The 72,089-nt window shown below is 37.7% G+C and overlaps 1 pseudogene; it reads left to right on the top strand.

Annotated features, from left to right (window-relative positions):
* Window positions 1-27,726: 27,726 nt before the first annotated feature.
* Window positions 27,727-28,305, top strand: LOC122918687 (annotated as a pseudogene).
* Window positions 28,306-72,089: the final 43,784 nt, after the last annotated feature.

Raw genomic sequence — 72,089 nt, 5'->3', positions numbered from 1 at the left:
TTACCAGAATGGGGGAAATATTTTGCTGCAAACTTGGGAGAATACTGCTTTTTAACTTTTTTATAACATGATGAGATTTTTTCCTTCCTGAGCTTCAGGAATTTTGAAATGTCAAGATACTCTCATTTTTCCTTTCAACTCAATTTTGAAATCCAGAATTTCTTCTTTGGATTGTGAATTTCCACACCCCAAGAGAATTTTGAATTTCTTTTCTTTTTAATAAAAATAATAAATGACACTTGAAATATTCGAGTTAGATAAATCCCAGGTAAGGCCAAGTTCACCTTTTTGAAACCTGCTATTCAAATCAAAGCCACCTGAAGCCAAAGTGGTTCTGTTGCACCCATGTATTTAAAAGGAAATCTTACTGGGGATTGAGAGTTGACTTTCATACTCCATGTCCATATACCACTTGAAAAAAGAAGATAATTGTCTAAAGCCTTCATGTAAGATTTCATCAGAGTTTTTACAGTTGTTTGTTTTTTTGTTTTAGTCAAGCTTACATATTAATGGCAGTGGGATTTTTGTTTGGCTTTTAAATGGATATTCAGATGGCAGCATCAGTTTTTCGTTTTTATTTTATTTTGTGTTTTCTTCAATAAATACTGTTATTGTACATATGAAGCCAAATAAAGTAACTGTTCAGCTCAAACCGTGTTGTTATTTTCATTATTTATAAGGTAATGTGCATTTGTAATCAGTGGAGCAATTATAAATTCCAGATGGCAAGGACCATTCCTATTAATTTTTTTAACCCTAGAGCTTAGCACAGTACCTAGAGCTTAGCACATAATAGGTCCTCCACACTTGCTTAATGTGAATCAACTGAGCTAATGGGATGGTTTGTGATCTAGTTTTTGACCTATAAAAGTGGCATCAATTATCTCTTTGATATGTTCTATTATTTTTTTTTAAAGATTTTATTTATTTATTTGTCAGAGAGAGAGGGAGAGAGAGTGAGCACAGGCAGGCAGAGAGGCAGGCAGAGAGAGAAGCAGGCTCCCTGCCAAGCAAGGAGCCCGATGTGGGACTCGATTCCAGGACTCTGGGATCATGACCTGAGCCGAAGGCAGCTGCTTAACCAACTGAGCCACCCAGGCGTCCCTGATCTGTTCTATTATTATTATTATGTCATTTAGAAGTTCTTCATAAGGATATATCAGGCTCATAATAGAAGTTCCTTGAATTTGAGTAACCTTATGAGAAATACTTATATCCATTATTTTAGTGTGTTCCCACTACATCTCTGTTAAGTCAGGAGGCAAGGAAGCCTAAGGTTTAAGAGATTGTTTATCATTCTTTATTTTAACCCCAAGCCAGTTCTCTCTTTTTCACTAACCATAATGTGTTCAAAATGAACACATTATTAACTTTCCATAAAAAAATTTCCTTCCTGGGGTGTCTGGGTGGCTTCAATTGGTTAAGCTTCCAACTCTTGATTTCAGCTCAGGGTTGTGAGATCAAGACCTGCACTGGGGTCTCTGTTCAGTGGGGAGTCTGTTTGAAATTCTCTCCCTCTCCTTAGCCCTCTTCCTTCCCCTCGCTCCAGCATGTATTCATCTCTCTAAAATAAATAAATAAATAAATATTTTAAAAAACTTCCTTCCTAAAGACTCCTTGGTTGACAGTGTTAAAACAATGACTGGGAACTCAGAAATCAAGCTTCTGATATCTTTACATTGTTGGCATGAATTTTAGAGTTTTATTTCAGGGAGCTATTTTCCAAGTTGAAGCTCAGCATGATGGAAAAACCAGCTCTGGGCTATCTGCTTGAGGATTGCTTACTTAGTGGATTAATAAGACAGTTGTTGGTTTTTTCCAAGGTTGGCTTCTCAGTGGGGATCCCTGAAGGATCCCTGTGTTGACAGGTCACAAAATGGCTTTAATAACAAATTCAACATAATGGAAATGCCTTCTGAATTATTAGACTAGTGTATCTATTGTTCACCTCCCCAGTTGGAGGAATTGAGAGATAGTTTTATAAATACTTGCACATTAGAAGTCTTATTTAAGATTACAGACATATTAGCAAAAACATGGCCTATTGTTTCTTAAAATTGTCTACTTCATGTTTTTTTCCCCTTCCCTTTGCCTATTTTATGTTTTTAATTCTATTCTCCTCAGAGTCCCGAGACCTGAGATTCTATTCGGTTTCCTCTTCTTTTCGGAAACACTTTCTCCAATTGGTTTTGTCAATAAGCAGGCAGTATTTACTTGGCTGACTGATTAATTTTTCAGAATTTTAGATATAAAAAAGTATTAAGTTTCTCACAAAAATGTAATTATCCTGATCAACAACATTATGCTTATGTTTGCTTAGACAAAACTTTCCCCATTTCCTATTTATTTATTTATTTGTAGAGCTAGTGCTTATTAATGCTACCAGAAAATTTTAAGGTAGTTCAATCGCACTTTCTGTTTTTCTCTAAATAATCTAATCCCAAATCTTTAAGCATTTTTCATTCATCTTCCTTTTTAATACCTTCTAATTCTAAATATCATCAAGTGTACACTAACTATATGGTTGACTCATGTTGAAATGCACTTCACTGCAAGTTTCACCTTTGTTCATCTAAGTGTGCAAACTCTTTAAAGGCAGAGACCTTATTTTTCCCTATATTCCTCATTTTATTCTTGTCACACATGCAGTCCCTGTTATCTTCAAAAGAGGAACGTCATACATGGTTATTTGCTTAATAAGAAACCAATAATACATATCTGTATTTCTTAATAGCAACAATAAACACTTTAAACATTGATCTCATTATAAATGTTAGATAAGTTAGTAAGAATGGTAACAGAACAATGCAAATTGTTTTATAGAAATGAGGACTACAGCAGCTATTAATGCATAATGTGTACTGAAGATATTGATAAGGTTATCTCACTTCCATTTTATTTTATGTACTATCACCTTGTTTACCCTGTCCCCTGATGTTTGAAGAGCACATCAATTGACTTTAATGACTAGTATTGCAGTTATCTTCTTTTTTTCCCCTTGATTAACTTTTTAAAAGACTGTCCCCCATTCTTAGAACAAAATGTCATGATAGGGACATGTGTATCCTAAACTTCCCATATGTTACCAAATCAGGTTTATATTCTGTGCAGATCATTCTGAGCCTGTTATTTGGGAGGATTTTGCAACCTTTAACAGCAAAGCAATTATTGGATATGTATGCTCCAAAGTTGATGATAGGTTTTTGCTTAACATTTTACATGGTATCTAAGGTGCCCTTAAATTTAAAAAAATGAACCTTTGGGTTGCTAGCCCAGTGATTAAGAACTCTATAAATGTCATATTTCATGAATAGGTATGAATAATTATAACTTCTTATTGACAGTGACCTCAGTGATTTCCCCCCCAGTGGTTGGGCAGGCATCTAAAGGTTAGCTCTTTAAAGTTCAAAGCTAACTTAGATGGTGAGATACCGGATCAGTTGTGTGAGCAGAGTTTTTAATCTGGTGCAAGCTTTGTAAGAGAGCTTTGGAGTTAGACAACCTGCCTTTGAATCCTGTCTCTGCCATTCTCCAACCATGTGAAAGTACTACCAAATTATTTGACTTTTTGTATGTTTCCTTATTGGCAGAAAGGAAATAATAATAGTACTTCCCTCAGAAGATTGTTATGAGCTTGAAATTAAATACTTAAATTGTTCAGTTAGCACTTAATAAAGATCAGATAATTATTATTCTCTTTCTACAATCTGTCTCCACTTTTTTTTCTTTTTTCTTTTTCAAAGATTTTATTTATTTACTTGACAGAGAGAGAGAGATCACAAGTAGGCAGAGAGGCAGGCAGAGAGAGAGGGGGAAACAGGCTCCCCGCCGAGCAGAAAGCCTGATGTGGGACTCGATCCCAAGATCCTGAGATCATGACCTGAGCTGAAGGCAGAGGCTTAACCTACTGAGCCACCCAGGCACCCCACCACTTTTTTTTTTTTTCATCTACGTGACTTTAGCCAAGAATTGCCTGACCTTGAGGACCATTTCAGAGTCTACTCCAGATGATTTCCTGTCTCTTTCCCTCTCTTCCTCTTGTTCCCTTTCCTCACTTCCAGGCTGGCAGTGCTGTGGAATGCAATCTTCCTTATTTGTTGTCCCTTTCATTTTCAGAGTTTTAATGATATGGCTTGAGAGAAAACAGAGTTTAGCAAACATGGGGTGGGGGGAGATAAAGCTTAAACTGTACTGAGTTCTTACAGTTATGATTTCTAGTGTAATTCTTGCCTCTCTTACAGAGATGTTCTCCATTCGTTCAAATTATTTAAGATTTTATTTATTTATTTAAGAGACAGAGAGGGTGAGAGTGGAGGGAGGGACAGAGAAGGAAGGACAAGCAGACTCTGTGCTGAGCACTGAAGCCCACGTGGAGCTCCACCTCATGACCCTGAGGTCCTGATCTGAGTAAAAACCGAGAGTTGGATCCTTAACTGACCGAGCCATCTAGGTACCCCTCATTCCAATTATTTAAATGTAAAAAGTACCTGCTTTTTCCTTCTATGAAATTCCTTTTCCAGATGGACTAGTATAGAAGTCAGTGGGTTTGTTTGATGAGATATTTGTCTATTATAGATTTCTCCTGCATGCAGGAATGGTGCCTTTGGGGAATTCTTTGCAAACAGGACCAAGACTATTAGATTATGACTTTCTCAAATTCAAAAAGTGTTTTTGGTTGTTAGTATGGGATTTCCGATTTTATTTTTAAAATGTGTCACTGCAATTTGGTGGGATGTCTATATTAAGAAATTCTGTGAAATTTATCTTTTGTAAGGATATTGTCGAGGATACTTTTTATTCCATTTGTTGCCCTCTTTTGAAAAACTCTTAGAAAAAATTCCTGCCTTACTTCAGTGTCAGTTAAGTTAATCAGTTGTTGATTTATTTTCCTAAATAATCATTCTGTTTATCTTAGAAATTGTACTATATATAACTGATAAAGCTCATCTTTTCTGAGATTGTATCTTTTAAAAATTAACCTCATCTTCTTTTTTGTGTATGTGTTTACATTTTGATTTAGTGAGTTTGCATTTTAAAGATCTTTGTAAGCCACCTTAAAGATTTCCTGAAACCAAGGTAGTGTGTAAAAGCTAATATGTTGGTAGTTATTCAAACTATTGCATTCTAAACATCCTTTATTTCCACACAATAATTATAGTTATCATTTGTTCATCTCTATCTTCCACAAACTGTGCCACACACTGTAAATCAACTCTTTTAATCCCCATGATAGTGCTGTGTGGAGGAATTTTTACCTTTTTGGGGGTAAGAAAACTGTAGAAAAATTAAGATCATAAAATTAATTAATTAGGAAGTCAGGTTTTGAACTCAGTTGGATACAAAACTTGCTCCTACTTCCTATCATATCTAATTGAAGAAGGTGAGTCAGTGTTCCATGTTTTGAAAACTTAGTGATTAATGTTAGGGGACTAAATATGTGGCTATCCAAATCTTTTATTGGCAGTGGCATTTGAATTATTCAATGTCCTGGGCCCTTAAAATATGGTGAAATAAATTAGCATTTTTGTCAAATGTCAAGTTACAGATTAAGGAAGCCCTAGTAGACATTTTTATTTGCAGTCACCTCCAAGATAATTGTACCTGAGCTGATTTAAAATTTGTGGAGAGTACTCAGAGGAAATCATTAGCTGCAATACTGCAATTATGATTTTTGTGAAATTGTGAAATTCAATAATTCCTTGTGTGAAGAAAGGTACTCAAAGGGGTCAACTTTTATTGTTGTTGTTGGTTTTAAGAGTGAATTGCAAATTCATCTAAAAATGTGATAATACACTTAACTGTTGCTGCTTGCTATTCCTAAAAGCTGGAATACCTCCTGGTTGTACTGATTAATTTTAAAGGAGAGAGAATAAGGGCAGTCTGCTTTCTTCTGCCCTTGACTGGGAAGTCCAAATATCTGTTTCTTTTTGTTGTTGTTGTTTGTTTAGTTTTTTTTTTTTTTTAATTTCAAGTACCCTTTATGGTCTTTGTATGGAATATTAAGTGAAAAGAAGGTTCTTTTTATCTTTTTGTTCCCAGTTCCTTTTACTTATTAATTTTTTTCATAACAGTTTTGAAAAGCATGCTCCTTCCAGGCATTTAAAAGCTTTTTTGGCATCTGATGCCATTGGTGTTAACACTGGCATTTGGTGCAATTTACAATAGTGCATTAAATATAAATCTCATTTTACATCACTTGCATAAAGTACACTTATGATAAAACTTTGCTAGTAATGATAGATGTATATTATGAATTAGTGCATGTTCAGTCCATGCACTTGAACTATATAGAGGTAAATAATTCCATGTTTACTTAAGAAATGTTAATGTGTCTATATAGCTTAATTTTTGTCATATCTTTGTCAGCTTTGAAAAAGGCCATGATGAGTTTCTCTGTCCTGGAGTTAGGTAATTTCCTTTCTGGGAAAGATTCACCGAGCATTTAGAATAAATGATTTTAAGCCCTTTTTAGAATTATAAATTAACTTCTGACATAAACCTTTCTCATCTATGTGACTTCTCAGCCCTGAGATATTTTTGTGTCACACCTTATTCCCTTTGTGGGATTAGAACACTGTTTGTAGTATATGTGAACATGTAGTTTATCTTAGATGTTTTGGGACCCTCTGAGGACTACAGAGCAGTGCAATATTTTCTAAGCTTTTCTGGTCTTTTTCCTTGAATGGGTACATTTGTTTTGGTTTTAGCTGCACTGTATTTGATTTTAGTCTAACTGGTATTTCAGTGGCTCTGGCCTCTGCATGGTTCTGTTTTCCTTAGAGCACTCACCTTTAGTGAATCTAAATTTTCTCTTTTGAGTCCTTGGTTCTCCAGAGACTCTCTGGCTTCTGGTTTATTTTTTGTTGTTCTTGGGTTTGTGCCTTTACAAAATTAGATCTTTCCCCCAATTAAAACTTGCTTTTAAAAATAAAAGGTAGGGGCACCTGGGTGGCTCAGTAGGTAAAGCCTCTGCCTTCGGCTCAGGTCATGATCCCAGGGTCCTGGGATCGAGCCCCCCATCTGGCTCTCTGCTCAGTAGGGAGCCTGCTTTCCCCCCCCTCTCTCTGCCTGCCTCTCTGCCTACTTGTGATCTCTTTCTGTCAAATAAATGAATAAAATATTAAAAAACAAGAGAAGGTAAAAGTAATACTGTCGTCTAGTCTTTCTTAACTTCAGTTTAGGTTTGTGAGAGAGAAGTAAACCTTTCTGATAATGATTTGAGTGGTGGTTTTCCCAAGTCTCAGAAACTGATACTTAGGTAGTACCTTTCTAGATGCATAAGAGAGAAATTAATTTATTTAATCCAAAGGATACCTTTGGTCATTAGAGCTTAATTCACTTGCAGGACACCAGTGTAGAAGGACACTAAGATTTGCTTTGAATATACACCAAACAAATGAAGGGATAGGATGACTGACATTCTTTCAGTGACTGCATTGCAGGAAGTAACACACAAGGACTTTTAAAAATATTCTCATTTAGGGGCGCCTGGGTGGCTCAGTGGGTCAAAGCCTCTGCCTTCAGCTCAGGTCATGATCCCAGAGTCTTGGGATTGAGCCCTGCATTGGGCTCTCTGCTCAGTGGGGAGCCTGCTTCCTTTCTTCTCTCTCTGCCTATCTCTCTGCCTACTTGTGGTCTCTGTCTGTCAAATAAATAGATAAAAATCTTAAAAAAAAATTCTCGGGGCGCCTGAATTTTTAAAAAAAAATTCAGTGGCTCAGTGGGTTAAGCCGCTGCCTTCGGCTCAGGTCATGATCTCAGAGTCCTGGGGTCGAGTCCCGCATCGGGCTCTCTGCTTAGCAGGGAGCCTGCTTCCCTCCCTCTCTCTCTGCCTGCCTCTCTGCCTACTTGTGATTTCTCTGTCAAATAAATAAATAAAATCTTTAAAAAAAAAAAATTCTCACTTAATACGAGACTTGACTTGAAAAGCTGGGCCACTGATACTGCTTCTATTAGGCCTTTCCTTATCTTAAAAAAAAAAAAAAAAAGCCTTATGGGAAACCCAGGCTAATTTGAATATGTTTGATTCCTCTTGCTGCTGGAATGATAAGTCAAAGACCCTGGTAACTTTAATATCCCAATTATATCAATGGATAGATCCTCTAGACAGAAAATCAATAAAGAGACATCAGCTTTAAAGGAACATTAGACCAGATGGATTTAATAGATGCATACAGAACATTTCATCCAAAACCAACAATACACTTTCTTCTCAGGTGTACATGGAACATTCTCCAAGAGAGATGATATATGTTAGGCCACAAAACAAACCTCATTCCATTTAAGAACACTTAAACCATACAAGCGTCTTTTCACAATGATATGAAACTAGAAATCAGTTACAAAAAGAAAACTGGAATAACCACAAATATCTGGAGATTAAATGACATGCTACTGAACAACCAATGGATGAACAAAGAAATCAAAGAATGCCTTAAGACACATGAAAATGGAAATACAACTTACCAAAATGTATTAAATGCGGCAAAAGCAGTTTTGTGAGGGAAGTTCATAACAATACAGGCCTAGCTCAAGAAATAAGAGCAATCACAAGTAAACAATGTAACTTTATGCTTCATGAAACAAGAAAAAGAAGACAAAACAAAGCTCAAAGTTAGTGGAAGGAAGGAAATAACAAAGATCACAGTGGAAATAAATGAAATAAGTATCAGAAGACAATATCAAAAGACTGATAAAACTAAGAACTGGTTCTTTGAAAAGAAACAAAATTGACAAACCTTTAGCTAGCTGAACCAAGAAAAAAAGAGAGGGCTCAAATAAATAACACACTAAATGAGAGAGGAGAAGTTACAACCAATACCATAGAAATACAAAGGTTTATAAGACTACTGTGAATTATTATATAACAAATTAACAAACTGGACAACCCAGAAGAAATGGATATATTTCTATAAACATATAATTATTAATACATTAATGGAAGAAGTTAAAGAATACACAAATAAATGGATAGATAGTCCATGCTTAGGAATTGGAAGAATTAATATTGTTAAGATGCCCATACTATTCAAAGCAATCCACAGATTCAGTGCAATTCCTATAAAAATCCTGGTGGCATTTTTCACAGAAATAGAACAAACATTCTTAAAATTTTTATGACCACAAAAGATTCCAAATAGCCAAAAAAATTTTGAGAAATAAGTACAAAGTTGTAGGCATCACATTTTCTGGTTTCAAACTATATTACAAAGCTATAGTAATCAAAATATTCTGTTAACTACTATAGCTTTGTAATATAGTGGGTATATGGAAATGTAATTTGGTGCAGCCACCATCAAGAACAGTGCAATATTCCTTTGGATTTCAGAGACTTAGTGCAGTTTCAACATATAATGAAGTGTCGTGTAGTTCACCACCTCTATAACAGAGGCTTAAAATTGGATTCCTTTCTTCTCTCCAGAAAAGGAAGTTGATGGCAATGTGGAGCTATCTTTAGAGTAATCTGTTAGTGCTTCAATGACATCTACTCTGTTGGTAAAGTGTAGAGTAGTTTTTCTTTCTTTCTTTCTTTCTTTCTTTCTTTCTTTTTAACTAAATCTCATTCCACTTTCTCCACAATAATAAGCAATCAAAACTTTGCTTACTCGAAAACTTCACTTACTAGATTCAACTCACATGTATGATCAACTCTTAATTACTATAGGGCAGATACATTGGGAAATGAAAAGTTCCCTTGAATTGTTTAGTATTGTAATAGTATATTCTTCCAAATCAAGTACAATTTCCATAAAAAATCTGTCAGAGAAGTTGAATACTGTAGCCCTAGCTTAAAGGAACATTATCAAAGAATCTCTGTAAAACAATGTAACTTCATTGACTTCCAAATAACTTTAAGACATTACTAGCGCTTTTGCTACCAATGTAACCACTTTTCTCTTTCTGTTTAATTACTGCTTAAATTACTGTCTGCTTACTATTGAGAATACATGGGATTCAGGATTATGGAGCAATCCTGAACAGAAAGGGTTTAGGAGGAAGGAAAAGACAGTCCCTGTGTCTGAGAAATGGTAGTTTAGTTTCACTCAGAAAAGTGAAAAATACACCCTAGTCTCAAGTGCCACTGTCAACAACATCTATATTCTTTTGTATTAATCTATAATCTCTTGACTGTTTCCAGTTGGAAAATTACTTCCATACTGTATCAAGCTCAAAAATGCTCAAAACCATGGCATCTTACTTGATTAACATTATTACTCAGCCATAAAAAAGGAGGAAATCGTGCCATTTGCAACAACATGGATGGACCTAGAGGATATTACGCTAAGTGAAATCAGTCAGACTGAAAAAGACAAATACTGTATGATTTCACTTATATATGGAATCTAAAAAGCAAATGAAGAAACAAATAAAAAGCAGAATGAGTCCTAGAAATATAGCGAACAGACTAATGGCTGCCAGTGGGGAGGTGGGGGTGGGGGCTGGGCAAAATGGGAGAAGGGAAGTGGGAGATACAAGCTTCCAGTTATGGATGAAGAAGTCACAGGAGTAAAAGGAACAACATAAGAAATATAGTTAATGACATTGTACTATTATTGTATAGTGACAGTATCTGTACTTGTGCATAATTTATAAACCTATAGAATCACTATATTGTACACCTGAAACTAATGTAATATTTTATGTCAATTATACTCAAATAAAATAATTAAAAACAGAACATAACAAACAAAACAAAAACTCAGATACAGAGAACAGAACGGTAGTTGCCAGAGGGGAGGATAGCTGTGGGGGGTGGGGCGTGAGTGAAATGGGTAAAGAAGGCATCAAAGGTTATAAATTTCCAGCTATAAAGTTAAATAAGTCATGGATATGTAATGTACAGCATGGTGACTATAGTCAATAATATTGTAGTGCATATTCAAAAAATTTTTAAATTTTTTATTTTTTTTAATAAACATTATTTTTTTTAATCCCCAGGGGTACAGGTCTGTGAATCGCCAGGGTTACACACTTCACAGCACTCACCATAGCACATACCCTCCCCAATGTCCATAACCCCACCCCCCTTCTTTTTTTTTTTTTTCCAGCCCACCCCCCTTCTTTCCACCCCCCTCCCCACAGCAACCCTCAGTTTGTTTTGTGAGATTAAGAGTCACTTATGGTTTGTCTCCCTCCCAATCCCATCTTGTCATATTCAAAATTTAAGAGAGTAAATCTTAAAATCTTACCACCACAGAAAAAAACCTTTCTTGTAACTTTGTAAGGTGACAGATGGTAGCTAGACTTCTTTTGTGGTGATCATTTCACTGTGTATACAAATATTGAATTATTATGTTTTGCACCTGAAACTAATGTAATATTTTATGTTGATTATACTGTAATTTAAAAGTGTAAAAACAAAAAGCCAAAACAAAACAAAACAAAATTCAGAGACCCTGAGGCCTTTTAGCTGCCAATGTAGCAATTGTGTCCATTTATACTGTTCTTTATCCTTAGCAGCCTCAAGTTTCTGACTTATTATAGGTGTACAATAAATATTTTTCAGTAAAAGTATAATGTATTCTAATGATTTTTAATCCCCTTTAAGGTAGTTTTACATACTTTCACTTAAAATTTGTAGAGATTTTAAACAGGTTATGAGTCTGGTTATGATCTCAAATCTTCACTGAAGTGAGTCAAGATCCAGAGAACACTGAGTGGAGTGGATGTGAGTGGATTTATTTTAAAATTTATGAGTAAGAGAGGCAACTATCAATAGGAACACTTGTTGTTTGCCATAGATATGTTGTGAGAAATTGGGGTGTCCTCGTTCCTGGGCCTCTGGCTGATTCTGCAGCAGATGGGATGAAGCAGAAATTATGACAGGGCATGTTCCCTATCAGGAGCTGTCATGAGTCATTCCTTTTACTGGGAAGAAACTATTCACAGTAATATGAAGACCTTGATGCAAAAGTGATCATCACAGGCACTGGTATGCATGAAGTAAAGAACTTGGTACCTTTCTAGTCCCATTAGAATATAATTAGGTTTAGAATGACATCAAAGATGTTTTTCTATATTATATGTTCTAAGAAACAATGTGACCAGCAACTCTGGTGAAAATCTGAATCACTTAGAAAATGTACTATTGCTTTGACAAGCCTAAAAGTTTATATAATTCCAAATACTACACAGCTATTTCTAAAAAGTATTAAGTATAATAGTATTGTCCTGGTTACCCTTGTTTTTTCCCCAGAATGTGGTATAGTATGACATCACTTACAATTAATTGTGCTTTGTTGAAATCAGTATGCCAACCCTCTTCTTTTTTATTTATTTATTTATTTTTTTAAAAGATTTTGTTTATTTGACAGAGATCACAAGTAGACAGAGAGGCAGGCAGAGAGAGAGAGAGGGAAGCAGGGCCCCCGCTGAGCAGAGAGCCCCATGTGGGACTCCATCCCAGGACCCCGGGATCATGACCTGAGCCGAAGGCAGCGGCTTAACCCACTGAGCCACCCAGGCGCCCCAGTATGCCAACCCTCTTACATTACATGCAATGCTATTAGTTTTGTTATGAATAAATATAGCAAACAAGAAAACAAACATATATTTTGAAAATAAAAAAAGAAAAAAAGAGAGAGAGAGAGAGAGAAAGAAAGAAAAAAGTTGAACTGTTGGCAGCGGTGAATGGAAGTAGGAAGTGAGAATACAGGAGGCAGAAACACAGGATAATGGTGAAATTCTAAGGTCTTGTGGGAAAAAAAAAGAAATCCCGAGTAGTTCTAGTTCTCTTCATGTTATAGAAAAAAAAAAAAAAGAAATCCTGAGTAGTTCTAGTTCTCTTCATGTTATAGAACTAAGCGTTTAAGGATATATTACCTACATCTCAGGAATTAGGGAACCTCTAGCTGATGTCTGTGTGATATTAGTCAACATCTCAAGTTATGCTCCCAATATTGTATACCAACTTCTCTCTCAATCAGCATTCAAATTCCATTATACATCCAATCACACAAAAGCCCTTTTTAAAAAATTTATTTGAGAGAAAGAGAGAGAGCATGTATAAGTGAGCAGGGGGAGAGGCAGAAGGGGAGGGAGAGAATCCTTAGCAGGGAACCCCGTGAGGGACTTAATCCCATGACCCTGAGATCATGATGTGAGCCGAAATCAAGAGTTGGACATTTACCTGACTTTTACACCCAGGCACTCCAGCCTGACTTTTTTTTTTTTTTAAAGATTTTATTTGTTTATTTGAGAGAGTGGGTGAGTGAGAGAACACAAGCAGGGGAAGTGGCAGAAGGAGAGGGAGAAGCAGACTCCCCACTGAGCAGGGAGCCCAAAGTGGGGCTCAATCCCAGGACCCTGGGATTATGACCAGAGCTGAAGGTAGAGGCTTATTGACTGAGCCACCCAGGTGCCCCAGGAGTCATTCTTGACTGTGCTTTTCCTCTTATCTTCCATAACCAATTCGAAAGCAATTCTGTAGTTCTAGTTCTCTCTCTCTCTTTTTAAGATTTTATTTATTTATTTGAGAGAGTGAAAGCGAGAGAGATCACAGAGGGAGAGGGACAAACAGACTTGCGCCTGAACAAATCTCCCGATGTGGAGCTCAAAATCCTAGAACCCCGAGATCATGACCTCAGCCAAAGGCATATGGCTAACCAGCTGAGCTACCCAGGCACACCCAGAACCACTCCTCTAGTTCTATTTCTAAAATAAACTTTGGAACTATTGACTTATTTCCTATATCAGTACTTCTCCTGGTCCTGGAACACCTTCATCTCCTTCCTGGACAAGTGTGAAAGAATTGTGATCTCCATTCTAACCACCCTTTTCCCACTCTCGCCATGCTCCTCTCCTTCCATAGCAGAGTGATACATATGAAAATAGTAAACAAAATTAAGTCTCCTTCTTTGTTAAAAATCCTCTGGTGAGTTCCCGTATCTCTGAGGATAGAATCCATACCCCTGCAGTGCTGGGGAAGAAGCTGGCCCCTCACCCAGCACCACCTGCTCTCAGTAGGCTCCTAGCCTACTTGCCCAGTCATGGCTCAACAGGTGCCATGATTTCTCCTGCCTTAGGGCTTTTGTTCTTGCTACATTCGCACATGGATTTCTCCTCATTCCAAACCCATCTTGTCATCCTTCCATGTCAATTCAAATATCCCTCCTTGTGGAGGTCTTCCCTGTCTATTCTACTGAAAATTGTCTGCATTTGCCACATTGCTTTATTTCTTTCACAACACTTGTTACAATCTGTAGCTTATTTATATGCAATTTCTCTTCCTACCAGAGACAGGAACTTGTGGCTTGTTCACTGCTGTATTCCCATTGCCATTTTATAGTAAACATTCCATAAATTTTGGTTGAGTGAAAAAATCCTTTTCTGAGTTGTCCTCCTGTCCCTTTGGGAAACACTGGCTTACCACCTATCTCTTCCTGTAGTTCAGAGAGATCCATGGGCCTATCCTGTATTTCGACTTTCATTTAGGCTTTTCTGCTTCCCATCAAACAAACCTCCCAAAAATTGAGTCATAGGCCTCTGATAGGGTAAGGAGCAATCCCTCTGGTTGCCATAAGGGTCCAGCCATGGCTGAATCCCTGTAGGCACAAAGATTGGGCAGAAATGGGTTCTTGATGTGTTTGTCCTTAGGGTCAGTGCCAGCTATTCTTTTTTTTAAAGATTTGATTTATTTATTTGACAGACAGAGATCACAAGTAGGCAGAGAGGCAGGCAGAGAGGGAGGGGGAAACAGGCTCCCTGCTGAGCAGAGAGCCCGATGTGGAGCTCAATCCCAAGACTCTGGGATCATGACCTGAGCCGAAGGCAGAGGCTTTAACCCACTGACCCACCCAGGTGCCCCAGTGCCAACAACTCTTAACCTCCAAAGTTAAGGGACTTTTCAAAGATATGATGCATAACTTAGAGAGTTCTGAGAAGGAAAACTAAGACTGTTTTGCCTTTCCTGACATCAGTTTTAATGAAAGAAAAGTTAGAAGAACTCTAACTTCCCACTGGATATGGATGAAACTCGTATTCTTGTGGATCTGCAATTCTAATAGTTTTTGTCTACTCTTCTTTTCATTGAGGTATAGTTGAAAAATAAAATAATAAGATACTTACAATGAACCTTTTGACGGTTTGATGTGTATATATTGTGAAAGGATTCCTTCCATCAAGTAAATACACATCCATTACCTTATATATTGACCTGTGTGTGTGTGTATGTGTGTGCGTGAGAAGTTCTACTCTTACTACAACCAATTATACAATAGAGTGTTATCAGTTACAATCACTGTATATATGTTAGATATTCATATTTTATTCCTCTTATAACTGAAAGTTTATGTTACTTTTCTACCAACATTTCTTTATTTCCCCCAGTCCCCAGCTCCTGGCAAGTGCTTTTCTTCTCTGTGTTCCTATGAGAGTTTTTTTGTTTTTGTTTTTGTTTGTTTGTTTGTTTTTAGATTTCGCTGTAATTGATGCCATGAAATATTTGTCTTTGTCTGCCTGGCTTATTGCACTTAGCACAATGCCCTCAAAGCCCATCCATGTTTCCACACATGGTAGCATTTCTTTCTTTTTAAAGGCTACATAACATTCCATTTTATGTATATACAACATTTTCTTTATCCATTCACCTATGGCCAAAAACATAGGTTGTTTCTAGGGTTGGTTATTGTAAATAATGCTGCAATGAATATGACAGTACTTATTATCTCTTTGGGTTAATGGTTGATTACCTTTGGCTATATACCTGGAAGTGGGATTGCTAGATCATGTAGTAGTTCAGTTTTTATTTCTTGAGGAAAGTCCATAGTGTTTTCCATAGTGACCATACCAATTTTACATTCCCATTAACAGTGTACGAAGTTCCCCTTTTCTCCACATTCTCACTAGCATTTGTTATTTCTTGTCTTTTTGATGATAGCCATTCTAACAAGTGTGAGCTGGTATCTCATTGTGGTTTGATTTACATTTCCCTGATTATTAGTGATGTTGAGCACCTTTTCACAATCTGTTGGCCATCTGTATATTTTTTTTAGAAAAATATCTATTCGGATTCTTTGTCAATTTTTAATTGGGTTGTATGTTTTATTGCTATTGAGTTGTAGAAGTTCGTGTTATATTTTGGATATCAGCTTATTATATTTTTATATGTTTATATGTTTATTATATGTTTATTACATGATATGTGGTTTGCAAATATTTTTTCCTATTCTATAGGTATACTTTTCATTTTGTTTCTGATTTTGTTTGATATGCAGAAACTTTTTAAATGTAGTCCCACTTGTTTATTTGTCATCTTGCTTCCTTTGCTTATGATATCAAATCCAAAAAATCATTGCTAAGACCCATGACAATGAGTTTATCTCCTATGTGTTCTTCTAGGTATTTTATGATTTCAGATCTTATGCTCAAGTCTTGAGTAAATTTTTTCATATAGTATAAGATAGAGTTTCAGTCTGATTCTTTTGCATGTGGCTATCTAGTTTTCCCAACATCATTTTTTGACAAGACTATCCATTTTCCATTGTATATCTTTGATCCCTTTTTTCAAAATTAATTGACCGATTTCTGGGCTCTCTATTCTGTTCCATTGATCTACGGGTCTGTTTCTATGCCCAATACCACACTGTTTTGATTACTATAGCTTTTAATATAGTTTGAAATCAGGAAGTGTGATGCCTCCAGCTTTGTTTTTCTTTCTTAAGATTATTTTTACTATTTGGGCTCTTCTGTGGTTCCATACAAATTTTAGGACTGTTGTTTCCATTTCTGTGAAATATGTATTTGAAATTTTGATAGGTATTGCATTGATTCTATAGATTGCTCTGGGTAGTAGAAACATTTTAACGATATTAATTCTTCCAATCCATGAGCATAGGATAGCTTTCCATTTATTTGTTTCTTCTTTAATTTCTTTCATCAGTGTCTTATAGTTTAAAGTATATAAGTCTTTCTCCTCATAGTTAAGTTTATTCCTATGTATTTTATTGTTCTTGATGCAATCATAAATTGAAATTTCTCCCTCTGTTAGTTGAGTGTTGGTATATAAAAACACAATTGGTTTTATATATTGCTTTTGTGTCCTGCAATGTTACTGTATTCATTTATTAGTGCTAACATGTTTTTTATTTTGTTTTGTTGTTGTTTTTGTTGTTGTTGTTGTTGTTGTTGAGTCCTCAGGGTTTTCTATACATAATATCACAAAATAGAGACAGCTTTATTGCTTTCTTTCTGCTTAGATGCCTTTTCTTTCTTTTTCTTACATTACTGCTCTGCCTACGACTTCCAGTACTATGTTGAATGAAAATGGCAAGAGTAGGCATTCCTGTTTTGATCCTGATCTTAGAGGAAAAGCATTCCACTTTTCATCAGTGGGTATAATATTAGCTGTGAGCTTGTTCTATATAACGTTTACTGTATTGAAGTATGTTCCCTTTACGCCCACTTTGTTGAAAGGGTTCGTTTATCATAAATGGATGTCAAATGTTGTCGAATGCTTTTCTTCAGCTACTGAGACAATCATATGATTTTTATCCTTTGTTTTGTAATGCACTGCATCATATAATTGATTTACAGAAGTTGAACCATCCTTGCATCCCTGGAATAAATTCCACTTGATCGTGGTGTATGATCTTTTTAATGTACTGTTGAATTTGTTAATATTTTATTGAAGATTTTTTCATCTGCCTTTCTATTCTCATCTTGTTGCACTCTTTCTCTCTCTCTCTTTTTTTTTTTAAAGTTTTATTTATTTATTTGACAGAGAGAAGGGGAAAGCACACGCAGGGAGAGCAGCAGGCAGAGTGAGAAGCAGGCTCCCTGCTTAGCAAGGAGCCTGATGCAGGAATCAATCCCAGGACCCTGCATGGGATCGTGACCTGAACTGAAGGCAGACACTTCACCAACTGAGCCTCCAGGTATCTCTCTCCCAATTTTTTTTGTAACTAAAGTATAACTGACATACAGTGTTACATTAGTTTTGGTATACAACATAGCAATTAGATAGTTCTGTATGTTACATTATGCTCAGCATGGTAAGTATAGTTACCATCTGTCACCATATAATGTTATTACAATATTATTGACTATATTCCCTATGTGATTTTTTTTATCCCCATGACTTTTTTATTTCATAACTGGAAGTTTGTACCTTTACCTATTTTGTCCCTCCATTCTGAGTCCCCTCTCCTCTGCAATTACCAGTTGTAACTTGTATTTATGATTCTTTCTCTGATTCTTTGTTTTGTTTTTTAGGTTCCACATATAAGCAATATCATATGGTATTTGTCTTTGTCTGACTTATTTCACTTATCAAAATACCCTCTAGGTTTATTTTGGCTAAGAATTACTACATCTATATTCATCAGGGATGTTGGTCTACAGTGTTCTTTTCTTGTATATTCCTTGTCTGGCTTTGGTATCAAGGTAATGTTGGCTTCATATAATGAGTTTGGAAGTTTTCTATTTTTTTAAAAGAGTTTCAGAAGTATTGGTGTTAGTTCTTTTTAAAATGTTTGGTAGGATTCACCAGTGAAGCCATTGGTCTTGGATTTTCCTTTGTTGGGAGTTTTTGGATTACTAATTCAATCTCCTTACTAGTAATTGGTCTATTCAGATTTTCTATTTCTTCATGTTTCAGTATTGGTAGGTTGTATCATTTTCAAGATATATCCATTTCTTCTAGATTGTCCAATTTGTTGGTATATAATTATTTACATTAGTATCTTATGATTCTTTGTATTTTGTGTGGTGTTGGTTATAATGTTTTCATTTTGCTTTATAATTTATGGTTGGAAAAGAGGTTTGATATGACATTAACCTTAAATTTATTGAGACTTGTTTTGTGGTCTAACATATGATCTATTCTGGAGAATGTTCCATGTGCACTTGAGAAGAAGGTGTCCTGGATGTGGATTATTCTTTTCTTTCCTTGTCTTTTTTTTTTTTTTTTTTTTTTTTGAGAGAGAGAGAGAGAGAGAGAGAGGAGGGCTACGGGGAGAGTGATAGAGAGACTCTCAAGCAGGCTTCATTCTCAGCATGAAGCCTAATGTGGGGCTCAATCTCACAACCTAAGTCAAAATTAAGAGCTGGTCACTTAACCAAATGAACCACCTAGCCACCCCTGGAAGAATCTGTATGTCTGTTAGGTCATCTGGTCCAATATATAATTTAAGTTTAATGTTTCCTTATTGATTTTCTTCCTGGATGATCTATCCAATGTTGAATGTGAGGTATTAAAATCTCCTGCTGGGTGGCTCAGTTGGTTTAGCATCTGTCTTCTGCTGGGTCATGATCTCAGGGTCCAGGGATTGAGTCTGGCATCAGGCTCCCTGCTCCGTGGGGAGTCTGCTTCTCTTTCTCCCTTGTCCCTCCCCCCACTCATGCACTCTCTCTCTCTCTCTTTCTCTCTATCTCTCACTCTCCATCTCAAATAAACAAAACCTTTAAAAAATCTCCTATTATTGTATTGTCATTTATATTCAGATCTTTTAATATTTGTGTTATATACTTAGGAGCTCCTATTTATCATGCATATACATATATATGTATATATGAATATTATATCCTCTTGATGAATTGACTCCTTTTGTTATATAATGACTTTCTTTGTCTTTTCTTACATTCTTTGTCTTAAAGCCTATTTTGTCTGCTATCAGTATAGCTACCTCTAAATTCTTTTGATTTCCATTTGTGTGGAATATCTTCTATACCTTCACTTTTAGTCTATGTGTGTTCTTACAATTGAAGTCATTTTCTTGTACATAGCATATAGTTGTTGTTGTTGTTTTTTTTTTTTTTATTCATTTAGGGACTTGTGTCTTTTGATTGAAGAATTTAGTCCATTTATGGTTGAATCATTATTAGTAAGTATGGGCCTATTATTGCCATTTTGTTAGTTGTTTTCTGGCTGTTTTATAATCCTTTTTTCCTTTTGTCATCTCTTGTTCTCTTCTGTGATTCAGTTATTTTCTTTCTTTTTTTTCTTTCTATAATTGTGTGGTTTGATTCCTTTCCCTTTTGTGTGTCTACTAGAGAGTTTTGAGGCATCTATGATAAGAAACAAAATGTCTTAGGGTGCCTGGGTGGCTTAGTTTGTTAAGGGACTGACTGTTGATTTTGGCCCAGGTCATAATCTCAGGGTTGTGAGATCAAGCCCCACATTGGGCTCTGTGCTCAGTGGGGAGTCTGCTTGAGAGTCTCTCCCTCTTCCTCTCCCTTTGACCATTCCCCCACTCTGGCACTCTCAGTCTCTTTCAAGTAAATAAGTAAATCTTTTTAAAAAAAGAAACAAAGTATTTTTTGAATCAGAGGAGACACATTTGCAAATCTCTAAATATTAGTTTTCTTTTAGTTGGTCACAGCTTATTCTTTAATACTCTTTCTTCTTTTTGCAGAAGCAAATGCCTTGGGTATAAGCAAGGCTTTTAAAACATTTTATTTTCCAGATGGGATCCAGAGGGTGCAAACCCTAAGAGACTCTTAATCTCACAAAACAAACTGAAGGTTGCCGGGGGGAGGGGGGAAAGGGAGAGGGTGGTGCGGTTATGGACATTGGGGAGGGTATGTGCTATGGTGAGCTCTGTGAGGTGTGTATACCTGGTGATTTGCAGACCTGTATCCCTGGGGCTGATAATACATTATATGTTTATTTTAAAAAATTTAAAAATTATTAAAAAGAAAAGAAATTGATAAAAAAAAAACCCACCCAAAACATTTTATTTTCCTTCTTGAGATCTTCTGGAGTAAATATGTACCCCTATGTGATAGGTACAGATCCAAAGAAATCCCTATAATTTTGCTATGCCTGGAGCCTGACTTGCTTGCTATCTTCATAATATTTCTGAAGCTCTAATCTGAAATACACTGATATCTTTATTTGGTATGTACAGTCCTCTGTGCTTTGCTCCTCGTAGTATGTTTTGTTTCATCCATTTGTCTAGAAAAGTTATTATGGAGTCTCGTCATTATGCTTCAAGCTTTCTCATAAAACTCACATTTTGGAGTTTTACTCTGACTGGGACACAGTTTCCTTCCATTTGCAAGATCAGGGATAACCAGGTTGGCTAGAACACTGTAGTTTTATTTTTGTTTGCTTTTTCACTTCACAAAAACTCTAGAAATTCTTCCTTTATATAGCTTTTCAAATTTAAGATTAGCTATTTCTGTATCAAAAGTTTTCATCATTTATTTTGCTTCTGATTGCCTTGTTCTGTCCCTTTCTCCTTCCCTCCCCCGCCTCTTTCCTTCAGAACATTCATTGACATTGCTTTGCATCCAACAATATATGATTTTAACTATGACCAAATATTTACTGGTTAGTTGAGTAGCTTCAGATGCCATCTTTCATCTGTGTTGCTGAATGAAGCTTTGAGTGTTGAGTACAGAAGAAACGGAGCCATTTATAAATGTTCTGCTAGGTTTGTTCTTTTCTGGCCTTTTCTTTCTAGAGTTACCTATTTGGGTTTTTATCTATTTATTACATCTTCCAACTCTTCCTGACTAGACTTCTGGTTTCAGACATCAGATGTCACCTGAATTAAAAATTATTGTTTTTGGTTCTCCTGTGTGTGATTTGATATTCGTATACACTGGACTTCATTTTATTTTCAAAAATGCTGTTTCTCTGAATTGTCATAGTCAATTTGCACTCTAGGAAGTTAACAATTTCACTCACATGGAGGCAAATACAGACTTACTGGGCTCATGCCTCTCATGTAGGTCACTGATAAAAATAAATACCTTGGTGAATTTTCTCTTGATGTAGAAAATAGGTTACTATGGTCCCATGGAGAATATCTTCTCCTTTTACTGTGTTACAGTATTTCTTCTAGACAGTGATCATGTGAGTTCTTTCTGAAGCTCTGGCATTTTTTTTTCTGAACACAGTACAGCTAATTGCAACATATGACAGTCATGTTTGATGTTTTATTTTATTTTAATTTTAGTGTATGTATATAAGAGGAGTCACAAGAGATTAAATCTAAAGCTGCATTTCACTGTCCTATGCTAACTGATAACAGCAAGGGGTGTTGTCTTCCAAAATATTTAAACATAGAGGCACATACAGAGGGTTTTAAAAATACTTCCATACGTATATATTCTGAAATTTTCTTTTACTACTTGAAATTACATCATAGCATCTTTCTGGTTAATATGTATATGTCATATTCTTTAATAGCTACATAACATTCTATAGTATTGATATACTATAACTATTTACCCACTACCCTATTGATGGACATAAAGGTTGTTTCTAATCTTTCACAACTAAAAATACTGTTTTATAACATTACAATTTTATAATGAGAACTCTTGTGAATATATTTTTTAAATCTGGCTCTTTAATTGCTGCAGGATAGATTCCCCAAAGTATGTTGCTGGGTCAAAGTGTATATGCATTATTTCTTATTGCAATGGATACTGCCACATTACATTGCAAAATATTTTAGCAATTCACACTTCTATCAGCAATATGTCCATTTTCCTGCATCTTTTTAAACACTGGTTATTTTTAGTTTTTTTTAATGTAGGTTTAACTAATGCTTAAAAAAAGAGTATCATGTTTGAATTTCTATTCCTTTTGTTCACTGATAAAGTCAATGCTTTTGTTTGTTTGTTTGTTTGTTTGTTTAAGTTTTATGGTCATTTGGATTTCCACTCCTGAGATTATCCTGCTCCTATCCTTTGCTTATTCTTATTTTGAGTTGTTTATTTTCTTCTTTTCAATTTGTAGTTCCTTATATTTTAGAACTAGTGATCTTATACTTGTATTTTTTAAAATGAACTTTTAATTTTAGAACAGCTTTAGATTTGCAGAACAATTGTGAAGATAGTAAAGAAAGTTCTCATATTACCCTCTTCCTTCCTACCCCATTTCCCTTGTTATTAACATTTTATATTAGTATGGTATATTTGTCACAATTAATGAACCAACAGGGATACCTTGCTATTAACTAAAGCCCATATTTTATTCAGATATGCTTAGTTATTTTTTCTAATGTTCTTTTTCAATTTCCAGTTACCATCCAGGATACCACATTACATTTAATTGCCATGTCTCTTTAAGCTCCTCTGTGCTATGAAAGTTTCTTAGACTTTCCTAGTTTTAGATGACCTTGACAATTTTGAGGAGTACTGTTTAGGTATTTTGTAGAATGCCCCTCAGTTGAGCTTTGTCTCTTTATTTCATGATTAGATGGAGTTAATGCTATTTGGGAAGATGATAGCAGGGATAAAATACCATTTTTCCAAGTTTTTACTTAAATCCCTGTTAGTCAACAGAGTGTAATATTAGTTTCAGGTGTAAAGTGTAGTGATTCATCACTTACATACAACACTTGGGGCTCATCACAATAGGTACCTTCCTTAATCCCCATCTCTATTTCACCCAACCTCCCAACCACCTCCCTGAGGTAACCATCAGCTTGTTCTCCATAGTTAATAAAGTGCCATTTTCATTGGATCATTTCACAAGTACATTCCAGCAACAGTACTTGTTATTCGTAATCACTTTAATCACTTGGCTGTGGTAGTATTGTATTTCTTCACTATCAAGTTATTCTCCCCTTGCCACTCCCATTTTCCATACTACCATACTAGGAAAGAAAGTTACTGTGTGCAGCCCAAACATTCAAGGAGTTGGGGAGTTATGCTCCACCTCTTTTGAGGGTACAGTATCTATGTAGATTATGTGTAATTCTGCAAGAGGCATTTGTCTCTTTCCTTCCTTTATTCCTTTATTTATTCATACTCCTGTCATTGTGCTTTTTAAATTTTTTTTTTTTTTTTTTAGTACTTCTTTACAGGTACTACAAGATGTTCCAGACTCATCTGGTATATTTCTTGCTCCAGTCCTAGAATCAGCCACTTCTCTAAGGGACCCTGGTTCCTATTACAGGACAATAATATTAGAAAATAACATCTGGACATTAAGTATGCTGTTGCTATGGTATTCGCTGAGAGTAGTATGAAAAATGTATGTATATAGGTATATGAAGAATTTTTTCTATATATAACCCTTTGTATCTATATTATACTACACCCAAGTTCTACTGATGTTTCCAATTCTAGTCCATTAGCACATGGCTCATTCTGTTTCCTTCTCTTATTTATTTGTAATCTCCCACTCCAACAATGAGAAACCTGGCTCCCACCAACTCCATACATTTTTTAAAAAATTTACCATTATATATTGTGGCATCAAAATTGTTAACATGTACTTACCCCAGGAGAGAGAACATTACCAGCACGACTTCAGTACTTATGCCAGTATTTGTTTTGTTTTGCCTCTGTCTTAGTAGAATCTACCCATTTCCAGTTACTTAGGTCAGGACCTTTGCCCTGTTTCCTTCTGTAGTTTCAGATATTTGTAATATGATTAGATTGTTTTGTTACATTCTCTATTCCATCCTAAATTCGCTGACCTCCTAAATAATGTTTTTAAAATTTGTGTACATTGAGGTTCATTCTTTGCTATAAAAGGCTATGTGTTTTTACAAATTCATAGTGTCATGTGTCCTCCATTACAGTAACATATAGAATAGTTTTAATGCCCTCAAATACCCCTGGTGCTTATTCAACCCTTATTAACTCTTTTCCCCTCCATAACTACTGATCTTTTTACAATCTCACTAGTTTTTTATTTTAGACTGTGACAGAATTGGAATGTATTTAGATACCTTACACAGCCCTTTCAGACCGATTTCTTTTATTTAACAATAGGTAGTTAAGACTGATACATGTAGTTTTATAGTTATAGTTTTATAGATAATATCTCTTTAAAATAACTTAATATTTCATTATATGGACACATCATAGTTCACTTATCCATGCACTTACTAGAGAATTTCTTGGTGACTTCCAGTTTTTGGTAATTATGAATACAGCTGTATAAACATTAAGGTGCAGGCTTTATATGAATATAAGTTTACATTTAGGTAAATACCTAGGAATACAGTTATTGGATCATATGACAAAACAAGATTTAGTTTTGTAAGAAGTTACCAGAATGTCTTCTAAACTAGCTGTAACCTCTACCGAATGAGAATTTGTGTTGCTTTGTATCCTTGTCAGCAAGTGATATTGTCAATGTTTTGAATTTTTTTAAATGTTAATAGCAGCTTTATTCAAAACTGTCCAAATGTGGAAGCACCTGGGATGTCCTTCAATAGTTACAAAGATACATAAAATGGGGTACAGTCAGGCAATGTAATGTTACTCAGCAATAAAAAGAAATGAGCTATCAAGCTATGAGGAGACACAGTGAGGAACCTTAAATGCAATATTACTAACTGAAAGAAGCTACATAAAAACGTTACACACCGTATGATTCCAATTCGTTCATCCAGAGAAGATGAAACTATGGAGATGGGAGAAAGATCAGTGGGTTGCCAAGGGTTAAGGCGAAGAAAGGAAGGAGCCCAGGTGTTTGTCATCCTAGAATTCACCTGCTGACTTCTCTGAGAACTCTGAGATCCCATGAGATATGGGTTCCTTTGGAAAGAATGGCTGTGCCAGTAATGTCTTTGGCCTGATTTCATCATTTTTGAGCTGCCCCTCACACTCAGCTCATTTTTTGGATGTTAACCATTCTGATAGGTATGCAGAGGCATCTCATTTTTGTGTTAATTTGCAATTCCCTAATGATAAAGGATGTTGAGTATATTTCATACACTTATTTGCCATCTTTGGTGAGGTGTCTTTTCAAAATTGCCCATTTTTTAGCTTGTCTGATTATACTAGTTAGAACTTCTAGTACACTGATAACTAGAAGTGGTAAAATGGGGCATTCTCATCTTATTCAGGATCTAAGGGAGAAAAAAATCCATTTTCTTTCCAGTAAGTATGCTGTTAGTAGTAGATATTTTGTTGAGGTTGTTTATCAGTTTGAGGAATTTCCCTTCTATTTCTAGTTTTCTGTTTGTCATGATTTTGCAAATATCACCATTCTATAATTTGTCTTTACATTTTGTTCTATCACTTTTCATATACATTTTATACTTGTTTCCCAACATTTTCAAATATGAAGTCTCAGATAAACCATGAGTTTCTTTGTATCACTTGATTCTTCCATTCTTTCTTTCTTTTTCTCTCTAATATGTAAGACTTTGACGTGGTCAAACTCATAGACTTAGAATTTTTCTGGACTCAATTTCTAGGGATTACCACTTCCTAATTTTTTGTACTTGGAAAAGTTCTTTTACCTCTCTGAGCTTCAATTTCCTTTTATGAAAAAGTCAGTGTATTATTCCTTCCTCATATTTGTAAGCGTGGAACAAGTGGTTGCCACTATCTTTTTCTTTTATGGAAAAATTTACTCGCTTTTTTCATTCTGGAAAACATTAGCATCACACTCTCCAGCTGTGTGACATATCTGAGGAACAAAAGTGACTAGAATATAGTTCCATTTATACAGCTGCTTTCCTCTATGAGCAGAGAAATATCTTGGTCATATTTTTGGTTCAGCCATGTTATATCACTGTATAAATAAGTAATCTTTTTTTAATTACTAACCTTGACCTGGATAATAACAGTGGTGTTAATTTTTGTTCCAGGGAAACTTGATGGAGACAAACTTTCACACACATGAATAAAATGTTGTGGTTATAACCTGGAAAGTTGAGTACCTAAATGCTTTACAGCAATTATAAATCAACACAAGGAATATTAAGTTACTAGTATATAAAATTCTTAGTATACTAGTAGTTCACGATGGCATTCAAGTGGGATTTGTATGTCCTATACACAGAGTTGGTACGGGTCAGAAGTCAATGACTTCTGTCCTTTGTCATAGTAGTTATTTTGTAAATCTCAGATTTACATCACAAATTAGGAACGACTTGGCTGAAATAGCTAAAGTTCTGCTGAGAAGAGGATTTAACTGGGAATGTGCTCTTGGAATTTCTGAATTTGAAGAAGTATGGTTATTGAAAGCATACCAAATGTTTGAAAAGTAGTATTTGCCAACCATATGAAAGCAGCATTAGTTGGACTAGAAGCTGAGCTGTTGGTATGATAGGAGCCCACTGTTTCCCTTGCTTTAAATTGCTTATCCTTTTTTTGATCTTTCCAGATATAAAAGAGTAATCATATTTTTCATTATTTAGCTCACAGAAGGTTAGGACAGAATAGGATAATGTGGGCCTATGATTCTTCATTTGTTTTCCATTACTTACAGGCTGAAATCCAAATTCCTTAGCAATATCATAGTGGTTGAAAACATAGGTTTTGGAATGAGATAGAGGTTGTGAGCCCAGATTCTGACTTTGCCATATACGGCCATGTTCATGGGCAGTTTACTTGAACATTCTAAACTTTAGTTTCCTCATCTGTGAAATGCAGATAATAATAGTCCCTTCCCCTTAAAGGATGGAATGAGAATTAAACTGGGTCATGTATACAGAATACAAGTACAGGGTTTGCTGCATTTTATGTGTTTAGTACACAGTAGCTGCTGGTATCCATATCACCATGGGCATATAAGGCCTTTGCTACCTGGTCTTTTCAACTTCATTTGCCATCTTTAACCTCCTAAATTCACCCCATTTATCCTGAATACACTCCTCTATTACAACATATCTTCCTGATTTTTCCCCACTGTGTCTTTTTGATGTAAGAAATGTTAGCCTATTCATAGGTGTCTTCTATAGTCCCATAGGTGGGACTATAGCCAGTTGATTCAAGAAAGTTGTGTAGAATTGAACCAATATTGGGATAATCAGGGCCATGTGGGGGGTAGGCTGCAGAGGGAAGTCCCAAGACAAAGGGAGTATGACCTCCACTGCCAGCCTTGTCAGACTCACCAGCCTTGTCCTCCTCACTTGCCTTGCTTGCCTGGCCACAGCCGCCCGGGGGACATTGAATTTGTCAGATATCTCCCTCAGCAGACTCTGCCTGGAGAAAGGACCACCATTTGACTTGGTGGCTGTCCCAACAAAAAACCCCGGAAGCAGGATGAACCTCATGACCTGAGAATATGCCATTCCAGGCAAGGAAGAGATGCCATAGGAAAGAGGCTTGTTTAGACTGTGGATGCTTTTCAGGGACCACTATCCATCCTCACCCCCAAAATGCCAATTTTAGCCACTACTGTTTCATCCAAATATGTACCCGTTAGGCACAGTGGGCCTGTCCATCCTTGAGAAGGAAAAGGACTGGAGGCCAGCCGTCACAATTAAGCAGATCTTGTTAGGAATACAGGAACTTTTAAATTAACCAAATATCCAGGACTCAGCCCAAGCAGAGGCCCACACAATTTATGGCCAAAACAAAGTGGGCTACAAGAAGAGGGTTTGAGCACAAGCCAAGAAATTCACACCTTTATACGCAGTCACCATGTGCCACCATTAGAAGAAAGGGATTGGTTTGGCAAGAACTTGTTTACAGCATTTTTGCAAATCAAACATTGCCATGTATAATTACTAGACAAGTGGGGAGAGTTGGGCAGGTAACCTTTTCCATCTCTGCCACTGGGATGCAGCTTCCACTACCGGGTGGCCCAGTTTCTCATACAGGGTCTCTTCCTTCAGTCTTGCGTATTTTTGATTGTTATGCAAAACTTGCTTTTATTTTAATATTCATGTCAGTATTTCAACTGCTATAAAATTATGAATTTTATACTTTGATGAGCCCTGAGGAATTTGTTTCCTTTCCTTGCAGATATAGGCATGCTTCACACAGTTTAGGGAGAACTATTCTTAGCCTCCAGCCAGCCTCCCTCCTGGCTCTTTTGCCTCTTTCTTCTCAGAACTTGAATTATGTTGCTTTTGAGCCTCAGATCCAAAGTCCAACAGTATCTCCTTGCCGCATCGCTTCCTTTGTGTTTATATGGCATTTTGTCTGTGTTGCCCTTTAGAGTAAATGAATAATTTTTATAAAAAATAAAAAAACCTAATACTGAGATAATCATAAATATATAAGAATCATCAGATAAGTATATATTCAGTATATTAAATATGAAATAAATGAAAACCCCTGTGTATATAAGACACCTTGAACCAGTGGTCATTGGGCCAAACTAAGTACAGACCTGTTTGTTTGGTCTCTTGAAGTTAAAATAAATCAGGAGAATTTGTAATAAAAATTTGAATTTCTGGCTGCTCTTCAAAAGGTTGAAGATCTAGCAACTGAATCTCCATTGCTGGTTAAGATTCTTCAATTAGACCCACTCTCCATTCCAATAGCATAGACACATCACAATAGCGTCTATGTGGCCACCAGTATAGAGTTCATCTTTTTCTCCAGAAAAGGTGATTTGATTAATGTGAAATAGGAAGAGTACTGCTCTTTATCCATTCCCAGGTAGAGTATAAACTGATCTACCTGAAGAAGCAATAGCAGCTACCCAACCTGCAACCCAGACTGCCTAACCAGATGTTCTTAAAAATGTTTGATCTTGCCAAAGCTTGCATCTCTACAGCTATGGATAGTCTTGTTGATTTTGATATTGTTGATTTATTCTGTGCCCTCCTAAGAGGCCAAGCAGTTTGTGCAGATGAATTCTAGTTATTAAAGGAGGCAGTGGCTTGTGTTAGATGAGTTCTGTTCTCTTACAGCCCGTGACCTGGGTGCATGTGGTTTTGGCCACATTAGGCAGGGCCAGGGGGCCGTGTGTACTCATGTTAGAAGGCTGTGTAAGAGAGTAATTGCCACGGGCATCAGGGCAATTTATAAGCTGAGTTGCTTTTTTTTTTTTTTAAAAAAGATTTTATTTATTTATTTGACAGACAGAGATCACAAGTAAGCAGAGAGGCAGGTAGAGAGAGAGGAGGAAGTAGGCTCCCCGAGCCTGATGTGGGGCTCGATCCCAGGACCCTGGGATCTCAACCCGAGCAGAAGGCAGACGCTTAACGACTGAGCCACCCAGGTGCCCCAAAGCTAAGTTATTTTTTGGAGGGGGTGTACATTCAAAATTTAACCACTTGAATAATTAAATGTTTGTTCCCTCTGTGACTACAGGTACATCTCATAAATTCCCATGTTTAGAAGAATACTCACAAAGAACAAAGGGAAATGATTTAGCAATAATCTAGTTAATTTGGTCAATGTAAACACCCCAATTGGCTATATCATATTATGTTTTGGAACTTGAATTGTGCACGTCATTGTTTACACTGACTAAATTGAGCATAAAATTGCCAGATCAGTTTACTCCATGTTTTACAGATACAGCATAAAAGCCAGATTAAGCAAAGAGATAGTATTTTTCTCTGAGCAGACTGTGGGAATGTGAGTTTCTTAACAGACTTCAAAAACTGTGAATGTTAAATTATCCTAGGATGGCACTTCCTGTTTTTACTTGTCATTGAATTTATTTTCTTCTCCTGAAGCCCAAAGCGAGCTTTCGACTGCATATCCTTTAATGCATTGACATGGGAAGAGATGTGGTAGAGTTGCAGCCAGGAAAAGATTAAAAATTTACCCAAGAAAATTTTGTATCGTTCAGTTCAAGTACAGGAGCAAACATGACTTGTCTGAAATTTGGCAACCTCTCATTCCTCTTTCAAAATGAAGCACATCGAAACACCTTCATAAGGCATGTACTAATTGGCTCTTGATGCTTGCTGGTTACTGTATTATTACCTACTCCAATCCAATCAGACATCCAAAAGGAGATCTATTTCTAAGAGACAGTATGATTCAGTTGAATTAAGTAGAGACCCTGAAGTTTGACACTCTGGTGCCACTGAGTCACTTGGGAATATCAGTCAACATTACAGAGTCTGAGTTTCCATAAAAAATAGAATGTGATTTGCCCCATGTGCCAATAAAGATATCATCATGATTTAAAGGTAAATTGCTGTAAATGAAAATAATGCAATTCAATGCATACCAAAGGAAATAATTGGATGTATACCTAGGTAATATGTGTAAGAGAATAACAGAGTGACTTCATTTTCATCCTTGTACTCCAAGGGTAGGTAGAGTGCCTAGCCCCAGCTGCCTGCTCAATGCATGACAACTGAATGGATGAATCTGTCCATCAACAGTGGTGCTTTGGCAGCCTCTTACTCTAACAAGGTTAAGTTACTTCAGTTCTACAGACCTCAGACTTTTTCTATCTGTGAAATGTTTTGAACTAGCTAGTAAGAAACATCTTCTTGCAGGTCCACAATTTTTTTTAAAAGGTTTTATTTATTGGAGAGAGAGAAAGAATGAGAGAGAACAAGAGAGGGGAGAGGTCAGAAGGAGAGGCAGACTCCCTGCTGAGCAGGGAACCCGATGTGGGACTCAATCCTGAGACTCCAGGATCAGGACCTGAGCTGAACTGAAGGCAGTTGCCTAACCAACTGAGCCACCCAGGTGCCCGCAGGCCCACAGTTTGACTTTTTGATTTTATGTATTGTGAAATGTGGCAAATATATATAACCTAAAGTGTTTGTGGGCCTTGGTTTGGATACTGTCAGAAAACAGAACGATTTTGAGTTTGACTTATCGAAAGATTATTTTTAAATTTTTGCTTATTGGTGAATTGAAACTCATTTGTATTTCTGAAGGTATTAGGAAAATATTAGGTGATCAAGCATATTGGGGGCTGTTTGCTTATATACATATACTTGATAGGATGACCTTTGAGGATGAGGGTAAGAAAATGAACAATAACTTAAATAATTTGCTTATATAAAATTAAATAATGAAAAGAAATTAGAACAAAACTTACAGGTATTTTAATAGCCAGCAAACATCAACCATGACGGTTAGCACATGACTATTGCCCTATGTGAAAATTTGTCCCTTCTAGTGGAAATTTTAATGTTTGAATGTTAGCATCAGGAATTTCGGTGTGTTACAAGTTCCAGGTAGAGAGAGGCTTCTTTACATATAGAATTGACTTCCTCTTAATTGCAGGTAACTCCTCTTATTATGACATGATTACCAACTCCTTTCTCTTAAAGATGTGAGGGACTGGCCAGAAGGGGTATGAGAACTTCCCTTTCTTTCAGTCCTTTTAAGGTGCTGTAAACCTTGTTTCTCCTCTGCCTGGGCCTGACTTGTCTTGAGGAGCTCAAAGCTGCAGGGCCTGTTTGGCTGCTGCTCTTTACATGTGCTGACCAAGGTTTATATTCCAATTGCTTATGTATTAGAACTCTGAAGTTGAGAAAGCACCTTTGAAAAATTCAGTGGTGTCTGCTCCTGGAAGGATTTATATGTGAAATGTCTTCCTATCATTCCTTCCTCTCACTTTGTTCTTTTTTGCTTCTTCCTTTGCCGTGACTCTCATTCATTCATTCATTCATTCACAAACACCTACTGGACATTTTCTATATGTCAAACATTGTGTGGGATCATGAGGATAGAGAACCAAAGATAGGCTGCTTACTGTCTAAGGGCTTACTGCCCAGCATCATTTTTGGGGTGCAATTTCTTTGCAAGATTGGTCCTTTGTTACTTACAGCTTCTGGGAATGTACTTATACTTTAAATGGTTAGTTTTTGACTCTAAGCTTTAAATCATTCATTCCTAAATTCTGTTAGGTATCTATAAAAGTCAACCAGTTGACCCTGTTTTTAGCCATCAGTTAGTAGATATGAACGCATAATATTAGTTTTCCTTCATTTTGCAAGTGTCTCTTTCAACAAGAAATTCAAAACTAGGATTTTTGTAGCTTTACACTTTCTGGTAACCAGGTTCTAATCTTATTTGATTACTACATTTGGGGTGAATGTGGAAAGGAAGATTTTTATTTGGGTTACAAAGTCTGACTTCTCCCCCAACTAAACTTTATTGAAATCCTCTGATGAGGCTATAAGCCTATGGCTTCTATTTCCTTTTCTTTCTCCTTGATAGTTGAGGATATGGGAGACAAAAGACTCAGATTTCAATTTGAACCCTCTTGGGTAGTTAGTAGAGAAATTATTGATAGCTTTCAGAATTGAGCATGAGGAAACTACTTATGGCTATTATTGGAGCTAAGCCAAAAGAGAAGGAAATATTAGGAAAATGGCATTATGGGGATCCAAGGAGTTGGTTTGTTCAAGACAGAATTTTGGTTAAACAGTTCCTGTTGAAATTTGACTCTGATAGTACTTTTCAAAAACATTGAAACTGAACGTTTTGATTCTTTATTGCTACATAACTTTCCTCTTCCCCCAAATTTGGTGGATTAAAACAACATTGATTTTATCATATCTCCTCATTCCCTGGACTAATTAGGTTCAGCTGAGTCCTTCTGATTCACATGAGGTCACTTGGGGATGCAGCCGTCTTGGCACCTACCTGGTCCTGAGCATCAAGATGGCATACTTTGGTAGTGGACCATTGATGCTAACCATCCTCAGTGAACTCAGCAGGGACTGTCTGCTAGGTGTCTTGATTCCTCAAGACCTCCTATGCTTCTTCCTATGGCTGCTTAAGCTTCCCTGTAGCATGGCTGTTAGGTTTCAAGAGGCAGGAAGTGGAAGCTGCCAGTCCCCTTAAAGCCCAGCCTGAAAATTGCACAGCTTCACTTCCCTTGCATTCTATTGGTCAGAGCAGTCACAGGCCCAACTTATATTCGAGGGGGGGGTGAGGAAATAAGACCACTTCTCAGTGGAGGCTATGACAAAGATTTTACAGTTATCTTTAATCTATGATAGTAAACTTGTTTATAGCTAATCAATATGAAAGCTGATGCTTGAAAAAAAGAGAGGCATAAAAAGCCTAGGAAATTCAGCATTAGGTCTCCTGAATGCATAGTCTATAAAGGGGAAAATTAGCTGCATGATGATCACATTCAAGTGGACTCAGGGGAAGGTTACCTTTGGCCACTGGTTCTCAAACTCAAGTGTTCATTGGAATTACTAGGAGGGTGTGTTAAAACCAGGTTGCTGGGCTGCATTCCCAGAGGCTCTGATTAAGTGAGCTTGGGGGAGGGTCTGGAAATTAGAATTTCTAAGAAACTCTCCGACGATACTGATGCTGATGGTCTTGGGAACCACACTTTGAGAACCACTGCCTTTGACTGTGCAGGGCCAGAAAGAGCAAGAAGAAAAAGAAAAAAGAAGGAAATATATTGTTTTTCCTCCAATGGTGTTTTTCAAAGCCTAGTGTCAGTAGTATAAATTTAAGTTTCAGGCCATCATGAACATGTTAACATAGGGCATTTATGTTTGTCAGGGTTATTAATCCTAGAGCCACAACATCAACCCCTGAAATCCCTTTACTTTAACATAACAAAAGTTTATTCTTATGTATGTAAAGCTCAATATGAGTCAGTAACATTCCTCTGTAGGTGCTATAGTATTTGGAACATGTGCTGCTCATTGTTGCTGAGGCAGGGAAGGGAAAAGAGAAATAAAGAAGGCATACCAACTCTTAACTGCCCCAGCCTAGAAGTGACACAGGTTACCTCTTCTCAGAGTCCGTTGGTCTGAACGTGCACCCATTGGTGCATGACCTCAACCTAAGTGAAAAGGAAGCTGGGAAATATAGGGGGACAGAGATAGTAAGCCCTAACTATCTCTGCTATAGCATCTAACTAACTTCAGTGTCCCATATTCTTTGATTAGGTCAAACAGGAAGTAGAAAGAATCCTGTGAGTCCTCAAACCCATATATATACCTCTGCTTGTAATTATTCAAATGTTGTTATTACTTTCAAAATATTTATTTTCTTCTCTGAGTAGTTTTTTGTTTGTTTATTTTCATCCTAATTTTCTGGGTGGCATTAAACAGAGTACCTAATAACATTGGTATCTCAAAAGAAAAATCTGTTGTGAAAACTTTTTTGTCTGTTACAAATAATTGGGTAAACCCTTGTTATCAAGCCATTTTGGTTGTTCTGTTAAGGATTAATTAAATAAGGATTAATTAATTAAATAACTGAGTGCCTAGGAAGCTCAGTTGGTTACGCCTCTACATTTGGCTCAGGTCATCATCCCAGGGTCCTGGGATGGCTCCCAGGATTGATCCCACATCAGGTCCTGGGATTGATCTCCATATCAGGCTCCCCACTTGACAGAGAACCTGCTTCTCCCTCTCCCTCCACCTGCCATTCCCCCTGCTTGTGCTCTCTTTCTCTGTCAAATAAATTAATTAAGTATTTTTTTAAAAAGGATTAGTTAAATAAGATACCATTTCTTTTCCTTTGCTGATTTTGCCAAGCACAGGAGGTAATTTTAAAGTGATTATTTATGCTGCTGGAGACTAGACAGATTTTGTCCATTGGCAATGAGGTAGTATCAGGACTTTGAGCATTTTTGAAAATAAAGGAATGAAATTTATTTTTATCTCATCCATGTAAGATCCACTGTTAGCTAAGTGGTAGATAGAGAACATGGTACAGAATATTGTCGGTGTGAAACAAAGCACAATTTAGATTTAATTTATTCACTATATTCTCTTGTACTGCTGTTGCCTACTTCTGGCTGGAATTTTTTTTTTTTTTTGGTGCTTCCACAAAAATTGATACTGGTGAACAGGATTCCCAGGCACATAACGACTCTTTGGTCATGGGAAAGCAATTCCTGTTTTCCTCTGCTGATGGAAAGACCTTATTTGGCAGATAAAACCTTTGGAATATGCTTTATGTTCAGTCTAAGTAGCTTTGAGGCAAATTTTCATTTCAGTTTTGTTACTTAAATTCTACAGGCTTAATTAACGTCTCTGATATTGTGAAACAATATGATGATGAGGTGGTTCTTTGTAGAAACATGTTAGACTGGTAGCAGTCTCCTGTCTTAGTTTGGGAAACTAAAATTCTATATGTCACAGTTATTAGAAAGCATCTGAGTTATATATATTGATGCCTTCATCATATGGTCTCAGTCCATACTTAGAATCCTTTATAGGATCCCCCCCCCACCACCACCACAAGCACATACACATAGTTATTTAGTAGCTACTAGACGAGCAGCTTCCTTAAATTAACAAGTGACAGATCAGCATTACTCTTCCCACTGAACAGATGAAGAAACTGAGACAATTTTGTGACTAGTCCAAAGCATCCTGGTGAGTCAGGGTCAGAGTTAGGATTCAACTTTAGTTTAAATGCTCAAGCCAAAGCAACTTGTGTAACTCTGAAGTTAAATTTCTGGAGCCAAAGATACCATCTTATTTTAATATTTGCTAGCACAGCAGCATGAGGTACAGTTACATTGGAGACTATTTAAATTATCTGATCCATTTCAGAAGTGTAGCTGCAATCTCCTACTCTACCTGAAATGAGCGAAGAAGGGCTTGGTCATTATACACAGAAGGCTACATAATGTATTGGAAAGGGCAGGACACTACAGTGGGAAGAAACAGGTTCCACTGAAAGCTGTATCACCTTGGTCATATCACTTAACCTCTCAAGAACCTCAGAGTCTTCACTTGTAAAATATGAGGCATCAACATAGATGTTTCCTAAGGTCTAAACTTCTAGTGCAGAATTTTGTCACTGTTATTATTTGTGTTAGCTTCCTAATCTTCCTTAGGTGAGTCTTAATTTAACCAAAATTCCCATTGTTTTGAAGATTTCTTTTTAAATGCAATTTCTTTTTTTTTTAATTTTATTTTTTTTCCAATTTATTTATTTTCAGAAAAACATTATTCATTATTTTTTCACCACACCCAGTGCTCCATGCAAGCCGTGCCCCTATAATACCCACCACCTAGTACCCCAACCTCCCACCCCCCCGCCACTTCAAATTGGAAGGGGAGGTGAACCATGAGAGACTATGGACTCTGAAAAACAGTCTGAGGGGTCTGAAAAACAGTCTGAGGGGTCTGAAAAACAGTCTGAGGGGTTTAAATGCAATTTCTATGCGAGACAGTTTCTTCGGGTTCTGACTTGGCATCTGGAATCTTCTGTCATCAGCTCTGGTGAAGCACTCAGAAGGGAATTGCAGAGGGAAGCTTGACTGAGAGGAGGCTGAGTGTGCACAGCAGGCACAAACTTGTAAGGCCAGGCTCTCTTTTCTCCCCAACCCTGCTTTCCATTCTTCCCAGAGCTGGAGGCCAAACTCTAAACCACCTCCTCCTACCTACTGATGGATAGAAGAAATCATTGCGTGGGGAGGTGTTGGCTAGGCTATTTTGGTAGAATCCTTGTATACACTCTCATCCGCATGCACTTGGTTGGCTTACCATGGAATGGATCTTAGGGAATTTGCTTCTTCAGCTTCTTTGTCTCCTCCCACTCTTTTGCCAAGTGACAAGAAGAGCCTGGTATCAGCCTCAATAAAATATAGTGGTGCCTCCCTATTTTACCACCTGCCCTTGTGGAAGAGAGCTTGGTAAATCTCATCAAGGTCAGAGTCTGGTGGGGGGTGGGTCGGAGTCCCTTTGAAGCATTTTCTCTGCAGAGTTCAAGCTTATTTCTGAATATCACTGAGCCAGAGGCCAGTTTCACATCCTGCAGAAAAGCTCTGGAAGAATGTGTCAGCAGAACTGGCATTGCGTGTCTAGACAAAGAATTGATATTAGCATCATCAGCCGGCATCCAATCTGTTAACTCTTGTGTAAGCATTTGTTGTCTGTGCCTCAGGCACTTTTTGGCTTAAAATGAAAACTGTAGTCTAAGATTAAGACTAAGGTCTTTCAGGAGGTTCTTTCAAGGTATGGAATCACAAGATCAAATATTTTATTTTGAGATCAAATATTTTACTGATTAATATGAAAGTCTCTAACTTTTTTGATTTTTCAGTAAAATGATATTTGTATCATTACCATCTTCATTTTATTATATATTCATTATTTCAAGAAACATGTATTAAGCACCCACCCGGAAGCTACATAAGGCATGCTGCTAGACTGTGCTGATACATCCATGAATAAAACAGCTAAGGTCCCTCCCTCTCTGGAGTTTATAGCTTAATGGGGAAGACTGACCACAAACAAGAGAAACAGGATATTTCTGTCTCAGTTTCGGCTAAGGCACCAAAGAACAAAGCAGTAGGTGTTAAGTTCCTTGGCTTTTTAAATTGAAGTGCTAGACTACCTCTTCGGGATTTGCAAACAGGGTACCTCAGAACTGGTTTTGCTAGCCTGAACCCATCATCCACCTTCAGGGCATTGAAGAGAAGGCTTGGTGTACTTGGAGTTTCAAGTACTGATTGGGTTTCTTTGAGGAGAGTTGTCACTGTGCTTTATGGTTCTCCTCACTTCAGGAAGGAGCTCTATATGCCCCTCATTCAGACCTAGTTGGGATGAGGCTTCTAGGGAACCACTCAGAGAGAGCACTATTTTGTGTTTCCTGGATTTGGGGGGACTTCGGGACTGATATCTGAGGCATTTTAAGGCAGAGGCTAGCGAGTAAGGGTAGCAGTGGGCTATGATAGGGCAGCAGAGACGAGATGGATGCACTGGGATTGGCCAGCACTTTTAAAGTTCACTGATAAGAAATGACTCAGAAAAGAGCAGACTGGGTCATGTTGAACATAACTTGACAAGGAGGACCATAGGATTGAGGTGATTCTGGAAAAAAGACGTGACTCTGCAATGGAACAGCTAAATGAGAACGAGGGAGAAATTTTTAAGGGACCAACCAGAAGGAGCCTTGCTTAGTGAGGCAGCTGTGGGTAAGACATCTACTATGATGGGAGTCTCTGAAAATCCCAGGAACAGCAGGTTCTGGAAGCTTGGGTCTGCCAAGTGCAGAGGCACCAACCCCAGATTACAGCCGTATCTGACAAATTAGATCTGTCTTCCCCTCCTCTCCTCCATCCCCTGCCCTAATCTCGGAGGGTCTGAGATGGGAAGAAGTGAAGTGAGAAAGCTGACTAGGCTGCCTCCCCTGATAAGCTTCTAAGACTAAAGCAAATCTAAGCTGGCAGAGGGGAGATATTGTCGATTATTTCAAGTCTGGAGTCTTGATCACCCAAGAAAATCACCCAAGAAAAGGGACTATTTGTTTATGACTGGGAAGTGACAAGGATTTGTTTTGGGATTGGTGGGATATTTTCATTTAGTGACAGGGAAGAACATACGAAGTTGAGCAGATCTAAAGGAGCAGAAGTGGAAGAGGATAAATCGCTTTCAGTTCACGCCATACTGCTTCAGGTTCCTTCAACCTGGTTATGCTAGTAAATGAATAAAATACAGAATTATGAAACTGGGTCCTTAAAGGATAATGGGGGGAGGTGGCAGTTGTAGAGATGCTATTTAGATAGCTCAACAAGGATGACCATTCAGGAAATGAGAATTAATGAATGAGAAAGAGTCAGTTGTGCTGTTTGGTAGGAGTTGGGGAAGGAGATGCCTGAAAACTCCAGGCAGAGGGAACTGCGTGTGTAGGATTTATGTAGAATCCTGTGATCAGGATCCAGGAAACATTTAGATGGCTTCAGTCAAAGGTGTTGTCGTTCTTTGTGCAGGGCACTGAGTAAAATGTCAGGTCTACAAACAGAATAAATGCCTCCTTCACTGAGGGTTAAGTCTTAATTGATCAACATTGAGGAAAAGGAAAAAAAAAAAACTTTGATAAAAGGTAGGCTCTAAAGGCCTAAAGGCAGTAAAGACTGGAGAAACTTCCATACTCAGCCTTCAAGCTCTTGAGGGTCCTAGATAACGTTCTCCTTTTCTGAGACCTTGCAAGACAAGCAGCCTCTTTTAGCATTCTGGTGACCTTTTGTAGAGTGTAAGGACAGCTGAGTAAAGAAACACAGAGCTCTCCTGACAGTCCCAGGAGGGAGGGAAAGCCTTTTAACTTGTTCTAGGGCTTTGTTTATGTGTAAGGCTTAGAAAAGACTGCCTGTTGTAAGCAAGCCATCCAAAATAATAGAGGTAAGATGTCAACAAGTCAGTAGGGGCAGATATGCCTCCTCAGTTGGACACAATGATTGGAAATGGTATTTGCCTTTACTGGCATAAATTTGTTCACTCAGGAAATAAAAAGAGCAGAAAGCTGAACTGGTGGCCTAGGGAAGGTCTGGGGAGAGTCTCTGCAGGAATGCAAGCTCCACCATTTAAAGCTTAGATCCCAGGCAGATGGCGACCCAGTGAGTGCCTATGCTGGTGGCACTTTCCCAGTCTTGCTGGCCTCCCAGCTGGCACTTAGTCTCTATCAGGAGATGGGAGTATTTCCGGGCAGGGAGCAGTGTACCTGTGCTTGGGGGGACTCCCAGAGATGAAGACTGACAGCCCTTGCTTTCAAGAAGCTATCTGGTGGGGAGAAAGAATCAACATTGCCAACACATCTGGTAGACACAAGTACAGAGCCAACCCAAGGAGGTGAAGAGAGAATATTTCACCTGTGAATACTGGGAAAGGACAGTAAATGCTTCCTGTGAATACTGGGAAAGGACAGTGCAATCTAAATTGCCAGAGTTTTCCAAGTCTCTAGCTTTTAATTATATCTCTCCACCATCCACATAACACCCACTCAGCAGAGAAACTGGCAAGTGCAAAAAATCTGTGTAAAATCAGCTGTTTTCATTCTTAAAGAATATTTTGTAGAGAAGGGGCTTCTGAATTTGGAAGGAAAGTGTTTGGGCTGTCTTTCCCCTTTCCCATTGGTAGGGAGAAATGATTTGCTCCCATTAGAACCTGTGCCCCTTAGACAGAAGCCAGTCCCCAAACAGGCTGCCAGGATACACAGAAAGTTGTTGATGAATGTATTTAAAGATCAAAGTTCTGTGATTTAGAGATCTAGAATTTCTTTTTTTTTTCTTAGAAATTTGAATTACCAGAGTGTCTTGTAACTAGTCTGTCTTTCGAGTATTATATATAAATATTAGACCATAAGACATGCTTTTTTGATACTCCTTGATACTTGAAACACAAGTACTATGTGTTTCAGAAATCAGTTAAGTTGATATCATGGTCCTTCGGTATATTTTTTTCCTTGGCAACACATTATAGTAGCAAGAACATGAACATTTGAGTCAGGAAAATGTGAGTTTAAAAACCAACCTAACAACCCTTAGATCTGGAGTTTGGGGCCAGCCCTAGATTCCCATTTTGAAGGCTTCACTCTGACCTTCTGATAGTCATAGCCCTCCTTCCTAGAGAGACAAATCTGAGTGGCCAAGAACACATGCTCACCTAAAACCTCTGTGCCTGTGCTCTAGAACTGCGGGATTCTTTGCCCAGGCAACTGGGAACACAATCCCAGGGATTGCTGGGCCTGATACCAGCTGGTTGGGCAATCAAACCTTTCCTGGAATGGACCCTGACGGGTAGGGGCAGAGTGGGAAGAAAGAGAGGGTGGAGCAGTGGGCTGGGGAACTTTCGTCTGTACTCTTACACTGAGTCCTGAAAATGTCAGGGGAGGGTTCCTTATATCTGACCCTTGGTCATATGACTTGCAAACAATTTGACCTTTCTGAGCTCATTTTCACCCTTCAAAAATTTGTGTAATAATTCCTATCTTTTAGATTTTAAGGGTATAATTAGATTATTATATAAATATAATTGTATGAAACAAAGTAAACATAATTTCTTATCACTAATTTAAATCTTTGAATAGAGTTTCAGACTAACCTGAAAATGTTTGCTAAAGCCACAACACAACTGAAATGCATTACTAATTCCATTATTAGTGCTAATAGTATTTCAGTATGTGTTCTCTTATCTGAAAACTTTGGCCCAGATGTTTCCAGAATTAAGAACTTTTTTGGATTTTAGAGGTATATACATAAATCATATATTACATTACACCTGGAATATTTGAGGCAGGGCCACACTATTGAATTCATTACTAGTTTGCTATCAATACCTGTTGAGCAAATACATATGATAAGTAAAGAACATACATAGTCCCATGTTAATCCAGGCTATCTTTTAAAAATAAATTTCTATATTTTAGAATAGTTTTAAATTTACAGAAAGATTGCAAAGATAGTACAGAGTTCCCCTATGTCCTGTAGCCAGTTTTCCATATTGTTATCATCTTACCTTGCTCTGGCCCATTTGTCAATTCCTAATAACATAGTTTTATTGTCACTAATATTATTATACATTATTATTAACTGAAGTTCATACTTAATTCAAATTTTCTTAAATTTTTGTGGTGAATAATCCTTTTATTTTTGTTTTTTATTTTTATTAACATATAGTGTATTATTTACCCAAGGGGTACAGGTCTGTGAATCATCAGGCTTACACATTTCACAACACTCACCATAGCACATATACTCCCCAGTGTCCATGACCCAACCACCCTATCCCCAACCCCTAAGCCCCCAGCACCCCTCAGTTTGTTTTGTGAGATTAAGAGTCTCTTATTATTTGTCTCCCTCCTGATCCCATCTTGTTTCATTTTTTTCCCCTATCCCCCACAACCCCCTGCCCTGCCTCTCAAATTTCTCTTATCAGAGAGGTCATGTGATATTTGTCTTTCTCTTATTGACTGATTTTGCTCACCATAATACCCTCTAGTTCCATCCACATGGTTGCAAATGGGTTTTTGATGGCTGCATAGTATTCCATTGTGTGTGTGTGTGTGTGTATATATATATATATATATATATATATATATACCACATCTTCTTTATCCATTCATCTGTTGATGGACATAGTTTGGCTATTGGCTATTATGGACATTGCTGCTATAAACATTCGGGTGCATGTGCCCCTTCGGATCACTACATTTGTATCTTTAGGGTAAATACCCAGTAGTGCAATTGCTGGGTTGTAGGGAAGCTCTATTTTCAACTTTTTGAAGACCCTCCATACTGTTTTCCAGAGTGGCTGCACCAGCTTGCATTCCCACCAACAGTGTAGGAGGTTTCCTCTTTCTCTGCATCCTCACCAACATCTGTCATTTCCTGACTGGTTAATTTTAGCCATTCTGACTGGTGTGAGGTGATATCTCACTGTGGTTTTGATTTGTATTTCCCTGATGCCGAGTGATGTGGAGCACTTTTTCATGTGCAGATTTTTAAAATTTTTACCTAATGTCCTCTTTCTGTTCCTGGATTCCATCTAGGCCATTCCGTTGCATTTAACCGTTACTTATGTCTTCATTAGCTCTTGCTGGCTGTGATAGTTTCTCAGACTTCCCTTGTTTTTCATAGCCTTATGGTTTGAGGAGTCCTGCTCAGGTATTTTATAGACTGCATTTCAGTTGGGGTTGTCTGACTGTTGAAGATGAGACTGGGGCTATGGATTTTGGGGAGAAAGACCACAGAAATAGAGTGCCATTCTTATCACATCTGAAGGGTACATACTATTAACATGACTTTTTGCTGTTAATGTTGACCTTCTTCACCTGGCTCTTTTAGTGTTTGTTAGATTTCCCAGTATAAAGTTACACTTTTTTCTTCCCTTTTCATTCTCTACTTTCTGAAAGAAAGTCACTATGCATGACCCATAGTTAAGAAATGGGGAATTATGCTCCTCTCCCAGAGGGGTAGAGTATCTAAATTATTTAGAATTCTTCCACATGTGAGAGTGAACTCTTCTCCCCAATAGGTCAGATTTTGCTGCCAAATAGGTTAAAGAGTTTTTTAGTTTTCTTTTAAATTTTAAGTGTTGTGGATAAGGGATTATGGACCAGAACCAACGTTATATCTAAAATTAAAATTAATGGCTTATAACATGCTTCTATCCGTTATATCTCCCTGGTGACAGAAGAGACTGGATGATGTCACCTTAAAAGAAAGAATGATTGGAACTAGTAAGAAGGGATAAGAGTAGTCTGTTTCCCAAAGCCATGGATAGTCCCTGCCCATCCCACATGATTGTACAGTTCTGTTTTTTTTTAAGATTTTATTTATTTATTTGACAGAGAGAGATACAAGTAGGCAGAGAGGCAAGCAGAGAGAGAGAGAGGAGGAAGCAGGCTCCCTGCTGAGCAGAGAGCCTGATGTGGGACTCGATCCCAGGACCCTGAGATCATGACCTGAGCCGAAGGCAGTGGTTAACCCACTGAGCCACCCAGGCACCCTGATTGTACAGTTTTAATCAAGAAGAACATTTGGTTGTTTCCATACCTTCATAACAAATTCAACTTGAAGGGAAATAATGGAAAATATGGTGATGACCAAGTCAAGAGTATAAGTTTTTAAAAAAAAGACCAATTTTCCTTTTCATGTATTTGTTAGACCCCTTTTAGCATGAATTTTCATAGAAACTCTTGAATTGGGATTATTCAGGGATGGAAGTGCTTATAGAAGGAAATGTAGGTGACTCTTGCCTTTGGCATGTCGGGTCACTTCTCACAGTCATTGAGGGACCCACTCTACTCTCCTACATCCCCACCTTCCTATTAAATGCCCCATTCTAGCCCCTGGGCAGCTTTCCATATCACACAGTCTCAAGTTGCATTCCCTTTCTCTTCAACTCTTCTCTCCCACCTTCGCTTTCCCCTGGAAAGACCCTTTTAGGAATTTTATTGTTCACAACTAAGTCCTCTTTGTTCTCTGTATGGCTTCAGCAACTTCTACTCAGTAAAGTGTCAGGATATAAGATCAATGCAAAGAAATCAGTTGCATTTCTCTACACCAACAACAAGACAGAAGAAAGAGAAATTAAGGAGTCAATCCCATTTACAATTGCACCCCAAACCATAAGATACCTAGGAATAAACCTAACCAAAGAGGCTAAGAATCTATACTCAGAAAACTATAAAGTACTCATGAAAGAAATTGAGGAAGACACAAAGAAACTTCTACTCAGTATTATTCAGAATACCTGACAATCTATTATGTAGAGCTGCAACTGGGCCATGTGCAAGGCACTACTCCTTTGAGTAAAGGGTCCAAAGGGAAAGAAGTTACTGAAGGATGTGTGAGGAGCGATAGAATGGCCGAGAGAAGCAGCTATTTATCAACCTGAAGAGTTTTTTTTACACTTTTATATACAGGGAAAATGAATCCTATTAAATATTTTTTGTATCATAGAAGCCATTAGAGCCTTCCAGAAATTAGCCCTAGCCCCCACTTACTGATTACTAACATAGTGCTTATATACTCTCAGGGTTAACTTTCCAACTTGTGGAATGGCTCATTGAAGCTCCAAGAAGTCATCCACTGAGTTAGGGCAACCCTGTGACCAAATACGACATGTTGCCATTCAAATTTACTGCTAAAACCTAATAGCCTATGTCACTATGATCTTAGGGCTAACTCGAAAGATGATATGAGCCCTGTGCAGCATCATATTTGTTAAAAATACCTGACAGAAATATATCTATAGTGAATCTTTTCCTACTACGACCTTCAAAGGAACACAGGTCAGGGAATTTCTTTTCTATTGAATTCACTGATCTCTCTCCAGCCTATGTTTCATTGCCTAAAATCATGTTCATTTCTTTAGCATACAATCTCTTCCACTTAATTTAGAGAAAGGTGTGGACGTCTTGAAAATGGTACAAACTTCTGAAGAAAAAAAAGTTACAATGTATCTTCTTCAATTTCATTCATGCTCATGGATCGAAAGAATAAACATTGTTAAAGTGTCTATACTGCCTAGAGCAATCTATACTTTCAATGCCATTCTGATCGAAATTCCACCAGCATTTTTCAAAGAGCTGGAACAAATAATCCTAAAATGTGTATGGAACCAGAAGAGACCCCGAATTGCTAAGGAACTGTTGGAAAAGAAAAACAAAACTGGGGGCATCATGTTGCCTGATTTTAAGCTTTACTACAAGGCTGTGATCACCAAGACAGCATGGTACTGGCACAAAAACAGACACATAGACCAGTGGAACAGAGTAGAGAGTGCAGATATGGACCCTCAACTTTATCGTCAAATAATCTTTGACAAAGCAGGAAAAAATATACAGTGGAAAAAAGACAGTCTCTCTCTCTTTTTTTTTTTTTTAGATTTTTTTAAAATTTATTACTTATTTGACAGACAGAGATCACAAATAGGCAGAGAGGCAGGCAGAAGGAGGGAAGGAGGCTCCCTGCTGAGCAGAGAGCCCATTGCGGGGCTTGATCCCAGGGCTCTGGGATCATGACCTGAGCCGAAGGCAGAGGCTTTAACCCACTGAGCCACCCAGGTGCCCCAAGACAGTCTCTTCAATAAATGGTTCTGGGAAAATTGGACAGCTATGTGTAGAAGAATGAAACTCAACCATTTTCCTACACCATACACAAAAATAAACTCGAAATGGATAAAAGACCTCAACATGAGGCAGGAATCCATCAGAATCCTAAAGGAGAACATAGGCAGTAACCTCTTTGACATCAACCACAGCAACTTCTTTCAAGATATGTCTCCAAAGGCAAAAGAAACAAAAGCAAAATGAACTTTTGGGACTTCAACAAGATCAAATGCTTCTGCACAGCAAAGGAAAGAGTCAACAAAACAATAAGGCAACCCACGGAATGGGAGAAGATATTCACAAATGACAGTACAGACAAAGGGCTGATATCCAAGATCTATAAAGAACTCCTCAAACTCAAAACACACAAAACAGATAATCGTGTCAAAAAATGGACAGAAGACATGAACAGACATTTCTCCAAAGAAGATGTACAATGGCTAACAGACATTTGTTCATCATTACTAGCCATCAGGGAGATTCAAATCAAAACCACATTGAGATACCACTTTACACCAGTTAGAATGGCCAAAATGAAAAAAAAAAAAAAAAAAACAGTAAACAACATGTGTCGGAGAGGATGTGGAGTAAGAGAAACCCCTCTTACATTTCTGGTGGGAATGCAAGTTGGTGTAGCCACTTTGGAAACCAGTGTGGAGATTCCTTAAGAAGTTAAAAATAGGGCTTCCCTATGACCCTGCAATTGCACTACTGGGTATTTACCCCAAAGACACAGAGGTAGTGAAAAGAAGGGCTATCTGTACCCCAATGTTCATAGCAACAATGGCCACAGTTGCCAAACTGTGGAAAGAACCAAGATGCCCTTCAATGGACGAATGGATAAAGAAGATATGATCCATATATACAATGGAGTATTATGTCTCCATCAGAAAGGATGAATCCCCAACTTTTGTATCAACATGGACAGAACTGGAAGAGATTATGCTGAGTGAAATAAGCCAAGCAGAGAGAGTCAGTTATCATGTGAGTTTGCTTATTTGTGGAGCATAAGAAATAACACGGAGGACATGGGGGAGATAGAAAGGAGAAATGAGTTGGGGGAAACCAGAGGGGGAGATGAACCATGAGAGACCGTGGACTCTGAGAAACAAACTGATTGTTTTGGAGGGGAGGAGGGTGGAGTGTTGGATGAGCCTGGTGGTGGGTTAATTATTGAGGGCATGTATTGCATGGAGCAGTGGGTGTGGTGCATAAGCAATGAATTCTGAAACACTGAAAAGAAAAAAAAAACGTGTAATTTGGATGATGAATAATCTTCAAATAACTCTCTGAATTTGAGCTCCAATTAGGGAAAAATAATTAAGCATGTTGGCATTGAAGAAATACAGTATTTTCAACCATTTTCGAAGTCCAAAAATTAAACATAATGATGGACTAGATAAAGAAATTTATTATTCACCATCTCATTATGCTACTTGATGAATTGACTGGAATTTCTCAGAGACCTTCTTTTCAAGGCCATCCCCCCTCCCCCCGCTTTGGGGCACGGCATAATCCCCTCAAACTTGGTTTCTGTGGTTATTTTTAAACTGCAGGTCACTGGCTTGATTGCCTATAGCGAAGGCCTCTAAACATTTCTTTTGTTGTTAAAGCTCCTCTAGCCATAAAAATTATTTGAATATTTTAAGTCTTTTAATACATTTTATGCATTTGCTACCAAAATAATGTATTATAAAACTGCTTACTCAGTTCCTTTGGAAATTATTTATGTAGTGCCTTGTGAAAAATCTTCTATTGTATCTTGAATTGCTTTTTATTGTTTTATAATTTTAATTTTTTTAAAAAGATTTTATTTATTTATTTGACAGAGAGGGAGTGAGAGGGAGAGTACAAGCAGAGGAGAGGACAGAAGGAGAGAGAGAAGCAGGCTCCCTGCTGAGCAGGTTGCCCAATGCAGAACTTGATTCCAGGACCCCCCAGAATCATGACCTGAGACAAGGGCAGTCGCTTAACCAACTGAGCCACCAGGCGCCCAAGTTGTTTTTTAAATAGTGATTTTGTTGGGATGCCTGGGTGGCTCAGTGGTTAAACATCTGCCTTCGGCTTAGGTCATGTGCGATCCCAGAGTCCTGGAATCAAGTCCCACACTGGGCTCCCCGCTTAGAAGGGAGCCTGCTCTCCCTCTGCCTGCAGCTCTCCCTGCTTCTGTTCTCTCTCTCTGACAAATAAATACATCAAATCTTTTACAAACAAACAACGAAATAAATATTTTGTAAAAATGAGTGAGTTTTAAAAGTGAGTTTTTAAAATAGTGATTTATATTTTCATTGGTTTATATATATTTATTTTGTCCTCTGAATAGATGTAAAAAAACTAATAACAAATAGCATGGAGGACAAGGGGCATTAGAGAGGAGAAGGGAATTTGGGTAAATTGGAAGGGGAGGTGAACCATGAGAGACTATGGATTCTGAAAAACAATCTGAGGGGTTTGAAGTGGCGGGGGTGGGTGGGAGGTCGGGGTACCAGGTGGTGGGTATTATAGAGGGCACGGCTTGCATGGAGCACTGGGTGTGGTGAAAAAATAATGAATAATGTTTTTCTGAAAATAAATAAATTGGAAAAAAAAACTAATAAGGCATAAAAGTAAAACACATTATTCTCTACTTAGAACATTTTGTTTAACTGTTTCTTGGACCAGAAAGACCTAGAACCTTTCTGGTTTTGACCTATCTGTGTGATCAGCAGCAAGCCACTTAACTTCTACACGTTCTAATTATCTCATCTATAAAGGAAGGGCTTGGACTGGATGATTTCTAAGATTGCTCCAGCTTTATAATTTGGATGACAGGATTTGATTTGGCAAATCTCCCAGAAGGATATTCTCTGAGTTTGAGACGGCTGTCCTAATTTGACCATGGATATTATGAATTTGGAAAAAACCTCTTTTAGAGCACTCCCCAAAGACAAAAGCCTACTCACTGGCTCTAGAGTCTTGGTGCCCTGAACCATCTTTCTGTTACAGTGCTCAGGGAGCAGGTCGGGGGTACCACATGGATGCCACACTCCCAGTATCATAGCTGCAGGAAATCATGGGAATCATGAAACTGCCAGCAAAAACTCTGCTGATAAAGAGAACTTTAGCTGAGAGCTGAGTTCAATAATTTGTTTAAAATTTTATTTTTTTTTCAGTGTTCCAAAATTCATTGTTAATGCACCACACCCAGTGCTCCATGCAATATGTGCCCTCCGAGTTCAATAATTTTTAGTCCAACATGCCAGCAGTTGGCCTTCTGACTTTTCTTGGTTGCATTATGTTAACATTCTTTATTTTCTGAGCCCCTGTGTGCTAGCCATGGTGTTTAGAGAAAGAGATGCATAAAAAAACCCAGAAAAACAAAATGTCGTATCCTGTAAACATAACATAGGCTGATTATTTTAAATGTTTTTTTTTTTACTCAAGCAGGTGGATTTAGGGCATGACGGTAATAATAAACGCTCATCTAAAGAACAGATTTTGATCAAGGAAGTTTCCAATTGGTTCCATGTATAATCTTTACTCTGTTGGTTTTCCCAGGGCAAAGAACTGCACAAAAGAAACAAACCACAGCTCTAGAAACATAACACCAGTGGAAAAAAAGAAAAAAACAAAAAAACAAACAAAATCTCACGACAAAAAGTGGCCTAACAATGCACACTAGAACTTAAATAAGATGTTACCACATCTCTGCAGCCACCCATATCCAGTGTGTATCCTGGAAAGACATATGACTAACCAAAGAGAGGGAAGACCATGAAAAGAGTCAGTCATGGATTTTTAATTTGTAAGTACACACTGATCCATGGAAGACTTACAGCAAATTTCATTTCAATGCCTTTTATTGTCTTTTATCATACAATCTGTTCCCGTCAGCAACAGCCTTTGATTGCTTCTTTCGCCAATCTGAAATGCTAGGAGGATCCCTGTTTAACCAGTTTTTAATAACTGTATGTCTATGCCACCCTCACCATCATTTCATTTACTTTCAGGACCAGAGATCTTTACTCACATTATACTTAAGGATCTATTATAATATGATGAAGGGGGGGTGGGCAGTAATTATACAGGAAATGAAAAATCAAGCATTTTATGTTTCTGTCCTGGGTAAGGACCATAAATTACAGTTCTGCCGCAGTGGCCCACTCTCCCCGAGGGTTACTGTTAGGAGAACACTGATGAAAGCACATTTGACATTTTGTGTAAAAGATGCTTTATATTTGTTATATGAATGTGTAGTAAGCATTGGCATCTAATATGTAAGCAAAAGTAGATGTTGCAGTTAATCGCAAGAGGAGATTTCCTATGAAAAATTGATAAATGTGTATTTCACGTAAATGTCAGCACAACTTTAAGTAGATAGTGATGCCTTAGTGAGGAGAATGTAGAATAAATGCCAGTTGTTTTTATTTCATGCTTCAATATGTGTGTTGAAAATTAGGTTAATTACCCTGATTATATGATTAATGCTTAATAAGATTTAGTAGCACTAATAATTTTGCATTTTGTGACCTTCAGTTGTTCAAGCCAGCTGTTTTGTTTGCCAGGTGTGTTCAAACTGGCAAAAGTCTAGGAGCCAGCTGAAGTCTGATGTAGACTTTCCTTTAAACTTAAGAAGGAAAAAAAATTAAGTCAGGAGATTGCACTGTGGTGAATATGTACTCATTTTTTAAAAATGCTGATGAAATCCCTACAGAATGTTCAGGGATAAACAGCAGAGAGTATGTGAGCTATGCTTATTCTTTACGGTCTTTGTACTTGGAAGACCCTGTGAATCAGCACCTTCTGCTTTGTGCCTCTCTCTCTTCCTACCTGGAAGGGCCAGTGCAGGAGGGGCTAACCTCCCCTGTGGTGATGGTAGGTGGCTTTTTTCTTTTTTTGGTTTTCTTTATATGTTAATTTCCTTCTATTAATCTGTCCTTTGTAAGCTTTAAAAAAAAAGATTTTATTTATTTTTAAAGAGAGAGAAGGTAAGAGAAGATGGAGGGGCAAAGAGAGAGGGAGAGAGAGAATCTGGAGCAGATTCCTGAGGGAGGAGGGAGCCCCATGTGAGACTTGATTCCACAGCTCTGAGATCATGACTGAGCCAAAATCAAGAGTTGGATGCTCAATGACTGAGGTGCCCAGGTACCCCTGCACTTATTAAACTTTTAGCTATCAGTTGCTTAATAGATGGATAGATATATAGGTGTGTGTGTGTGTGTGTGTGTGTGTGTGTGTGTGTGTGTAATGTACTCACCTGGTAAAATGTATTGAGTACATTTATGTACAAGGTATGTAGAAGATAGAAAAATAAATATCAGTCCTTTGCTCACAGCCATGTGTGGGAGATGAGACATAGTCACATATAATACAACATAAGGTAGAGAATATCAAAAGGAAAGAGCTGAAATACTCTTTCCTATATGGGTTAAAACTAAGCTATATTCAGGATGCAAGTTAGTTTTGGCTCCAGTCTAGAGGATTGGTGTGGCTAGCCCATCACCTAGCAGAATTTGAAATGATGGAACCCATGAGGAGTAAGATTTGCTTACATGGGAGGAGGCATTGCAAGGTAAGATCAGGAGGATGGTGGACCTACTGAGTTTCCCTTTTTCCATGCAATGGGACACAGAAGAGAATAGAAAGAAATGGTCTCTGACAGCCTGGAAGTTGTTTTAGGGAAGAGGAGGATCAACCAGAAAGCAGAAAGAGGTGGTGTGGAGAAAATAGACAAAAGGAAAGGAAAGAAGGAAGGGAGGAAGGGAAGAAGGGAGGAAGAGAGGAAGGAAGGAAAGAAAGAAGGAGACTGTTCCTGGTTACCATTATGCCTTGGGTTGGTCAATAATGTGAACAAATGTCATAAGCCTGGATCTGATATTTTCCACTTTTCTTTCTCTTTTTGCCCTGAGTCTGTCAGTTAGACCCAAGTACCAGGTACTGTACTGGCTAAAAGATCCTGGAATGGTCCTGGAATGGTGTGAGGAAGGTTGATGAAGCCTTTGTAGTGTCTGGGACATGAAAATTGGGATTTCTGGGAAGAGATGTAGAGGTGGTTCTGTACTGAAGTCATTGTCGTTTAGTTATAAATATTTTGATTTTGAAAAGATTGGAAGTGCTGAGGAGAAAGGGAGGGCTCTAAGAGGGCTCAGGCAAGTGGGTAACAGGAGAGGAGAAACTGCTAGTGGAAGTCTTGACAACTCAGCAGATTCCTCAGTCTTTTTTCCCACCAGCTGCACAGATGTTGTCTTTGGGTTGGTGGTAAAGGAAGACAAATGAAATGGAGGATAGAGCAGAAACCTGAGCCACAGCTGGGCTGAGTCCCCTATTCCCTGGGGAGGGAGGGTGTGTGTGTGTGTGTGTGTGTGTGTGTGTGTGTGTGTGTTGGGTTTGGGTAGAGATGGACTATTAAGAATGTTAAAGAGGGGATGCCTGGGTGGCTCAGTCCGTTCAGTGGCTGCCTTTGGCTCAGGTCATGACCCCAGGATCCTTGCTCAGCGGGGAGCCTGCTTCTCTCTCTGCCTCTGCTGCCACTCTGCATGCTTGTGTACTCTCTCTCTCTCACTCTCTGATAGATAGATAGATAGATAGATAGATAGATAAATAAATATATTTTTTAAAAAAGACTGTTAAAAAGGGGTGCCTGGGTGGCTAAGTCCATTAAGTGTCTGCCTTCGGCTCAGGTCCTGATGGTCCTGGGATCAAGGCCGCCTACTTATCGGGAAGCCTGCTTTTCCCTCTCCCTCTGCTGCTTTCCCTGTTTGGGCTCTCTGTCTGTCAAATAAATAAATAAAATCTTTAAAGTAATGTTAAAGAGTTACATAATGTAAGAATCAATTATATGGGTTGTTTCCATTTACACCTCAGGTCTGCCCTCCTCCAGTCTTACTTCCTTCCATCCCTTTCCTTTTTCTTTCAAGATTTTTTTTTTTTAAATTCAACTTAGTTAACATGTAGTATAGTATTAGTTTCAGGGATAGAATTTAGTGATTCAACATTTGCATATAACACCCAGGCTCATTACATCAAGTGCCCTCCTTAATGCCCATCCCCCACCCACATCCTCTCCAGCAACCCTCCATTTATTCCTTATAATTAAGAGTCTCTTAAGGTTTTTCTCCCATTCTATTTTTATTTTATTTTTTTCCTTCTCTTTCCTTATATTCATCTGTGTTGTTTCTTAAATTCCACATATCAGTGAAATTCTACGGTATTTATTTTTTTCTGACTGACTGATTTCGCTTAGCATAATACAGTCTCCTTCCATCCACATTATTGCATGTGTCAAGATTTCATTCTTTTTGATGCCTGAGTAATATTCCAAACTATATAAACACATGTGTGTGTGTCCATATGCCACATCTTCCTTAACCATTCATCTGTAGATGGATATCTGGGCACATTCCATAGTTTGGCTACTACTGACATTGCCACTATAAACATTGGAGTGCATGTGCCCCTTTGAATCACTATGTTTGTGTCCTTTGGACAAATACCTACTAGTGCAATTGCTAGGTTGTAGGGTGGTTCTATTTTTAACTTTTTGAGGAAACTCCATACTGTTTTCCAGAATGGCTGCACCAGTCTGCATTCCCACCAGTGCAAGAGGGTTCCCCTTTCTCTGCATTGTCCCCAACTTCTGTCATTTCCTGTCTTAATTTTAGCCATTCTGACTGGTGTGAGGTGGTATCTCATTGTGGTTTTAATTTGATTTCCCCAATGATGAGTGATGTTGAGCACTTTTTCATGTGTCTGTTAACAATTTGTATGTCTTCTTTGTAAAGATGTCTGTACATGCCTTCTGCCCATTTCTTAACTGGATTTTTCATTTTTGGGGTGTTGAGTTTGTTAAGTTCTTTATAGATTTTGGATACTAGCCCTTGTCTGATATGTCATTTGCAAATATCTTTTCCCATTCCATGGGTTGTTGTTTAGATTTGTTCATTGTTTCCTTTGCTGTGCAGAAGTTTTTATTTTGATTGTCCCAATAGTTCATTTTTGCTTTTGTTTCCCTTGCCTCTGGTGATGTGTCTAGTAAGAAATTGCTGTGGCCAAGGTCAAAGAGGTTGCTGTCTATGTTGTCCTCTAGCATTTTGATGGATTCCTGCCTCACATTTAGCTTTTTCATCCATTTTGAATTTAATTTTGTATGTGGTATAAGAAAGCAGTCCAGTTTCATCCTTCTGCATGCTGCTGCTCAATTTTACCAATGCCATTTGCTGAATCCTTGTCGTGTTCCTGACCTTAGGGGAAAAGCTCTCAGTTTTTCCCCACTATGGTTCTTTCATATATGGCCTTTATGATGTTGAGGTATGTTCCTTCTATCCCTACTTTCTTGAGGGTTTTTTATCAATAAAGTATGCTGTATTTTATCAAACACTTTCTCCCTCTGCCCCCACTCCCCCCCCACCCCACTGATGCTCACTCTCTCTCTAAAATAAATAAATAAATCTTTTGGAAAAGATAGCTTAACTGAAAAGTAGCATTGGAAATTATGGGTTTGATTTGAATAGTGTAGACAAGAGCTAGATCATGCAAGGCCCAGATTTCTTGTCCTCATTCATGAATTCAGATTTCTAGGAAATTAAGAGACATAATTATAGGTTTTGTATTTATTGTCTAGACCACTGGGACCATTGTCTAGACCATTATTGAACATAATGTTCTAGATCATTATTTAGAGATCCCAAATGTACTTGGTTTATAGTAATCCACTGTGTCTAATGTATGTATCCCAAACATGAAGCTGATGTGTAGGAGTAAGTCTCATAGCAAGTGAATGGGTACCACCATCAATCTAGTGCCCTTCCATCTCGGTTTACAGGCTTTTATGGTTGTGAAGTGATAAAGTGATGAACATCTTTCTGCAAGAAGAAGGCCAACTGCTACCTCCAGTGATGGATATATGTGGAAAAATTCTAAGGCTAAGAAAGAAATAGCCTTTGTGAATGTCTTAAACATTTTAGAATAAATTAAAAAACACAGAAAGAATAATAATTCATAGTCAGATATTTTATCTGTTTAAATTGCAAACAACAAATCTCTTTTTAGTTTCTTTAAGCAGGAAAGGGATTTATTAGAGGATATCATGTGGTTCATAGATTCTCTGGAAGAACCAAGGAATCAGACTTAGATGCCATGCATTCAGGAACAATGCCTAAAGAACAGTACTGATGGGTCCAGCAAAAGCCACACTGTCATCATTGCTGGACACCGACACCATAACTTCCATTAATTATTCTGGTCAGTGGATGCCAGAATTTCTACCATGGCTTCCCACAAACCTGGGTACCTATCCAACTACACTCACCAGAAAATGAATTTTTAGATGGTTTCTGCTTATGAATTCAGTGTTCTCTTACAAATCCAAGCTGTATTTAGATGTTTCTTGTTGGTAGTAATAGCGATATAGAGAGCTAGTGTCTGGGAAAGTGGGTTTCTGGCTTCCAATTTGAGGAAGTATGACAAAAAAATTCGAGATTCCTCTTATATAGGAAAAAATGTTCAAAAGATTTAGGGTGGCTGCAAAGAGTGGCAAAGGTCTGCTGCACAAGAACTGATAAGATTGAGATGTTAAACTGGATATAATGCAGTACCTAAAATGGTAGAAATTCTGTGCTATGTTATTTGCAGTTGTGGGATTTAAAAAGAGTCTGGGGTATAGTCCACATGAATGTCAAATGTGGTCTGTATTATGACCTAAACTTGTACAATTTGCAAAAAAAAAAAAAGTACAAGAAGAACTATCACTGGACTAATAGTATTGATAAGGAATGTTTTAAATTAAAAAAAAATTTTATTGAACATCTGCTAGAGTGCCAACCTCTCATCTAGGTTCTAGGAATAAAAAATACTGAACAAAATACACAAGGTCCCTGTTTTCATGGACTGTCATTTAGAGGGGAGAACTAAAAATAAACTAGTAAACACAGAAATGATTAAGACAATATCAAAGAGAGAGACTTGAAAGGAAGGTGATAAGCAGGGCAATAGTGACTGGTGTAATTTTCCATAGGATAGTCAATGATATCCTCTCTGAGGGAGTGACATTTTACTGAGACTTGAATAGCAAGAAGCGACTATCTATGGAATAATCTATTAGCTTTCACACAGATGCTGCTTATTTATGTTTTAATCATTCATCTGGAGTGATGCTTCCACTCAGTAGTTTTAGAGATATGATGGTTTCCTTATACTGTTGTGACTTCCAGTATATCCTGATTATTTTTTAAAAATATTTTTATGCCAGTTCTAAGAGGATCTTGCTAATTTCTTTGTGAGCTCCTTTGAAGCCTAAATACTGATGGGTAATTTCACAAATATCATGATGCCACTAGTTATGTCACTGCCATATAGCAATGACTGTCCAAATGGTAAGGCTGCTATGGAATCACAGGGTACTCAAAGCCTGTTTGGCTCTGTTTTGGACACCAGGTTAAGACTTTCTGAAACAAGAGACTGAAGAACGAAGAAAAATTTCCCAGAGAAGGGAACAGGGGAGTAGGAGGGGAAAGTCTTCTAAATGGAGGAACATATGCAAAGGCCTCCAGGGAGACAAAACATGGTACATTTAAGAAATTGCATACAATCTGCATTTGGCTGAATTATATAGAAGAAAAGTGATGAGAGAGAAGATGTCAGCAGACTGAAGTCAGAAGTCAGTAACAGATGGGCCAGTAAGACTTGTTCAAGAGAGGTAGGACTTTAGGCTGAAGAATAGGACACTATTCCATTCATTTAACACATTTTTATTAAGTGCCTCCCATGCACCATGCCCTGTTCCAGGCCCTGGGAATACGTAAGTGAAGAAACAGAAGTCCCTCCCCTCATTAGTCTATATTCTAGAGATAGAGGAAGGTAGATCTTAAACGTAAGAAAATTTTTTTTCAATTATCTGAAAAAGACTATTTATTTATTGAGTATAGTTGACACACAATGTTACCTCAGTCTCAGGTATACAATATAGTGATTCTATAGGTTTATAAAATTACACTACTTTACAAGTAGAGCTACTATCTGTCACCATACAACACTATTACAATATCATTAACTATATTTCTTATGTTGTTCATTTTACTCCTGTGACTTCTTCATCCATAACTGGAAGCTTGTATCTCCCACTTCCCTTCTCCCATTTTGCCCAGCCCCCACCCCCACCTCCCCACTGGCAGCCATTAGTCTGTTCGCTATATTTCTAGGACTCATTCTGCTTTTTATTTGTTTCTTCATTTGCTTTTTAGATTCCATATATAAGTGAAATCATACAGTATTTGTCTTTTTCAGTCTGACTGATTTCACTTAGCCTAATATCCTCTAGGTCCATCCATGTTGTTGCAAATGGCACGATTTCCTCCTTTTTTATGGCTGAGTAATAATGTTAATCAAGTAAGATGCCATGGTTTTGAGCATTTTGGGGCTTGATACAGTATGGAAGTAATTTTTCAACTGGAAACAGTCAAGAGATTATAGATTAATACACAAGAATATATATATGTTGTTGACAGTGGCACTTGAGACTAGGGTGTATTTTTCATTTTTCTGAGTGAAACTAAACTACCATTTCTCAGACACAGGGAGTGTCTTGTCCTTCCTCTTAAACCCTTTCTGTTCAGGATTGCGCCATAATCCTGAATCCCGTGGATTCTCAATAGTAAGCATTAAGCAGAAAGAGACTAGTGGGTACATTGGTAGCAAGAGAGCTCTTAATGTCTTAAAATTATTTGGAACTCAATGAAGTTATGTTGTTTTGCAGAGATTTTTTTTTTCAAGATTTTATTTATTTATTTATTTCAGTGAGAATGGGAGCAAGCGGGAGGGAGGGGCAGAGGGGAAGAGAATCTCAAGCAGACTCCACACCGCGCATGGAGCTGGACACAAGGCTCAAGGACCCTGAGATCATGACCTGAGCTGAAATCAAGACTCAGATGCTTAACCAACAGAGCCTCCTAGGTGTCCCCGCAGAGGTTCTTTAGTAATGTGCTTTTAAGCTAGGGCTGCAGCATCCAAACTTCTCTGACATAGAATTTTTTGGAAATTGTACTTAACTTGCAGGAATGTACCATTATGATACTAAACAACTGGAGGGAACTTTTTATTTCCCTTTATATTTGCCTTTTAGTAATTAAGAGTTGATCATAGGGACACCTGGGTGGCTCAGTCAGTTAAGCATCTACTTTTTGACTCAGGTCATGATCCCAGGGTCCTGGGATGGAGTCCCATATCAGGTTCCTTGCTTGGCAGTTTCTTCCTCTGCCTACTTTCCCTTCTGCTTGTGCTCTTGCTCTCTTGCTCGCTCTCTCTCTGTGACAAATAAATAAAAATAAAATCTTTAAAGAGTTGACCATACATGTGAGTTGAATCTAATAACTGAAGTTTTGTGAGTAAGCGAAGTTTTGATTTTTATTATTGTGGGGACAGTGGAATGACAGCTTAAAAAAAAAAAAAAAGTACTCTACACTTGACCAACAGGCTAGAATCCAGGGAAGTACCAACGGAGAGCTCTAAAGATAGATCCACATCGCCATCCAGTTCCTTTTTTGGAGAGAAGAAAGGAATCCAATTTTAAGCCTCTGTCTCTTTAAAACAAAATGCGAGGTGGGGAACTACGTGGCACTTTTGATTATATGTTGAAACGGCACTAAGTCCCTGAAATCCAAGAGAATATTGCACTCTGGTCCTTTGTGCAGAATACTCACATGAGTGCTCACAGGAACCAATCCAGAAGCAAATTGCTGCTGATGGTAACTGACAGCATGAATGACTGCACTCTCAGAGACTCTGCCAGCATCAACCCGGATGATCTCACTTTTGCTCATATGGCAAGCAGAATTTGTGCATGTGCTAGAACCAGCCTCCCAAGTTCAGGGAACAGCAAGGTCTCTCAGCAGTTGTTTGAAAATAGCCAGCACCTTTAAAAATGAATCACTGTGGCATCTCATCAGCTCACCATTATAAAACCAAGGAAGATTTTTCTTTGTGGAGTTTCTGACCCTAATCATGTAAAGTCTCTTAGAAAAAGAGAAACTGACTCATCTGTTTATTCATCATTTGAAAACCAGACAAGTCATTGAATGTGGAAGACAACATCAATTTCTCTTCCACAAGCTGACCTGCCTCTAGGTCTGCCACTCCCTATGGTCCATTTGGAAACATTTTGCTGCTGGTAATTGTCATGTTGATTCATAACAACCTTTAGAAATCATCCTCTAATTTGGAATAAATGAGAATATTAAAAAAAGAACTATACTCTTTATTAAAAATGCTCAATTAGGAGCGCCGGGGTGGCTTGGTTGGTTAAGCAGCCGACTCCTGGTTTTGGCTCAGGTCTCAATCTCAGGGTCTTGAGATCTAGTTCCCAGTGGGGCTCTGTGTTCAGCACAGGGTCTGCTTGTCTGTCTGCCTTCCTCACTGTCCCCCACCCCTCTCTCTCTCTTAAAAAAAAAAAATCTTAAAAAAATGCTCAATTAAACTAAACTGCGTATGACAGGAAATGCTCTAAAAATGAATTTATACTTGTGTAAACCAACAGAACCAAGACCACTAAGATGTAATTCAAATATAAGAAGAGCTCATCCCGAATGTACATGCCTGGAAAGAAAAGCAGGAACTGAAAACATTCTTCCAAAGGATGAAATCATAGACCCAATTTTCACAACCCAAGATCAGTCTTGAGAGTACTTCTCTTATTTCAGACTATTACAAAACTTACCTAAATAGTACCAAAATTATAGGGAGAAAAAAAAAACTTATGGTTTAATGCCCTTGCCATCATTAGCAATATAATCTACCATTTCTGGGAAAACAGACTTTCTGAGGTCTTGAACTCTGTTCTTGGCAGGTAAGAAGCCTCTCAGGTCATCTTTAAAGGCATATTTATTTTTAATGCTTAAGTCTACACATGTTTTCTGTTAATAAGTTGGACTCTTAAACAAGATTGTTATTCACTCTATTTATTTACCTTAGAAAGTACTCGGTTCTTCTGAAACAATGGTCCCTTTGAAAATGGGTAGGAAATAGAATTCAAAATTGAATTAAAATAAAGGGAAAATAGCCTTTCTTTCTTCAGTGCATGTTTTTGCTATCTCCAGAAGGGGTAATGGACTTACAGCCTTACAGGTTATTTCTTTCTGAGTTAGCACTGCTTTAATGAGAGAGAGAGAGAGAGAATGGGAGAACTTTGTCTGCCACAGGGAGCATGGGCTCATTTATGTACCCTGAAGGGATGGCTTTTAGATTGGACAGTGCTTCTTATCTAGGGAAAGTTCAAGTTAGAGAAGATAGACAATGCCAGCGTGGTAATGTGAGGTCGTGCCACAAGTAGTGGCCACACAGACAGCTGCCTTTCAACATAGATGTTCCACAGGCCTCTCCTGTTCAACAAATTCAAAACTCAGCCTCTTGGATTCCTGATTCCAATGAAGTTCTCACTGTTCACCCAGGATGAAGGCAGAGAAACTAGGGGTTCCCTCTTGACGAGTTTCCATCCCTTGTGTATCACACCCAATCTATCACCAAGGCCTTTCCCTTCTCACTCAGTTATCTCTTTCAAATTTGCAAATTCTCTTTCATCTCCTTCATTCCCATTCTAAGTACATATATCATCTCCTTTACAAAGAAGTCTCCTAACTGCCTTCGTCTTGTTCTCGCTGATCTGATCTCTACAGTTTCTAAAAGGTACATCAGATCATCTCATTCCTTTGCTTAAAATGATCCCTATTGCCTTCAAGGAAAAAAAGAAAAAATGAAATCTGCTCTCCCTTAAATGGCATATTTACCTCTCAATTAGCATTCTTTCTCCCCAGCCTTGCTTCATCATAGTTTCTGTTTTGAATGACCTCCCCTCCTTCTTTCTTCTGTTCAGTAGTTTCTACATGCCTTTCAAATTTTGATTCAGCTCTTACCTCATCCAGGAAACCTTCCCTGATCCTCTTTCTGACCCTTATCACAAAATGTTCCCGAAATACCCCTTTGGACCACTGTGTTATACATGCATCTTGAGGGTAGGTGCGGTGTTTTCATTTTGCTGACTTAACATCTAGCACAGTGCCTAGCAGGTGAATAGATGCAAGAAGTTATCAGAGAAAGTCACACAGAGAAGGTAGAATTGAACTGAATCACTTTGGGGAGAGAAATAAGATGAAGTAGAGAATAATATTTGAGGCAGAAGGAGTAATGTGTACAGGAGCATGAGAGAGCTTGCCATGTATAGACAACACTAAGTGGTTTAGAGCTGCTGGAAAAGAAAATGTGAGATAAAGAATTCTGTAGCATGAGCTACATGTTCAGAGTTGTAACACATTTGTTGAATCTGTGACCAGTCTATCTCAAACTTTGGAAAGGCTTTTTATTGCTTTTCTTGAAGATTTAGGAATTGTCAAGAATGAGGTGTTAAATAGGATTATACAAAGTAACATTCTTACACACTTACATTTAACAAATTAGCCCTTTTGACACAGAAAACATACAATATGTTTAATTTTATTTTTTATGAGAAATTATAAGATACAAATATGAGGATATATATGTGAATGAGTATTTGTTCATAGCAGACTGTAAGAGGTAAAATTAGCCATGGAACACATTTCTAATGTAGTGAGATAAATGTCTTCTGTTAGTATTGTGGCATACCTCTGGGATGATATAGAGCCTCCTTGGGTGGTAATATCAGAGGTCTAACTTTGCAAATATGAGCTGGGAGTCAGTGGCCTTTCACAACTCTCAATACTTTATCTACTTCTTACCTGCCCTGCATGTGGAAAACTTCAGTGGGAAAGTCATGCTGGAAGCATTTACTCCAGTGAGCATTCTCTGCGTATTTCCATTTTTTTCTCCTTTTTAACTACTTAGAAAATGACAAAAGAAAAGAAATTAAAAATGAAAAAAGGAAAAATCTGAAAAATGAGAAAAGGAAGGACTCATTAAAGAAAATGTTTAGAAAGAATAAAGATTACTGAGGTTAAGAATATTTTAGAAAAAATAAAATAAGGCATTTTCACATTTCAGGTAAAATAGGTTACAAACTCAGTGGAAATATTTAATTACTGTAGTTGAAGAAAAAGTTCAAACTGTAATTTCTTCATGCAAACAGTGGATGCGAGAACAAGGAAGTCCAGTTTGAATCAACCTAGTGAGCAAACAGATCTCCCTGACCTTGTGGGGAAGTTCAGCTATCCAGCCTCCACAGTCCTGGAAAAGTCCAAGCTGCATCCAGAACCAAACTGCCAAACAGATGATCAGTTTATTCAAGATAATTGTTCCATATGCTAATATATGTATATCCACAAATTTGTGACTAAATATCTGGCTTTCCTTCTTTTTCTTATACCCTTTTTGCAATTGTTTTCTCTTCTTGCCATCAGATAAGAATACATGTGTGTTTCAGAGTATTCACAACAGGAAACATGCTTCCAGTGCTTATATTGCTCATAAAATGAGCAAGCTGTTATTTCTTCATTCCCTGATTGCATCTCTTAAAATCTTCATTTGGGCTGAAAGTTTCCAGATTATGTTTAGCCCTTGGTTCAGTTTTGTTAGAAAAGTGCAAAGTTGAGCTATCAGGGTTTTTCTCCCCCCTGGAGTTAGTGCAGAAGTCTTCTTCCTGGGGTGTGGCCCAGTCCTGATGAGTTTCTAGATCCTGTGCATCAAGTCCTGTCTTTGACTTTTGCCTCCTCTCTGGGGCTGCTGTCCCCTTCTGGGACACAGGACATCAAATCATCTTGAAGAGTCACAGCAACCTCACACGGAGGTTATCAAGACTTGCAAACCACTCTTGGCAGCTTTTCCTCCTTTCTCTGTGCATAACTGTGTTTCAGGCCTTTCTCAGCTGGAGATAAGTGGGGTGGGGGGTGCAGGTGTATAGAACATCAACAGTGACTCAGTGGTAGAAGCCAAGGTAGGAAGAACCCGGCTACACTAACAGTTGCCCTGTGTTTTTATTTTTCTCAATATCTTGGTCTTGGTTATATCTTTACTAGGATAATAGGGGGAAATATCATTTTATACCTTAAGTGACTTTACATACAAATAATTGGGGGAAAAAAAAGCCAAACTTGTAATATTTTGTTTATAGTTAGCTGTATAAATATGCAGACATTAAAATAGACAAGTTAGAGGCTATTATAACATTCCTTTTTTTGTTGTATAAACATACCAAAAAAGATTAGAAGTACTCATTTCATTTGTTGTTTTTTAAACAATTGGGAAACCTCAGTGACATCAGTTTTCAAAACATTTTTCTTATTTCTATAAAATGGAGGAAGAAAATAATAAGAGTTGTGTAAACTTCTTATTTACATGCATAATATTTTTAAAAGTTTTCATTCTTAAATGAAAGCCTTTTATATTTAGGATCCATCTTGAACTTCCCCAGTGGGGTTCTTAATATTCTCTGTTAAACTTTGTGAGTTATCTCTCTGTTCTCTTTCTGATGTATACTTCCATACCTTATGCCCTGACAAACAGCCCTCTGGACGAGAAGTTCTCTCTGCAATTCCAGGGTTTCTCCTAGTCAGCCTCTTAGTGGTCTTAGTGGTCTATAGAGCTGAGAAGGCATCTGGTGATTTGAACTGGAAACTCTGGGCAAGTCTAGAGGCCCTCTTTTGAGCTTCGGAGCAGGGTCTGGGGCCAGATGTGGGCTTCACCTCCAGAACCCTCTCTCAGGCTGGGTAAGGAAGGGAGGAAAGCAGAAGCAGTATTCTGCAGAGTCTATGGCTTTACCTAGGATTTACTTACAGCTGGTTCTAGAGAAAGGCCCTTAATTATGGAGTCCATTTTGGGAAAGGATGGATTGATTTTAAGTCAAGGGTAGGTAAAGTTTTGAACATCCAAATAATGGTATTATAGGCCAGATTTTTACCATATTTACATGGCAAAAAATGGTGTTAGACCATATGGTTCACATATGTCCATTTGGTATTGGACATAATGTATGCTTTACAAAGGTTAGTAGGAAATTAAAATGCAATATGGTATTAATTTATTTATTATTATTATTTATTTATTCAACTACTATATATCAAGTATATTCTATAAGCCAAGGACTATATGACATGCTGATAGTCATGAACAAATGCAATACAGTCTTCATTCTAATATGGTCTATTTTAAAAATATAATGTCTCTGGATGTATAATATTAAGTTTAACAAGGGAGTACCTATTTTAAAACTAATTCCTGTTCTTGCTTTGATGAAACAAAAATTATATATGTGTAGTAGATGATTGGCTAATTACCATTTCCCTGTATTTTAACAAAACTATTCATTTTTAACAATTATTTAATAATTTAAAAATTAATTAAAATAATTTGAAAAGAAATATTTTGTATTTTGGTAGCCAATATGTGTGCATTTTGTCCAAGTAGAAAGGTCTCAATAAAAATATGTCCCTTCAGTATTATGCTTAGCGAAATAAGTCAATCAGAGAAAGACAACTATCATATGATCTCCCTGATATGAGGAAGTGGAGATGCAACATGGGGGGTTTGGGGGGTAGGAAAAGAATAAATGAAACGAGATAGGATCGGGAGGGAGACAAACCATAAGAGACTCTTAATGTCACAAAACAAACTGAGGGTTGCTGGGGGGAGGGGGGTTGGGAGAAGGGGGGGTGGGGTTATGGACATTGGGGAGGGTATGTGCTATGGTGAGTGCTGTGAAGTATGTAAACCTGGCGATTCACAGACCTGTACCCCGGGGGCTAATAATACATTATATGTTTATAAAAAAAAATGTCCCTTTAAAGTTATTTGGAATTTATTTCAGAAAGACTGATAATTCTAGGTCTATTGCCAATAAATTAAGCATTAGTTTTTATTTCTTTATTGTCTTCTATTTTTTTCTGTCTCCCTACTTTTCTTTCACCATATTCTCCAGAAGAAAGAGCTTCTGGATCTGAATTCAAAAAGTTGGTTTAAGTCCAGTCTTTCCTCTTCATAGTTGTGTAACCTTGGGAAGTCACATTTACTGTATCTTGGCCTAGTTTCCTCATCTGTAAAATGATAGGATTATATTGAATAATAGCCAAGATCCCTTCCAATTTTAACATTCTCTGGTTCTTTAATCTTCCAGATTTGTGGGTAAAATGTAGAGACAGGGATATGAACACATGTTGAGAGATGCTTTTAAAATAGAAACAACCCAGAAGTTTGGATTTAGTTGGAGTTATGAATGAGTTCTGGTTTGCCTATACTACAACACAGAATTCTAAACTTGTTATGCTTTACAAATTCATATGTTCCAAGGAAAATGCATATATGTGGGTAAGCAAGGCATTTAGAATGATTGTAACATTTACTCAGCAGAAATTAAAAGCCACTTCAAACTAGAGATAGTGACATTGTCTTTGGCCAGGGCAGGTACAGCTCAGGTAACATCACTGGCAGATTATGTACCAAGTCACAGCTGTATCACAGCACTAGCCAGAAGGCATCCTGTTGACGCAAGGCCCAGGATCCCAGCTCACTTCTGACAGTTCTGTACTTAGACTTTCCTGATCCCTTCCTAAATTGAAAGCCTTCTCTTCCTTCTTTGTGCTCCATTTCACTTGCATTTGGTCTTGTATTAAAATTAGTTGCATACAACTCTCTCATTTGGTGTTTCCTAAGCTCCTTGAGAGAACCCAATCTGTCTGGTTTACAGGTGTATGTACCATAGTTCCTTGCACAAAGTAGGCACTCATTTTTGTTGAAGTAAATATTTCAACTCAGTAGCTGAGACTACTGAAGTTAAAAACAATTACAAAAGAATCTTGTTTTATATTCTTAAATTCTAATGCAAGGGCACAGCTTAATAGAGGTACTGAAACCCAAGCTTGATATGACAGAATGGCATCCAATGAAAAATCTCATTTCTACTGAGGTATGGGAATCTTGGCAGATCAGTCAAGCTGAAAACAGTCTTGCCTGGGTTTTTGGAAGGAGACTTAAATGCCTTTGTAGTTACCCAAGGGATGACGTTCACCTGAGGTCAGCCCAGTCAGTGATCCACTGTCCCACCTAAAGCTGTCTGCATACTTCCATAGAGCCTGGCCATGGGTCATACTGTTTTATCACACAATTCATTACTTGCAGTCTATAGAGACCTAAGGCTTTATGCTGCACAAAAATGTACTAGCCTGAATAGAGCATGAGATACTAAATTTAAAAAATCATCTATTATAGAGATTCAGTGGCCAGATATACTCTTCTCTTTTTGGCAAATCTCATTCTTCTCAGTTAAAATCACTTTTAACTTTTTTAATGATTGCTTCTATAACTATGGTAATATGGGTATTACTATATTTAGTTATGGTGAATATAATCTACTAACTTACTTCTTGATTACTCAATTTTAATTATTATTGATTTACTGCTGTGAATGTTGTAGCTATAACTTGTTGAAATACTTCTCAGCTTTTCTTCCATTCTTTCCCCTAATATATGGTATTATATTTTAGTTTCAGGTTTTCTGTTGTTACTTTTTTCACCTACAGTAATAGTGTGTTTTGTTTCTTGTTCTCTCAACTTTAACTTTGTCTATGAAATCAGTGCTATATAAGATGGTGAAAATATTCAGGGGCCCTTTCAGTGTGATGGCTTGTGTCTTTCTGTATTTTATTCCTTTTTTTTTTAAAAAATAATTTCCTTTCCTTTATTTTCTCTGTCCTCATTCTGGACTCCTAGTGGGCTGGACATTGAACTTTGTGGATTGATACTTTGTGACTCTTATATTCTCCATCATGTGTTTCATCTCTGTATTTTTTCATTCTATGTTATGGTATTTTAAATTTTTTGCTGCTTTTTTATGAATTTTTCAGCTTTGCATTTAAAAAATTTCTAAGAGCTAGTTTTATAGATTCTTATTCCTGTTTTTAAGATTATGACATCATTTAAAAACTTCTGAGGATTCTTGGGGTGTCTGAGTGACTTAGTTGATTTATCTTTGGACTCTTGATTTGGCTCAGGTCATGATCTCAGGGTTGTGACATCAAGCCCCACATCAGGTTCCACACTCCCTAAGGAAGTCTGCTTGAGATTCACTTTTCCCCTCTGCCTCCCCCACCCTATCTCTCTAAAATAAATAAATAATTTTTTTTTAAAACTTCTGAGTATTCTAATTAGAACTAAAGAAAAACCAGTTTCTTCATTTCCTTGCACTTCCACTATATTCTACTGAGTCTACAGCTGTTGCTGTTAGTCTTCCTCATATGTCTGGTACTCCGTGCTAACTATTATTTAGGTTTATTCTTATTCTTGTTTAGGTTGATTATTCCAGGTTGAGGTTGCAGGTTTTCTTGGCAGTTTCTTTCCCTAAGATGTCTCTTCCCTGAATTGAAGGCTCTTTGTACGTAGGTAGAGCTTATTATCTTGAGGATTTGCCCAAGGGTGAGTGGGTAAAGTAACCAGAGCTCACAGTAGCAGCCTGTACTTTTCCCAGGAAGCTTACTTAATTCCTTTAGTTTCCTGTGCTGTTTTTATCTTGGAGGAATGGGTTTCCATTTATTCTGCATGCATAGATCCTGGGTGTGTTACAAGCTTGTATGTGTGTGTGTGTGTGTGTGTGTGTGTGTGTGTGTGTTAGGGAGAGAGACATACAGAGAGAGAGACAGAGAGAAAGTGAGAACTAATGCAGCTATTTTACTGAAGGACATTCAGTGAGCGCCAGGGCAGGTACAGCTCAGGTAACATCACTGGCAGATTATGTACCAAGTCTGAGCTAGGAGCCTTTCCAAAATCCATTGATGTTAGGCTGTGCCCCTTACTGTGGCCCCTTCTGTTCTGTGCTGCATCTTCCTGTGCTCCATTTCACTTATTAATAGGATTTTGTTTACTTTCTATTCCTAGGAATTGTTGATTTAAGTTTAAAAAAATGAGTAAAAAATAAAAAATAAGAAAACCCCAAAACTCAACCAAGATTCAGATTTCATCTCCAGAGACTGAATTCTTAAACTTTATGCTATATTGCTTCTTATAATCATGCCATCAAAAAAATAAACCTCAAGAAATTAAAATAGAACTACCCTATGATCCAGAAATCACACTTTGGACATTCACCTAAAAAGTACAAAAACACTAATTCAAAGGGATATACGCACCCCTATGTTTATTGCAGCATCATTCACATTAGCCAAACTACAGAAGCAATCCAAGTGTCCCTCGAAAGATGACCATGCATTTTCTAAAGAAGAGACAGTATATATATGTATGTGTGTTTGTAGGAATGTTACTCAGCCATGAAAAAGAATGAAATCTTTCCATTTGCAACAACATGGGTAGAGCAAGAGAGTATAATGTTAAGTGAAATAAGTCGGTCAGAGAAAGACAAATACTATAAGATCTCACTCCTATGTGGAATCTAAGAAACAGAACAGAAGAGCAAAGAAAAAGGGAGAGAGAAATAGAGAGGGGGAAACCCAGAAATAGACTCTTAACTATAGAGAACAAACTGGTGGTTACCAGAGGAGAGGCAGGTAGGGGGATGGGAAAAAGAGGGGATGAGAAATTAGAGTATACTTATCATGACAAAAATAAAATAAAACCCATGAGGATAGAATAATTCTGGAGTATCAAATAAGAGCTGATGAAATATTTTCTTAAAAAATAAAGATATTTCCAAGAAAAGACTCAAAAAATGAATATAATTCTATGGTGATAAGGAAGGCTGAATTATGAGATTTGGGTCACACAATTTAAAATATTCTCAATGGAAAGAAAATGCGGAGACAGGTAGAAAATCTGGCATATTTGCAGGTAGAGAAGCTGTCTAATAAAGCTGGAAAATATCTATGTAAATGGTGCATGAAAGAACATATAACTAAGGGGAATACAAAGTACTGGGATAAGAATTTCAGGAGAGTTAAAGCCAAAGATGAGCTGAGGCTCACAAAAACCACTAGAGACAGCAGCAGCAATTTTTCGTGCTATTTTCAGAGCAATAGATGAAAATTATAGGTCCATTGCTTGAGAATGATGGTATCGTGTTAGAACAAAACACTACACATCCGCTTTTCTTCTGCCTACACCAAGAAGAATGATCTTTAAGCTGACAACATTGAGAGATCCTTACATTAAGAGGTTATTGATATGCGCCATGAGAGGAGTCTAACGGTAACAAATATTTTAGATAAATTCAAACTCCCAGATCATGACAAATTACATTTTGGGCAATGCACAGTCTAATTGATATGATCGTAATACTACCATATTCTTTGAGAAATTTTGGAGAACAGGGAAAAATTCAAAAGAATGGAGAAAGGTACATATGACCATAATTTTCAAACCTCCCCCCCCCATCAGTGTTAGTCTTGGCTATGTGTCTTGCTGTGGCCAATGAAATGGGAGGGGTGAATGCTACTTCCAAGCAGAATCATTAAGAAGCACTAGCACTGGGGCGCCTGGGTGGCTCAGTGGGTTGAAGCCTCTGCCTTCAGCTCAGGTCATGATCCCAGGGTCCTGGGATCGAGCCCCACGTCGGGCTCTCTGCTCCGTGGGGAGCCTGCTTCCTCCTCTGTCTCTGCCTGCCTCTCTGCCTACTTGTGATTTCTCTCTCTGTGTCAAATAAATACAATCTTTAAAAAAAAAAAGAAGAAGCACTAGCACTGTGTTTTCTGCCACTACTGTTGAAAAATGTTATCAGCTATTTGAATGACTGCATAGATGTTATATTTCTCAACTTTGCACAACATAGGACCCATTATATAAGATACGCCCTAGAAAAGAGAGTATGTTGGATAGAAAAATTAGAATGGAAATGATATCTATTGAAAAGATACTGAAGCAAATATGATAAAATTTATAACTTAAAGTGTTTAAGCTGGATAAATGTGTCACTAGAAGTTTGTTTTTTGTTGTAGCTGTTATTTTGTTTTATTTTGTTTTTTCTGGTCATAAATTTTTGATTTTTAAATTTTTTATTAACATATAACATATTATTTGCTTCAAGGGTACAGGTCTGTGAATCATCAGTCTTACACAGTTCACAGCACTCATACACATACCCTCCCCAATGTCCATAACCCAGCCACCCTATCCCTCCCTTCCCATCCCCAGCAACCCTCAGTTTATTTCCTGGGAGTAAGAATTTCTTTAGGATTGACAGGTGGGTGGGAGGTTGGGGTACCAGGTGGTGGGTATTAGAGAGGGCACGGATTGCATAGAGCACTGGGTGTAGTGAAAAAATAATGAATACTATTATGCCGAAAATAAATAAAAAATAAAAATAAATTTAAAAAAAATTTTTTAAATAATTAAAGAATTTCTTTTGGTTTGTCTCCCTCCCTGGTCCCATCTTGTTTCATTTTTTCCCTCCCTACCCCCCAACAATCCTCTGCCCTGCCTCTCAAATTCCTTATATCAGAGAAATCATATGATAATTGTCTTTCTCTGATTGACTTATTTTGTTTAGCATAATAACCTCTAGTTCCATTCATGTGTTTGCAAATGGCAAGATTTTGGGTTTCTTTGATGGCTGCATAGTATTTTAGTGTGTGTGTGTGTACATACATGTATATATACATACATACATACACGTGTGTGTGTGTATCACATCTTTTTTATTGACTCATCTGTTGATGGACATCTGGGCTCTTTCCATAGTTTGGCTATTGTGGACCTTGCTGCTATAAATATCTAGGTGCACATGCCCCTTCGGATCACTACATTTGTATCTTTAGGGTAAATACCCAGTAGTGCAATTTTAGGGTCATAGGGTAGCTCTCTTTTCATCTTTTCGAGGAACCGCCATACTGTTTTCCAGAGTGGCTGCACCAGCTTGCATTCCCACCAATAGTGTAGGGTTCCCCTTTCTCTGCATCCTCACCAACATCTGTCATTTCCTGACTGGTTAATTTTAGCCATTCTGACTGGTGTGAGGTGGTATCTAACTGTGGTTTTGATTTATATTTCCCTGATGCCAAGTGATGTGGAGCACTTTTTCATGTGTCTGTTGGCCATCTGGATGTCTTTGCAGAAATGTCTGTTCATGTCTTCTGCCCATTTCTTGATTGGATTATTTGTTCTTTGGGTGTTGAGTTTGATAAGTTCTTTATAGATTTTTGGATTCTAGCCTTTTATCTGATATGTCATTTGCAAATATCTTCTCCCATTCTGTCAGTTGTCTTTTGGATTTGTTGACTGTTTCCTTTGCTGTGTCACTGGAAGTTTTTTTAAGTGTCATTGGTATTGAATGAAGGAAAACTGCTTCTTTGAATTTAGGTGAAATCAGATGGCGCGGATTGGTCCAAATCTCAAATAAGGTTAGTGCACAACTGCCTCTATAAAAGTGAAGGTGATCTGAAGCTATTTTAACAAAGTTAGGCATCTATATTATCAAGGGGGTTATTATGTGTTAATAATAATAACAGTTCTCAGCACTAATTTTTAATAGGAATGTTGATAAAGCCCAAGGATGTTGGGGATAGTTTATTGGGAGGAGCTGGGCGGGTAGAGCCAGGAGGTCTAAACCTAAACCAAAGAACCTGGCCAGATAAGGGAAAGGCTAAAAGAGCAGAGAAGGATAATAATTGCAGATGTGTTCATACTTTACTTAAGGAGGAAGCAGGCTGAATATTTTTATATCAATATCTGCTTGTCTCCTTTTGATCAGACCCCTGCTTTCCTAATCAACTCTGTTTCCTGGTGATATTAAGTCATAAAAACGTAAAGGAGACATAGTGAATAAATGCACGTCATGAAAGAGCTTTCTAATCCTGGATGATTAGCAGGATCATACAGGGACCTTTAAAAATGTAGATACCAGGCCTTACCTCAGACCCCCTGAACCATAATTTCTGGTAGTGCACTCTGGAAATCTGTGTTTTCATTAACCTCCATTGACTCTAGTGCTCTAATGGTTTGTGAGCCACTGTGCCTTGTGTTGTAGTTCGTGTTCATCAGGCAGGAGTTGGATTGTAGAACATAATATATTGTTAAGGCAGGCAGAGCTAGGGCAGTGGCTCCCAGATTCTGGTCTTCATGGACAGTTCAACTTTTAAAGAAATGGGGCTCATCAACATAGGACGGCTATCTTTCTAGTAGAACAAACCAACCAAGCAAACTCGTATCCTTATTGTTCTATTAAAAAAATTAAATTTTAAAAGGATTTGGGTGGGATATTAGTATAGAAATCAAGTATAGCCTTTTAGTTTGAATGAACCTTGCCATTTTTCTCATTTCACCATGAACTGGTGACAATGTCTTCACATTATGGCATCATTCAGTATCTCAGAATTTGAGAACCAATTTGTAGAGTATGTCCAATTCCTTATGATCTCTGGCAACATGTTGCTGCC

The sequence above is a fragment of the Neovison vison genome, chromosome 1 (genome assembly GCF_020171115.1).
Source record: "Neovison vison isolate M4711 chromosome 1, ASM_NN_V1, whole genome shotgun sequence".
In the NCBI taxonomy this organism is placed as follows: Eukaryota; Metazoa; Chordata; class Mammalia; order Carnivora; family Mustelidae; genus Neogale; species Neogale vison.
Note: the sequence above shows the minus strand (reverse complement) of the source record. Positions and strands in the feature narration are given on the sequence as shown.